The following is a 72,089-nucleotide window of genomic DNA, read 5'->3' on the forward strand; positions in this document are numbered from 1 at the left end:
AATATCATAAGTCGATGATATTACAATGTTAAAATTATGCCTATTGTGAAACGTCAGTCAGTGAACTCGACACAACAAAGGAGCCAGTTAGCTCTGACGTTTCTTATGACGCTGACAGGCCCGTGTACGTGGCAACAAGCAGTTCTGACATTTAACATGTTGGCTGTATGGTGGAATAGTTCGTACAATTTGATTACCTTTATCTCGTTGCATTCCTTCCACTTCGAGGTGGTTTTTATTGTTATTTTAAAATTACAACCTTATTGTTGATTCAGGAGTTCAATGTTCCATTAATTATGCAAAAATCTACAGAAGGAAACTGTCAAGACATGCTCGAGTTACGATGTATACGCTCGTAGTAGCTGAATGAGTGAATGCAACTTATACTTTATAATTATAATTTATATACTTTAATTTATATTTTACAAATATATTAATTAAGAATTAATTTGTAACTTACGACCTTATTTGATGGCTCAAGTGCCCAATGTTCTATTAATTGTGCAAAAATCTACACAATGGAACTGACGAGACAGGCTTTAGTATAGCGATGTATACGCTTCATTAGTTGCTGAATTATGAGTGCAACTTAAAAACCTCATGAAAAGTTTTGAAACCCTTTAGTACGGAATATACTAGAAATATAAAGTGTTTAAAGTATATATATATTTATTTACCTATATATATATTTGTGTGTGTGTGTGTTTGTGTATTAAATATATATATATTTACTCGGGTTGTAGAAACATGAGTCTAGTCCATCCTTTAATATTTCGGGATTTATCGTTATCAAAAAGTTTTCTAAATATAAAGTGCTATATAATATGTCATTAGTTTAGATTTTGTTGGATTGACAATAACTCCATTGCACGTAAGAATGAGTAATCATTGTTGTTTTTATCAAAAGTATGAACATTTATTTTCACAATACGCATTAGGCCATCAACAAACTTTTGAACAATCTTCACTCTTTTTACTGAAAGCTATTTGTAAAATGCCCGAAGATATAAACAAAGTTTATTTAGAACAGGCACATCAGTTAGTGTTAAAACCTAAAGTACGGTACCATTTGGTCTAAACAAAAGATAAAATGTATTCTTAATGTATTCTTATTTTATTTATGACTATGTTTAATTAATTTGAATCTTTATATATCTTTCTCTCTTCATGTATAGTTATTTCATACATACATACATATCTGTAAATTCCTGTTAGTTAAAGTTGTTACAATATGATATTTTGTAATTTTCTTTTTACCACGGCAAAAGCCACATGTTAGAAATTTATAAAAATAAGTGTACTTCATGTTTCTATAGGTATATACATATATATATATATATATATATATATATATATATATATATATATAAAATGTAGGTAGATAGATGTATGTGTTTCTGTATTTATCTATATGTGTATAAAATGATATTCATGATGCTTGGATAATAATTTAAAACGCATAATCTCCAATGAGATTTCGAACAAGGGTGTAAGTGACCGGAAAATTTCATTTTTTCTTCTTGAAAATACGAGAACATACTGATCTCAAACATGTCCAGTTTCTGACTGGGAGTGTAGAATAATAACTATGATCAATTTGTATATCCAAACAGTTATTCGTCATACCATTTTACAAGCTTTTTAAGAAATCGCAACTATTTTTTGCTATACCAAAAGGTTTACTTTTATTTTTTATTTGACGCTTAAGCTGTTTTATGAGATATAATACGATCACATAGTTTAATATTCTTCTTTTAATACAATATTTAGGCGTAACTAAACGGCAAACTCCTAATAAATTAGTCCAATGTAGTAACTCTGTAACCATTTGTTTGAACGCTTTAACGCAGTGATGCCGTATCTAATTAATAAACTAGTTCTTTCCTTCCTGATGTCATACTATATTATTATGTTATAAAAATGGAATAAAAGAGACATTGAGGCTACACTAAGAAGAGAACTTAGAATCTTCATTGTCAATTATAAAATACAATCACACAGACGTTTAATAAAAACTATTGAGATACCACAAGATTTGAGTATCACAAGATTGAGTCAATGTTACGTACAAACATACTAGAGAACCTACATTCATTGATCTAACCAAAGATTGGTGGCATCCAATCTCAATAATTTTGAGACACAAAAATATTGAAACATTATTATCATAATTTATCATGATGACTAATTTAATTGGTTTACAATACCGGGTGTATCAAAAAGAATGAGCTGATTTTGTACGGTAATAATTACGAAACATAAGGCGTGCGGGCAAGGAAAGCTGTGTATTTGGAATGGGCGTGGCCTAAAGTTTCATAAAATCGCCGCTAGATGTCGGTCAGTGCGTCTTCTTCGTTTCCAGTCAGTCTGAAGTAAAATGGCGTCCGCTCAACAAAAGGCGTTTTGTGTGTTGCAGTTTGCCAAGGATGAGTCAGTTGCTTCGGTCCAGCGTGCTTTTCGTCGTCGTTTCGGCATTGATCTGCCTTCACCTAAAAACATTCGTCGATGGTATCGCCAATTTGAAGAGAAAGGGTGCTTGTGCAAAGGTAAAAGTTCAGGTCGTCGACCTCGCACTTCTGACGAAATGGTGGAAACAGTTCGGCAAACGTATGAGCGCAGTCCACGAACGTTTACTCGCCGTGCAAGCAGACAACTGGGTATGCCTCACATGACTGTCTGGCGAGTGTTAAGACGTCGTTTGCTGTACAAACCATACAGACTAAAATTAGTACACGCTCTTCGGGTTGGTGATAAAAGAAAACGTGTTGAATTTAGTAATGCTCTACTTGAGGACATGGAAGTGGATACATTTTTATCACGATTAATTTTCAGTGATGAAGCAATATTTCATACTAGTGGTAAAGTAAACCGACATAACGTGCGAATATGGGGACTCGAACAACCTCACGACTTTATTCAGCATGAATGAGACTCGCCGAAAGTGAACGTTTTTTGTGGAGTCTCTCGTAAAAAAGTGTACGGTCCCTTCTTTTTTGAGGGAGACACTGTGAATGGAATGAGCTATCTTCAAATGCTGCAGAATTGGCTTTTCCCACAACTTCAGGCAGACTCTGGTAACTTTTCCAACAGGATGGAGCTCCGCCTCACTGGCACAACAATGTTCGGCAGCTTCTCAACAACACTCTGCCCCACCGCTGGATAGGGCGCACGGGACCTCGAGACAATGCCCTTCAATGCCTCCAATATCACCAGACTTGACCCCATGCGACTTTTTCTTGAGGGGATATGTGAAGGAAAAAGTGTTTGTTCCCCCTCTAACTCATGACATCGAAGAACTAAAGAACAGAATAACTGTCGCAATAAGGTCTGTGAACGCAGATAGGTTGTGTAAGGTTTATGAGGAATTTAGCTATCGTCTGGATGTTGTTCGTGCTGCTGCTGGTGGAAATATAGAACATTTGTAATAACATACCTGAAACTTTAAGATTTTGTGAGTATTTTGCAATAAATATTGTTTTTGTAGTACATTTTTAGCAATAGATATTGAGTTTTAAAATCAGGTCTTTCATTTTGATACACGCTGTACATGCATTTTATGAACATGTTTTATCCACAGCAAGCACTATTCTTTAAATGAAATTATCTTGAGAAAACTTAAGAACTTATTTAAATTTACTAATTATAGTCAGTTTGCACAGTCACATGATTGGCTGTCTTGGTGATGAACTAAATATTTGATTTTAATTGAATTCTACTACAAGTTGTTGTATAAAAATTACAGCAGCTTTCAAGAACTCTCCATGCACTTGTCAATTCCACAATCACGCAAACTACAAGTTTCTGTGAAATTGTAGATTTGCCTTTTATTTAGAACATAAAGAAATAAAAGGCTGCTCGTCATGAACCAGAACTATGTTTTTGGACCAATTTTTTAATATTGAAAAGAAAAAATCACTTGTCAATTTCCAAAGTACGGTAAAATTTACCTGATAGGTTAATCAGCACCAATTTACACGCAGAATAATTGAAAATTATTACTCTAATATGGCGCTTTATTGTGTATGACAATGAAAGAGACGTCAGACCGACGAACGCCATAAAACGTGCTATGACGAGACTACTTCTTCAATTATCTTAATAAAATAAAATAAAGAATGACAGCCTCTAAAACGTAATATAGAACAGATATCACTCCCCAGGAAACTGCTGTCGTCTATTCCTTCCTATACCTCTGCCAGTTAGTCCGGCACAACAAAGGACTGACGTTACTTGTTACGTTGACATCGATAGCTTAGAAGATAATACAATTGACGTTTAGTGTGTTTCAGTAAAAAAAACGTCTTTGTGGTTATCTACTCGATTTAATCTAATCTTTGAACTACTTCAATCCTGATTCTAAACTGTTTCATATACTGTAAGCACTTCTTCCTTTACAACTGTTGTATGCCTTACGTTTTTATTTAAATCTTCAACTTATTGTATTCAAATTAGTGCTCATATATAATTAGATTTCTTTGGCAGTTTATTATTAATTTTCTTCTTTATCAGGTTATAAACAAGTTTTGTTTTAGTACATCTTTTAGTAATAAAATTTGGAAAGCATTAGAAACCATTTGCTAAACTTTACATTTCCATGACCTTCTGAGCCAAAAAATTACACAGGATCTATATGAGTACTACCAAGTGAAAGTCAATATACTGTATATATTATCACGAGCTGCAGAATGTTTCTAAGCACTCGAGAGGCAACTGATGGATGTCTGCAGCTTATTCCGTCTCATTACTCTATTTAAATTATGAAAGGAATCCTAGAGGAGTATCATCTGGAACTCCGATATGAGGAATGAAATGTCCAATAGTATTTATAAGTTTATTAGAAAATTAAAATCTTAGCACTCTACCTGATCTCGCTGCTCTAAGATAGATTCCACGTTAATTCAAGAGGAGACATCATATGAAACCTAAGCACGAGAAGGGAATTATTGAAAACATTCTTGAGGTACGTATTTGTTAATTGGAAGATAAATTTCTGCAACCTATTCCATCTAGTTGGCCTTTGTCATGTTATAAAGGACTAATAGAGGAGCATAATCTATAAATCTGACATAGACTGGAGTATGTTTTTTTATGATCTCTGATGAAAGGTATGATTATTTACTAAATTCAAATCTCTGCAATTTATTCTGTATCGATGCTATAGGATTGGTTCCACAATGTCTTCACCAGCGATGTGACTAGAAATCTAAAAAACATGACGACATGCTTCCTAACATTCATTATATAAGTGAAGGTCATTGGAAGAAAAGTGCATCATAGGAAATGAAATAATTGTGTCTAAATAAAAAAATGTCATGTTTCCAATAACTTCTAGAGGATCGTCCTCTGAAACCCTTGATGTAAACCAGGAATATTATGAGTGAACCTGTGAGTTTGTTTGGAAAACTAAGTTAATGGTTGTTTTGAAAATTCCAGTCCTTTCCAACTCCTCTAGGACGGATTCCTTATTGCCTCTAATAGGGACTTTACCAAAATCCCTAAAAAAGTAACGATGTTAAAATATTGCATTCAAGTTATTTCTCTGTACACTGGTTATTCAGTAATGCACATAATTATTAGGTTTAAATAAAATTGCTCTAATTTAATGTACAATATTTTAATGAAGTACAGAACTGTGGTTCACGAATAGAAGGAGAAATGGTTCATTAACGTAATAGAGTTTGGGACAACTGGAAATCTTACGCCAATTTCTCGGAAATTCTTTGCGAGTTCAAGTGTTTTAGAATAGCATTAATTACGTAGCAATTAACTTACGTTTCCCAGAGAAATATACACACGGTTAGCCAGATAGTTATGATGTAGTTAACTATATATTACTCTTATCGTTGTATATTACATTAGTGCAGTCAATATTCGGTGACGTAATACCAAAGATAAAGAAAATTACCAACCAGGTTTCGATAGGATTTTATATTAATTGTAACTCTCTTCAGAACACACAATTAGAAAATTTTGAAATTTCCACTATAACTATGATTTGCTTATGTAAAGGTTAAAATACAGTCAGAGATAGTAATAGATTTGACATTTCCTATTTAAACAATATGGGATATAAAATGTGACATTTAACTGAATATTATAAAATCATCTCTAAAACTAATGAATTAGAAAGTGGACAGGGTATAAATAAGTTAAAAAATACTGTGAATAACACTGACAAAGAATTGGAGAATATAGACACCTCGATACAATTAAGGGATCACTGTTATTTTTTGGTATTGGATAAATATAAATGGCAAAAAAGTGATACTTTTACCACAGATAAAGGCATCATCTTGATAAGGAAGGAAAGTGATTTTGTTTTATTTCAGAATAGTACTATTAGAGATAAATACTGCTGATTTGCTTATCAGGTCCAAACAAGAATGAGATAAGAAAAATATTAGGAGCAGTTCTGTAAATGGCCGAACTTGTACCAACAGGTGTTGATCAGTTGATGTTTTATGGCAGTTCTATTTTATTTTCCTTGTACTGGCGGGTTTTAGATGAGTTTTGTCCAATACAGAAGTCAGTAGAGCGGTCACTCCGATAGAAGATGGTGTTTCCCAACGGAGTGTGGATAGACACTTAGATCATTCAGTGTTTTCAAGATTGTGGACCATCACTGGAAGCAAAACAATCTTCACAGAAGAACAGGTCAAGGTCGCTCGTGGTTCACTACGCACATATAACACAGGTTTTACGAGTTAATGGACTTCATAATTGGTTTAAACACTACTAGAGAACTTCAAAATGGCCTTAGTCTGGCAACTGGAACTCGTATATCAGAACCAAGTGTGAGGAATCGACTCTGGGAAGCTGGAATGAGGTCTAGGAGACCAGTCTAAGTGCCGCGATTGACCGCACATCACAAGAGAGCAAGGTTACAGTTCGTAAGAGACTATAGCCTTGGGAGTTGAGACAATGGCGTAAGGTAATATTCACAAATGAGTCAAAATTTAAAAGCTTTGGTAATGACGATCTTGTTAGAGTATGTGAGGTCTAGGAGACCAGTCTAAGTGCCGCGATTGACCGCACATCACAAGAGAGCAAGGTTACAGTTCGTAAGAGACTATAGCCTTGGGAGTTGAGACAATGGCGTAAGGTAATATTCACAAATGAGTCAAAATTTAAAAGCTTTGGTAATGACGATCTTGTTAGAGTATGTGAAAGAATAAATGAGCGATTTGTTAACTATTGCCTAACTCCTAAGCTTCTACTTGTTGGGGGCTCAATATTAGTGTGACAATTGATGGTCAACACACCTTTTAATGATCTGAAATATTAGTTTAACAGCCCAATGTTATGTGGATGAGGTGTTGGTTGTACCTATTCGTCGGAGAGCAGATCAAGCAGGTCAAGATCTTGTATATATATATATATATATATATATATATATATATATATATATACGTTGTAGTCGCATCACATGCATCGAGAGTGGTTCGACAGTACTTGGACGTACATAACATACCAGTATTGAAGTGGCCTGCTTGCATTCCAGACCTAAATCCAATTGAGTATTAACTATTAACTTGGGATTAACTAGGGAGAAGCATCTGGGTCTGGCGAATCCAACGCAGGACCTTGGATAATCTGGAAGTGGTGTTACGAAAATAATGAGCGTGGTTGCCTCAAGTTAAACGACTCATTAGGACCATGCCACAGCGTATTCAAGTACTTATCTCAGCCAGAGAAGGTAACATAAGATATTGAGTGTGGAATTTCAAAGAACATATTGCTGTTTGTTACATTTGAAATTTAATAAACAACTTATTTTTACTTTGATTTTTATGTTTTGGACGTTCGTTAACTGCTCTAATGTAAATAAGAATTTATTCATAACATAAAAAATAACTGTTGCATATTTATTATGTTCCGAAGACCTGTTGCTGTATTCGAAATATATATCTCAAAGTAAACAAAATTATCTTCTAAAAAGACGAAATAGACACATACATGACCTTGTTTTAGAAGGAAAAATATTTTTAAAAAAAGGTTCTAATGTCAATAAAATAAAATTATAATTGAAATTAAGACATTGAAATAAATTTGTTGTTTGCCTAACTCAATATGCCATTAAATTTTCTTAATGTACTATTTACGCCAGATTAGTCACTCAATTGATACACCGTATAAGAGAATCAAAGCTGTAAAAAACTAAATCAAGTTTTACAAAATATCCATGACATTAAAATTAAAATATGAAAGAAAAAAGTAAAGGACTAAATGTTTTAAATTACTGGGTAGGAAATGAAATGTACTAAACATATGAAATGAATAGAAATAATATATGGAATACTATTAAATAAAAAATGATAAATGACATTAAAGTTTATTCATTTATTTTGTTCAATTAAGATACTTTATTTAGTTCATATTTATTTTGATGCAATCTCTAACTGAAATACATCTAGAATAGCACTCCTGCTCTCTACCGATAACAGCGAGTGAAGTGCGGGATGTGAAATACTTACACCTTTTAATATTTTATTTCCTGTGAAGTGTACTACTGTGTTTTTCATGATTTTTTATGTTATATTATTGTAATTTTAATGTTAAAACGAGACATTTCGATGGATTTTATTTCTCTGTTGGCCTTAGGATAAAGTTCCTGGGAAATTGCAAAACACCTCAACTTAATTATTTGGACGAGAGTAAAAGAAGCTAATTTAGTTAAAAAGAAGCCAATTAAAAATATGTTCAACCTTGTTCAAAGCATGAAAATTGTAGATAATACGAATAAAATAGAAATAAATAATTAGATTACAAGTTAACCATTTAATATAGTTAGAGTACAAGAATGTCACGTTTCGACTCACAGTTAAAGTTCTATACGTTAAAATCGTAGTTTACTTTGGAAACTTATCTGACAATCAAAATAATTGTTGCAGGATTTAAGGCTTTATAATACTTCAGTACCTTAAACTGAGATAGGGAAACCATATTAAAAGAGGAATACTTATTACCTAACATTTACACATTCTTATTAACTCTTAATGTATAACTTTTAATCAAATATTTTTGTGAAACTTAATTGAGATTCTTATCTTAAGAAACCTCACATGTTAGTTAGATCCTCCGAACTCATCCACTAAGTACTGACTGGAATCCATAAGTTACGAATGACTTAGACAAGATTTTATCGTGTGATTATTATTTGTGTGGTTTATCTGGAAACACGATATTTCCGTCATTCAAACTGTTATAATGCGAGATTTCAAATCTGGACGTTTAGCTTTATTATTTATTAATAATGTAAAGAGATCCCAATTAATAAAGTTAATTTTAGTGCAATCGTAAGACACAAATCTTCTACACTCGTGCGAAGTTTTGTACAATATATTTCAGGCTCTTAAAAATTTGTTATTGACAGTGGAAGGTTTGAGAGGATAACAAGATTTTGGGCATTTGCCATTGCTATATATGTTACAAAAAGTATAACACAAAGTTTTGAGGATTGGAAAAGTCACTTTCCACTTTCATCCGCGCCGGTGTGATGTGTGATTGCGTTTCTTGTACTCTTGACAACGCCTGGACTATTCTCCAAGCAGCTTTTGGGTACGGTGGAAATCTGTTCTTTCCCATCTTTTCTTTTTTCTGTACTTTATTTTTTTATGTACTAATACTTCCTACACCTCCAATACTCGAATTGTTATGTATACCTTTTCTAACATATAACAGTGGCAAATGTTCGAAACCCTGTTTCCATATCTCAGGCATTTGCCAAAACCCAGGCTTGCAACAATAGCATCGTACTACAGTATTTGTAATGATTTCCGTTAAAAAGCAGTGAATAAGTAAGCACAGACTTACAGCAAGTAAAATTATTAACCTAAATAAAAAAGTTCACATATTTTACACTTTGGATAGTGTTAATTTCTGTATTCAATAACTATTCTTACTTAAATAATATAATTTTATTGAAATAATTAAAAATAAATTATTCATAAGTCATATTAAAAGTAAACTGAAATTAGAATACAAGTAATGAGGTTAGGCAGTACTTTAGTAGTCTACCGGAGGGATGTTGTTACGGGAAGGTTATGCAATATTTATAATCTGACGCTGATGAGGTTGCGCTGAGAACAATATTGAACTAAACACAGATATTCAAGGTAATTGGATATTTATCTCATTTATATAACCTCAGCGACTGTTTAATAAGGTAATAAAAGGTCCATTAATTCTTGAAATATCCTTAAACTAAAATTGTACACAGTTCACGCTTGTACATCTATATTACCGCCTTAAAATAAGACGCCTTCATCTTATTGTGCAAATTACACCTGCCGTGAGATAATAGAGTCCATTACATATCTTGGAGAACATAATAAATTAATAAACGATACAACCACAAAAATCAAGATATAACTGCGGCAGTTAAATTGATTTCTTTTGTACTCAAGAGGGCTTTCGGTCATTATCTATGCTGATATTTCCATTTGTCTATCGAATAAACTTTGACGGAAAATGAAGTTCCTTTAAACCGAAAATTCAGTGTGACCCATGTTGAAAATTTTTTTTATTTTCGGTATATTTAACAATACACTGTATGCAAATACATTCATCTCACTATATCAGGGTAACAGCAGTTCAGTATTACAAATTTTAATGGTGAAAAAATTATCCACTAGTGGTAATATGTCTTTTTTAAATAAAACTAGACTATTATATGTGTTTTATTAAATAACTTAATTAAAATTCTACACTACAACAATATTTTTATTAAGAGATAGACTAATTGTTAGACATCTCTTAGAATCTCATAGACTAGTATCAGATCATCTCATCCAGGAAAGAGAGTACTCAAGGTACTCGAAGAGAGAGGGGAGACTCTCAATCTTCAACTGAGTACCCTGCACCTTTGCTCTTTCTTCGAGTACCATCCAAGCCAATGTAGGAGATAAACTGCACTACTAATATTGTCACGGGTCATTATGAATGATAACAAGTGTTAAAAATTAATTTTTCTGTTCCTACTGCGCTTTCCTTGGAGCTTCGATCAGAAACCAAGCTTGTAGTTCCCCTGGACATTAGGCTGATATTGCCCATATATTAGGGGAATATTCTAAAGGTTCTACTTGGCCGGATTCACCAGTTATAAGTTATATATGAGGATAAATAATTAATGTTCAAATCATGAAAGAGGCTGAGTGTGGTGTTTTGTACAGTATATATTAGTGTGTTTTTTTGTTTTATTTTTTTCGACAAATTGTGTTTTACTTATGTTCACAGTCCATGACCGCAGAGACTCCTGAGTTGCCAGTTATTACAGCAGACATTAGGGAAAACGAAACTAAGTAAACATTCTAAGTAACGTGCGAAGTTTACCCTTCCTCCCACAGGACTTCTCTATTGTGTTATTTGTGTACACAGTCCATGACCGAAGGGAGTGCTGAGTTTCCAGTTATAACACCAGCCATTATGGAAAACGAAACTAAGTAAACCAGCTAAGTGACGTGCCAAGTTTACCCTTCCTCCCTCAGGACTGCTACTTTGTGTTGCGGTAAGCTTTTGTTTTCCATATTCTCACAATAGCTGTTAAATTTTACCTCTGTAGATAATTGTTAGTGACACAGAACTGTAACGGTCAAATATAGAAAGGTAAAATATATTTTAATTGCCTTAAATATTTCTGAAATTGTTTTAAGTGAAATTATAAATACTCTAAATACTCTGTAAATTATAGAATATTTACCTAAAACAGTTTTTTTTTTTTAAATTTTAAATAAGCAAACATTTATTTACTATGAAAATCACTTTGTTTAAAAAGTTTTGAAAGAAAAAACACATTTCCAAATATTTTTTACATTGCTACATCCTATTTCTAATTCTGCAGGAATAAATTAGTGCTCGAGTATCACTTGGATTTTTTAAAATAAATTAAGGGAACATGTGATCGTTCTCTAATTAACTCCAATTTATTACGTTTACCTGCACGATTATTTGCTAAACTGAACGCATTATTTAAAATACCTAGTTATAATATAATTTCCCTGTAGTAGCTTATTGTGTATTAATAATAGTTACTTATAATATAATTTCCCTGTAGTAGCTTATTGTGTATTAGTAATAGTTACTTTACTGTATAACATTCTAAATGTTTGTAAAGAGTAAAGAATGTCCTATATATAATCTAAAACTTTAAAATTTAAAGATATAAAATCCCATAAACTAAGCTAAACTAATCATATTCAGTCAAAAGTAATCTAACCTAAACTATGAAGGTGTGGTATAATTATAAAGTTATAAAACGATACAACGGGATATCGAAGAACCCGATAGAATGTAGTCTGCTCACGGCATTTCTTTACGGAGTTACTTGAAACTTTACTGTGTTTTGACCTTTAGACCAAAAATCAATAGGGTCCTTCCTTTGGATCAAGAAAAAACCTACTCCCGGAGCAAAATCATAGATAGATACTCGAGTTTGAAAGTTAACCACACACTAACTAGCAGAGCTATAACAACGGGAGTTAGGCTTCTTGTTTCGTAATGTAGACATATATAGCGAATAATTTACAAACAATAAGTTGTAACTTTTATGTCTATAAAAATGAAAAAGGGTACCGGTTTATTTCAATAAAACTCCCACCTTGAAAATCCATAACTCGGAAACTTATCATCCGATAATGACCAAATTTTTTTACCAGAAGGAACACCGCTTGGGCTGTTTTACGGTTTGCGCGTTCAAACGAGCAGGCAGATTCACATATTAACAAGGCCTGTTCACTTAAATTTATTTTACAAATTTAACGTTTTAAATAGTGGTTTTCAAAACTAAACGCCCAAGATAATGATTATTAGAACTCCGTATCTTGACCATGTCGGATTGCTTGAACATTTGGTTAAGACTAATAGTTAAGATGGAAATATAATACCAATCTTTTTCATATAATTCTAAAATTACACACTCAAAAAATTACTCTTGGACCTATCTTGTATTAAAATATAATCTTCATTGAATGACATATTCTCAATTAATTGTTTTTAAAATAACTCAATAACAAGTTAATACTACTAACTACTAACTAGGTAACTCCCGTTATTACCTTTAATAGTTTGTTTGTGGTTAACTTTCAAACTCGGTCATGTATACTTTTAAAATTATAAATATCATAGTCTCTAGGACATTTACATCAGGTGGATTACATGACGTGCATAAGAGACGATCGTATGCATTATCTTGATATTTTATTTATTAACCAGTTTTATTTTAATTAATAAACTTAATTTGGTTTGTAACAATTCATACAACTTACAACTACGTTAGCAGTGAAAATCTAATTTTGTTCTTGGACTATAACCGTGAGTTAGGCACAAAATATACATTCTAGTAAGGAGAAGAAACGGTAAGGCATGTGTGCCTCGCTCGCGGATACATCACAGACGCAACTCTTGTACCAACTTCTAAGACATCTCAACATTCTGCAACTGTTGCTCAGCGACTACGATCGATACTCACAACCAGAAGAAGGCCCTGAGTAATTTAACCTTTTTTCAGATCCGACCTACAAATTATAGTATATCATATTTTTATTTTTAATACAATTTTCTTATTTACTTTTTATATTTTAAATGTCTGAATTGTTAAGTTTTTGTAAAATTAAAATTTTATTAAATTCTAAATTTAATTAATATAACTAATACTATTTATTAAGATACAAATATGTTATAAGAAACATTTTTATTTTGATGTAAGTATAGGCCTACAATATGTCTCGGTTAGGTTGGTTTTCATAACGTTTTTCTTAAGAGAAGGTTAGAAAACTAGTCCCCTCACAGAATAGTTTAACAATCAATTTTTGAATTCAATACTTGATATCGGTGTAAGGGCAGACAACATTGTAATGATTAAAATAATGTACCGGTTTACACCAAAACCATGTGTCATGTCGGATGACGACACGCCTGTAGCACACAGTAATAACCTTGTCTGTATCATATCATGTTGCATTGTATTACAAAAAATTCTATTCACATTGTGTGTGCACCATTTGAGTGCCCTATATCCCAAAGTCACATGCTACAACAAGCTATTGTACTAAAACTTACCGAGAAAGTTTCATAATATCTTTTTAGCTTTCATCAAAAAATCGTTCAACATGAAAACTTTTGTTTTAAAATGTATTGTGGTAAATTAATTTATTTTTATAAAAATAAAGTACGAGTCGATGTTTTTTGCAACTAAAATGTTTTAAGATCTTTCGATAGCACTATATTAAAGACCACACAATCAAACACAATTTAATACATCATACATTTTTAGAGAGTGAAATTAAAGTAATACTGTAAACACAGTAAAATTTCAAGGGTATGATACTTTATTCTAAGAAAAATATGTGGTAATATAAATAAAATGTCCAGCACTTAATGAATTCAGTGATCTTCAGTTGCACCTGAAGCCCATAAAAATATTCTCTTTACTAATATCCATTAATTAATTACTTTCATAAGTTCTGAATAATAATCTCTATAAAAGAACTACAGGCAATATTAATTATATTAATTAGAAATTCGACATTATAAAAATCCCTTGATTATATAAATAAAATATTGTCATAGACTGTAGATATACTAGTTCAATAATTACAGAATCCACAAGTTAGGTAATTTATAAATATTTTACTCTTATAAAACGAAAATGGTATGTTTTTATAAGTGGTTAAGCTTTAAAGACCAAGATTGTTAATTTAATATAACCTTAAAAAATGTTACACACCGTAATATTACTGAAAGATCAATTATTATGTAGTATAACTGATAACCTCTTTCTTAAATACATTACAAATTAATTATACAAAATACTTTAACTTTCTAACATGAAAGGAAGATTCAATTCAAAATAAATAGAATAATGCATATTCCATAGGTATTCCAAGATATGGGTTTAGTTTAATTTTATGTTCAATTCAAATATTGGTTAATTTGGTATTTTACGTAAGCATCTTTAATTATCTATGATTATACTATAACCGGTAATGATGAAGTTCAACTTGTATATTTTACTATACAGTTTCCAATTTACGGTATTTTCTCCTATAGGGTTTTGAGTGGGAATGAGTGAAAGGCTAGACACACAAAATGCGTTTGTCAATATGTTCATTTTTATCAACGCTCATACTTGCTTAACCTGATACATTTTCGTTTCCCTCATGATAAGAGCATATTCTTTTATATTATTTAAAAAATTAATAGTACTAGCTTATTATTATTATAAATTAAAACGTTGTTTTTTCATGATAAGGATAGAAAAATCGGTAAATTTATTTTCATTAGGTTACCTCACGTCAGTAACTAGCTGGATAATAAGCGATAGTGTTAAGTACGAGATTTTTCCTCCTATCATCTTTAAACACATATTTAATATAAATAAATAGCTTTGTGGTTATAAAACAATATATCGCCTTAATGTTGTGGATGATAAAAAAATACAAACTGCATAGCGGTGGATATGGACATGCAATACTGTAGCTGAAGTTGTTCAAGGTGACCCGCTACCATAGTAACGTTATCTACGTCATGGCTCAATATTGTAAATTATTTCTCTCTGGTAAAATAGTTGGCAGATGTGCTCAGTTCATTTCCATTTATCTAACACTGCCAATCAAGCACCTCTACTGGGAGTCTAGCGCTTGTCCGTGTATATTTTAACTGCATAAATGTATAATAGACTAAATAAATTATATATATATATATATATATATATATATATATATATATATACAACGTAGTATGGCATCTGTACGAGATGACTTCTGAAATGTGGCAGAATCTGTATCTCTCACATAAGCTTGTTCTAAAGCATGTACAGAGTGAGTAAAAAGTATACTATATTATTATGTTCTCAGATCGTAGTTGTGTAGAGACTTAAAACTGTGTTTCACAGATATTTGCATTACCTATTTACAGCCAAATACAATCTCCGATGCAATATGCAGGATGTTAAAAGAATTGACAAATATTCCAGACTAATAAATTGTCAAAGATTAAACTAATTTTTCAATAAACATTGAATCACAAAAAGTACTTCCTCCGCCGGGACTCGAACCCGGATCTCTCACTTACCGGGTGAATGTGCTACCATTACACCACAGAGACCCTACTTTTTACGATTCAATTGTATTGTATTTGGTCGTATCTGTCACATATGCGTTTAAATAACTAAACTAACACATGATCAGAAGACTAAATACATGTCAAAAGACTTTTTGTTACATTAATCAAATGTGTATACATGGAAATAGCCTTATTTAATTTTTCAATCAGAAATATCAACTGTTTATTTTGAGATAGTACACAGTTTTTGCCTTTACATAGTTTCACAGTTTCGACTTTCTGGCTAATGTGTAGGTTAATTATCCACCAGAGGACGAGGTATGACACAGATCTCGAAACGTATTGACACTGTTGCAAAAGCAAAAGCAAAAGCGATATAAAGTTCAGTGGCAGTATTCCAGCAGGACTACCAAGAGTGAGGAAATATTTTATGAACTTGGTTGTATTAGCAAATCACCACACTAGTAGGCCTTCTTAAGCAATATAGGCTCAGCATGTTATCCAACTTCCCTTAGACAACGCCTATACTTACGAATTAGGGATTTAGATAGAATATAGTATGTGGGTAGGTGTTCGTGGAGACAAATTTATAATAATATCGATACAAAGTCTTGTATCTTACTTGTTCCGAATTCGAGCGTGCATCTGTTGCCTTATTATAAAGATATAAATTTCAATAAGACAGGATAGGACTTCAATGATAGGAATACAAAGACAGTGGTAGACTCAAGTGAAATGTATCTGATGACCAGGAAGATGTCTTCACCAGGACATGTACGAGAATAAACCAGCCAGTCCGTGTACGACGATCAACTCAGGCGTAGTATTATTATGTCTCCCACCTCTTTTTTAACCGTTTTGACCTTGGCAAAACCACCTAAGCGAACTTTTAATTAATTTATTTTGTGATATGTGTTTGTGTGTGTAGGCCAACACTGTGTTTTTAAATGTAATTGAGTAGGCGTTTGACAATGCTGTAATCGAGCGAAACGCGTCACACATAAGTATGTAATAGATTACATTAGCAGTAAGTACATAGAATAAGATTTCAAATAAACATACATTATTCATTGTTATATTTAAAATAACTTTTATGAATTCTCCAGAACAGACCATCTAGAATGTGTTATCATATATGCAAAAATAAAAATAATGTTACCATGAAGATCACGTGTAAAAGTAGTGTGATAATATTAGCTATTTGAAACTACACAAGGATATTCATATAAATTAAAAACGAGTTAATTATTTACGTCCATATGGTTGTTGAAATAAGAACACTGATATATTGATTTACTCGTACATAATTGTGTTTCAAAATGAATAGTTAAAAGTTTATCATTTATGTAGAATATATAGCAACTTAGCTGGTAAAAACATTAAGAAACTAATTATGTTTCAGGCAGTTAATAGTTCTAAAATGTTAGAGGTCATTTTTACATTCTGAAATGTATACACTTATTAAATGTACGTGACAGAAAATTATAGTTTACTTTTCATACTAAGTAAATTGTTTGAAAATTAAATATTGAAAACCCCCTCTTCTGTCCAGAATTAGTTCCCTTTGTTCTCTGATATATTGATGGAACAGAGTATAGTTGTTCGAACATTAATCTTAGTCTCACCTCACAGTGACAGGACAGCTGCATGACACAATGGCTGCAAGATCTACCGACACTGCAAGGCTTCTTGTTGGATATTCCTACTTCAGCTGATGTTAACCTAGTTCTGTTTCGTATAATACATTAATACAGATTCATATTCAGTTATTTATTGCTATATTAATCTCTCAATGAGAATATATGATTCTCTAAGATATGCAGTTACAAAAATGGTCTTTACGCATTTGTTTACACTAGTTGCATCCTTAATCTTCGCTTCTCTGTTAACTTATTACAGTTTAATTTGTATTTTAAGTTAATAAAATTTATATTAACTAAAGAACAATTATAAGCAACGCATGAAAAGAAAACTAGTAACATGTAGGCGTATATTATGTTCTCGTTCCATATATTTAGTACCATGTCACCTGAGACTTAGTACGAATTCACACACGTTATAACAAGGACATCATAATCACTTTCTTATACTAAAAGCCATAAAACAGTTATAACTATTTCAACGTATGGATCCACTATAGGATAATCTTAACTTTTAAAGGATAATTTGTCGGGATTCTGAAATTGTATATCGTAAACTGTTTTATGAGCAGGTATATTATTGAGATAACTCAAGTGTTTAGACAAATTATGTAATTTCAGACAATTCTCAACACATTTATAGCAGGAAACAGTTCGGGGTTACGATTGGGGATTAAAACAAGTGCAAACATTGCCAACCTGCCAAACGTAACCAGATAAGGTAAAATCAAAGAGTGTTTGTCTAACTGAACATCGAGCATTTCCATATCGGAAATCGTAGTAGGGCATATCCTCTAAAAGCCAATACATGCCAAACGTATCCAGATGCGGTGAACCCCACAGCGTGTACGCCTCATTTATTGTCTGTACATCCATATGGGAAATACGAATATAGATATAGTATATCTTTAAGTAATCTCAACCTCCCAAACGTAACCATATACTGTGATCATCAGATAGTATAAGCCAAATTCACTGTCGTGCTTTCCATGTAAGGAATCCCAGTAGCCATATCATTTAAAACCCCCACTATATGCCAAACGTAAACAGAAGTGGTAAACCACCAGAATATGTTCGCATCATTCAATGTCGTGCACTTTAATGCGGTAAATACTAGGAGTCATATTCTTAAGTAGCTTCAACTTGCCAAACGTAACCAGACATGGTACCACCAGAGAAGTATACGCCTTACGTATTAACTGTCGTGCACTTCAAGAGAAGAGAAGTGTTTAGTTGTAAGTAGGCTTTATAAAATTAAACAATATTGTGTAGTGTATATATAAAATATGTAAAGAAAAAGATTATACAAATAAATAAGTTTTCATTCACTAACAATAAGTGGGAGAGTTAGCAGTTCCAAGAAAGCTAAAGAAGCGCCGCCTAACGCTACGATACCATACTATAGCACATCCTGTACATAGGCGACTTATTCAATTCTCCCCAGTGCTCACCAAACACGACACGACTATGCTGACAAAGGGCGAAGGTGAGCACAATTAATGTGAGATTATACCCGAGACTACTCAATGTGCAATGCAGACTATTCTGTTTATGGCATGAACTGGAATGAGGGTTAAGTATCTATCAATGAGCGACCCAATACCTACACACTTCGTGTGGATCTTGACAATTAATTGTTATGGAACAAGCGTAATTTAGTTATTCAGAGAAAGAAAATGACTGTCCGGTTTTAAGAGGAGAAGAATTACCGAAGATGAAGGTTAAAAACAAGGTTAGAAGCAAAAGATAAGTGAGGATAATATATAGCATTATCGATTAGGGCTACATTAATAAATTACAAGAAACAACGTTCAATTTGGTCTTTTCAATTTCCTTTTTCATAATCTCTACAATGTTCAAATAATGTAAAACCAAAACATTTACAGTTTAACAAAATTGTTTAACAAAAGGGTATTTAAAAACCATCGCGAGCTAATAAATATATATATATATATATATATATATATATATATATATATAATTTCAATAAACATTGAATCGCAAAAAGTACTTGCTCCGCCGGGAGTCGAACCCGGATCTCTCACTTGCCGGGTGAATGTGCTACCATTACACCACAGAGCGCTCACTTTTTCCGATTCAATTATTTCGTATTTGGCCGTATCTGTCACATATGTGTTTAAATAAGCAAACTAACATATGATCGGAAGACCAAATACCTGTCAAACGACTTTTATTTACATTAAATTGTATAAATGGCAATAGCCTTATTTAATTTCAATAAACATTGAATCGCAAAAAGTACTTGCTCCGCCGGGAGTCGAACCCGGATCTCTCACTTGCCGGGTGAATGTGCTACCATTACACCACAGAACGCTCACTTTTTCCGATTCAATTATTTTGTATTTGGCCGTATCTGTCACATATGTGTTTAAATAAGCAAACTAACATATGATCGGAAGACCAAATACCAATATATATATATAGTTGGTTTAGAAAACTCATTTAATGCGACCAAAACAGCTAATTATTCAATTTTTAAATTTATGTCCTTTAGAAAGGTCTGATAGTGAAGATTTACTATTTAGTTCAACAAAAACTTTAATTTTTAATCGTATTTACCAAATCGAAATTAATTTTGATATATGTTTGGTGTTACGCTTGTTGGATATAACGATTATAGAAGACAATCGAAGTGTCGGTGGAGTGCGGATAAGCGAACATTTCTCTTAGTGGCCATTACTGAGCACAGCGCTAGTTGGAGTCTTGTTACCATCCAAATATGTATGGGTTACAACCACACCATAGCTCAAGGCTAAGAATATTCTGCTCCGGGTGTGGTGATTTGGTCTTATTACCAATCTGAAACACATGTTTGTTTATGAGAATATAATGATAATGATCACTTATTATTTTAACTGCAATAATGAATAGTAATAATAATATATTTTACTTCATATAAAACACTGAATTGTTTTCGCACTCATGAAAGTGAATGCCACTCAAATTTTAATCTCATTCTAACATACCCTTTTACACGCACCCGAATTTTCTTTTATTCCGAACTTTTTCAGTCCTGCTCCAATTTCAGCCAGCCAATCTTGTGGTCTCCTAAACGTGTGTCATAAATTCGTCTATAATTTAGAACGCTTTGGAAATCAACGCCTTTTTGGACAAGTTTTGCGTGTACGTATTCAAAACGTACATTAAATAATAATCCAGTTACAATCTAGTATTAAATTATCATCACGTTTGTAGCTCATTCCTGGAGATGTAAATCTTTCAGTGTAGAGAGTGCAATGCCAGTTCGGTGAACAATTAGCTAAGCAATAGAACCCACGGCCACAAGTTGTTGGTTTCTGACCACCACGCCACCTAACACAAACACTCCACTTCGGTCATTAATTAGGCGATGTGATGGTAAATTTGTTACTCAATCTGGGAGAATCGATCAATGTTCGGTCCTTTACGAAACTGCTACAACCAAGGTTGCTGATCTCACAGCGATAATAATCCACGAGCCAATAGGGGCTGAGCCTATACTAAAAGCTTCATGCAATAATTCTATTCTGGATAATTTTTGAGTATACTGCAGTGATCATGATACACGATGTCGGCGTCCCCCGCCCCCAGTGTAGTCGATATACACTCGAGAAAAGTCGAGTTATAAAATCACTAAAAATTCAGTCTAATTTAAAAATTCTAATGGTTTAATACTTTAACTTGTAATACTTTAAATAATTTACTACACAAAAATGGTATCTGTACAGTTCATTATTTAAAACATCATATCTATTTGAATAAGACACTTGGATTCTACATTCTCATCAAGGTTGAATGTTTATCTTTGTTAGAATAAATGCTCAACAATCATAAAAGCATGCCTCTGAGCACCTAACCATACAATGAAAATATAATTCATGTTGATATAGATGTACTTTATTTCGTGGTACAGGTGTCTCTGATGTCGAAACGTTAAAAAAAAGTTCGATCCGAGCTTCATCGTTGCCGATTCTTTTTAGATCTCTTCAAACGGGCATTGACTCTCGATTCCAGGGGTTTAATCTGCTACAGCATCATATTTCAGACGCCGAATTAGCGGAAGGTAAAATGGAGCTAAACTCAACATTCGCATAGCATCAACCTTTCCTATCGTAGCTACGTGTAGACGACTCAGTTGCTCCCCCGTGATTTGGGATTGTATCGAAAATATTGTTGTGCAGTCAATATTGTGTACCTGCTGACGCAATGAGAATATCTATTCATCTACATTGCACTTAATTTTGAGGTATATGTGTCTCTTATGGCGAAACGATATAAAGGTTCGTTTTTAGCTTGTTCGTCGCCGACTTTCTTTGAATTTCTTCAGAAGGACGTGGCTGCCAGATTCCAAGAGTTAAGTTTGTTACAGCATCAGGTTTCAGACGCTGCATAAACGGAAGGTGAAATGGAGCTAAATTCAACATTCGCTTCAAAGAATTGTTTTGAATTCTTAAATGGAATTTATAATTAAGGTTGGTAACATATTATAATTATTTCTGTTCATTTATGCATGCTTATGCCTTTTTAGTTTGATGTAAATAGTATTTTAAAACTGTATCCTGGAATTTGTTGAAATATACGGAAAGAAAAGTATTCCATATTAAAATTCCTGTGTAGGAACGTATTGACGTGTGTTTTATATTAAACAGCAAGTTTTATGAGAAAGACGGATAACGTCGTGTCTTATCCATTATGTATTGCGCTGGTGACAGCTAGTTGGTTGATATTGGACATGATCCAGCAAATATTTTGCAGAGGAATGCTTTTTAGCTAACGTATTCGTTATATATACAGCAATGCTTTACTTTAGTAAAATAAAATGCGACAATGTACATAAATAATATTATACTGGATGACATGAAACATGTATTTATTTATAGAGGCGTACGTAGGATCTAAAAGTAGTCTATTCCACTTAACCTCTACACACAAATTAAGAAAATAAAATATAATCATTCCTACTACAATACTGAACTGTTATAAAGAGCTAAAATTACGTTTAGTAATAAATTAAACAATGTACAATCTAAAATTAAAATTTAGTATACTGTAACGACCCTTATTCGTCCCCGTCCTTTATCCTTGCCCTTCCTAATAGAAACCCTGTTTGCCAGAGTTCGGATTCCCTTATTGCCCTTGACCTTTTTATTTTCCTCCTTCCGCTATTACCAACTTCCCGTTGTTCCTAGCCTATCTTATCTTAGCGTCTCCTCCCACGACCCTACGTCTAGCTCTACACTCTTCATTTTCTTTCCGCCAATAAATTCTTATTCCGCTACACCTAAAACATTTCCTCTACTCCCCTCCTATCCGTAAACAACCAGCGTCGTCCTAATTTCCCATGCGTCGTGTCCTAGTTCCACGTACCACTTTTACCCTGACCTTTGCCCGCACCCTAGCGGTTGTCCATGTTTCCGCTTACCATTATACATTTCCTGTACTCGTGTACTACTAATCCGATTTGGGCGCCGCCTTCAGGTAGTCGGCGTCGTCCTATAAACACTTCCTCTTACAATTCCTTTGTCCTTCGCGTTCCGACATTGCAATAAGCCCTGTCCTATTTTCCCACGTTCAGTTCGGCCCCTCCGTCACTTGACCCTACCCTGCGCCGCCGATGAAACTTGCCGTTACACTATCACCTTCCGCTTTTTTTATCACAACACATTACCCACTCCTAAACACCCCTACATACCCACCTAATTCCTACATCCCATACGTCCTGCAGCGCCGCTTTACACAAGTCGGCACATTTTTCCCTATGTCGACGGACCCCTAACGACCTCATCCCAGCAATAAAGAATACCGTCGAATCTTCAGGAACAGCAGATTCGCCGTTTCAAACAGGTTGGAAAAAGCAGACAATATAGCCCTACGGATACGGAATAGTTCACCACGGATACAGCTCTCATTCGTTCGTGAGAGTTCACCATAGGTACAGCTCTTTCGTTCCTTGGAGATCACGCTTCGCGACTTTCAGGTAAGACAATCACCCTGCGCTAGAGCAATCCAAGCGCCTCCTCGTCTTTCCCCGCTAGAGCAATCCAAGCTGAACCTTTCGCCCTGCGCTCCAGCAATCCGAGCGCCTCTGTCTCTGTCCCCGCTAGAGAAATCCAAGCGGAACCTTTCGTCCTGTGCTAGAGATATACGAGCGCCTTTATCCCCTCGCCCGCTAGAGCAATCCAAGCGGAACATTAGTTCTTTAATTATGTGACAAACAGTGGTGTCATATAATTAAAGTGAATATTGTTTAGTACTTGGTTTTAAAAGCATTTCCCTTATTTATCAACCGAGTAATTAGCTCTTTAGGTTATGAAGCTTTACACCACATTTCACCTTAATACAACAAGACGTTCTACAACTAAAAATACGTAAGTGAAAAAAAATGGTGGCTATTAAGGTAATTATTGAGTTTTGAAAAGCTTTAATATAAAATGTTGGTTTCTCTTAGGTCCTAGGATTAATACGTGAAGATATTGGTAGATAGTTCTGGGACATTCTGTATGAATACCTGTCAAAACCTGTACATCCTAACAATATTACAAATGCGATAGTGTCTTGTTTTGCTTATACGCGTAAACTATTTTACTCCTCCTCCCTGAATACGAAACATTGGTCTCTAAAGTAGTGAAAAATCCCATTTTGGTCTTTAAAGTTGGGAAATATAAATTGAAATAGCCTGTCAAATGTAATCAAAGATTCTTTTTAGACATTTTTTATGACAGCACAACCATACGTTCAATTAATGTAACCACTATTTACACATTATTTACATTTTTCGTGTGAAAGTATAGAGGAAGCTTAATAGTAATTGCACTTATTATTTTGACCTTTTCTGCAACCCGTCTTGAACACAGAGTAAGGAAAACTTCAGATAAGAAAATTAAACGTTTTAGAAAAATGTATCTTTATAAATATACAAAAAATATACAAAGCTTGTTTGTTAATGTTATGCAGATTAATACTTTCGTATCTATATTTTAAACATTGAAAGACTGTTGTAAACCGATCTTAGGTAACGTTTGACAGAAATAGACTTCTCACATTTTCTTGATCGGGAAACGAGGCAAATTCAACTATGGAAAAAATACTAAGCTCGGAGTAAATTGCAATGGCAATAAATTTTCACTTTTATTAATCGTGGCAACAAGGAAAGCTTAACATTGGCGACAGAAATATAATTCACTCGATCCAGAAGTGCTCAAACGCATACAAAGCCTACGAAAGTTTGGAAAAGAAGAATCACAAAGACTGATTGTAATTGTAACACCAGGCACTAAATGAAACTTTTAATAAAAGGAAATCGTCAAATATCATTGGGTCCATTTTTCACTCCATCGAATTACACTATTCTTTTTTTCACTGATAAAGGTAAGAACTTCGACTTTGGAGTTTCTTTACATTGGTCTAAAAGAGTTACAGTGTTGCTGAAAGCGTGTAACTATCCAATCAACATGGAATGTTAGATGCAATGCAATGCAATTGCAGGCGAAGCTGCGGGTATGTGCTAGTGATTGGATAAATAACATACATCGGTTTATCATACATGAATCAAAAACAATTCAAAATCTATTTTAAAACTTCAATTGAAACCATATAGCCGAATGACGCTCCCGAATATACTTGTAATAAGTATTAAAACGGGTAACAGTTAAATGCAGTATGCACCAGGTAAAGAAAGAGGATTTGTACCATATTTTGGGACTATCTTTTGTTATCTCCTTGTGTATAAGTAGACCTTGCGCCCCTTGCGGACAGGGCTCTGATTGGTCGAGAGGGGGTCACGTGATCCAAGATGGCGGCCGCGCATGCGCAGAGGGAGAAATTCCCACATGTGCGGGAGAAATTCCCTCGTGTGCGGGAGAAATTCCCTCCTCACACTCTTATCCTAGTGTTTTGGGGTGATTTTGGGTGTCAAAATTGTTGTTTTTCGGTAAAATCGGTGATTTTGGGTGTCAAAATTGTTGTTTTTTTTCGGTAAAATCGGTGATTTGTTGGGTCCGGTGAGGGAGAAACGAGGGACGGAGGGAATTCCAACATGGCTGCGCCCATGTATCACGTGATCAAAAAAAAACCAATATGGCCGCGCCCACGTAAACATAACCTCACTTTTCTCGGCGGGGATTTCAAATAAAACGACTCAGTAAAGATAAGCTATTTATTGCTACATAATCAGTGGTCACCGTGGTCAGCCTCCGGGTCCTTTGCGGTTACCTGTAAAAAAAAAAACCAGACATGTAACGACTGCAACCGCAAACTTCCTATTGGTCAAAATAAGCGCGTCTCTGATTGGTCTAAAATAGCCGCCAAGCACTCTGATTGGTCGGTGTTCTACACAGTCGGCAGAGATTTCCCTGTCTCGCCAGTCTGGAGGTGAACGTCAAAGAGGTAAGACCTATGTCGCTCTGTTCCTTGATATTGCACAACATTGTGTAAAATTATCAAGACAAGTAAACCTCGCTAATTACTAATATAAAATAAATAAGACAGTGCTTACCTACCTAGTTACCCAGATATTATTTTTTAATATATTACTGTTGCAATGGAATCTCAACCTATTGAAGTGGGTTCAGAGTCTCGTATGGAACTGGATCCTGTAAAAGTACTAGGAAAATACGAGACGTATGTAAAAAGATACAGAGTTTACGGTACCAAGACCACCTTCAAATTTAATACAGTACCAGATAACGTAAGTGAAATAGACTGGATAAAAACCGGATTTTCCAAATTAGTCGATGAAATGAAATCAAACTGTTCAGATTCAGACTACCTGGGATTTACACTTCACAGTTTAAATTTGAAAACCAAAGAGCCAGGTTATGTAGCGTTTCGGCCGGCTCATCAAGTCAAAAGTGATGTTTTATTCGAAATTTTTGGTGGCATAATTCAAAGTAATGCCGATTCCGTAAAGTCAGCTGATACGTTTAGAGTAGAGTGTACTAGAATTAATCTTCCTGTAGGTAGTGCTAGAGTAAGACCAGGTTTTTATAATAACTTTAAAGAAGAATGTAAAGCACGTAGAGGTATCGTAGTCATTAAGAATAGCGATAGTCTGTGTCTGCCCCGAGCTATAGTGGTAGCAAAGGCCAATGCTAAAAAAGATCCCGAGTATGAATCGATAAAAAAAGACAGATGTCAGAGACAAACAACAAAGGCGAAAAAATTGATGGCGAAAGCCGGGGTCCAAATACCCAAAGAGGGAGCGGGGGTCCCCGAACTTAATAAATTCCAAGACCACCTCAAAAAATATAATATTACAGTTTATAACTACAACAGTAAAGGCCGAGAAGTGTATTTTAATGGTAATAATGAAAGTGCTTTGTACAAAATTAACTTGCTGTATCACGAAAACCATTATAATGTAATAACTAGCCTAACTGCAGCTTTTGCGTGCCATTTCTATTGTGAAGCATGCCATGTCCCTTACGACCACAAAGGTGTACATAGGTGTTCAAATATCTGTCCTGCATGTCAATCCGTTTCTCCACCCTGTAAAGAGGAGCATGGGGGAATTTTGTGCCCTGACTGTAACATGACCATGAAAAATCAGATTTGTTTCGCGGCCCACAAGAGTCAACGATGCAAGTCGGTAAAAAAATGTTTACAGTGCCAAAGACTTGTGTTTTTGAACAATCGTAAGTCAAAACACGTGTGCGGTGAAGTGTTTTGTAAAATCTGTAACGAGTTCATGGCCCCAAACCACCAGTGCTACATGCGGGTCGACACAGGAAAACCCAAAACCAAAGACTTTCTTTTCATTTTCTTTGATTTAGAGACCCGTCAAGATGAAATTTTAACGGAAGAATCTAGAGTTCATAAAGTTAACCTTTGTGTTTCTCAACAATTTTGTTGGAAATGCATTGGTGGGGAAAATTGCCAAAATTGTACCTCCCGCACTCGTGTGTTTAGACAAGACCCTGTAGTAAGATTCATGGATTACGTAATGGAGGAGAGAAAAAAATTCAAAAACGTATGTGTAATGGCTCATAACGGTCAGGGTTTCGACTTTCAATTTCTGTTAAAGTACGTTCTCGAACAATCAAAATTCACTCCAGAGCTAATTATGCGTGGCACTAAAGTCATTCTTATGGAATTAGATAACGTCAGATTTATCGATTCGCTAAATTATTTCCCCATGGCCCTCTCTGCACTACCCAAAGCCTTTGATCTCCCCCCGGAGAAGAAGAAGGGTTACTTCCCTCATCTTTTCAACACTTTGGCAAACCAAAATTATGTAGGCCCCATACCACCCAAGGAGTACTATTGCCCTGAATCAATGTTTGAGAAGTCTTACAAAGATTTTGAAAATTGGCACAACGATCAACTTAAACAAAATGTAGTTTTTGACTTTCAAAAAGAGTTGGTCGAGTACTGTATCTCCGATGTGGAGATACTGGCGCAAGCGTGTATTAAGTTTAGAAACATGTTTTTGAAAGAATGTAACGTAGACCCGTTCATGGAAGCCGTCACCATAGCCAGCGCCTGTAATTTGGTTTTTAGACGGAATTTTCTCAAAGCCAACACTATTGGTCTAGTCCCAAAGAACGGATACCGTATGGTTGATAACCAATCGCCTATTGCTTTACAATGGCTTACTTGGGAGGAAGACCAACGCGGTATTAGGATCCAACACGCAGGACGGGAAAGAGAAGTAAAAATTGACGGTATGAAAGTAGACGGTTTTGACGGGGAGCGCGTATACGAATTTCAGGGCTGTTATTTCCATGGGTGCCCAAAATGTTTCAGATACGATAGGGAAGCATCCTTGCCCGATGATCCCTCAGACTCCCTGCACTTAAGGTTCGAGAGAACCAAATCCAAAATAGATAAACTCCAAAATTCCGGATACGAAGTTATTGAAATGTGGGAGTGTGAATTCAATAAAATAAAGAAAGAACAAAAATTGGATTATCTAAATTCTCTCCCCATTCTAAACACACTCCCACTCAATCCCAGAGATGCCTTCTTCGGGGGAAGGACAGGTAATGCTAAAACCTTCCACAAGTGCGAGGACGGGGAAACAATTCAGTATGTAGACGTTTGCTCCTTGTACCCGTTTGTCAATAAGTTTTTGCCTTATGTTTTATCCCATCCAAAAATCTTTGTAGGTGACAAGGAGTGTAGAGAAAGAGGCATGGAGGCCGAAGGACTCCTAAAATGTAAAGTATCGCCTCCGCTAAATTTGTACCACCCCGTCCTCCCTACACGTATGAACAATAAATTAATGTTTGTCTTATGCCGTACATGTGGTCTAGAAATGCTAAACACAGACTGTAATCATAGCACCGAAGAAAGAGCATTGACAGGGACATGGACGATGCAGGAAATGAGAAAGGCTGTAGAGAAGGGGTATACCATCTTAGAAATGTACGAGCTTTGGGATTATAAAATCATTACTTACGAAGACGGTGGCCTTTTTACCGATTTTGTAAATAAGTTTCTAAAAATTAAACAGGAGGCATCGGGCTACCCCTCCTGGTGCCTCACAGAAGAGGATAAAGCCGTGTATATTCAAAATTATTATAAACACGAAGGTGTCAGACTCGACCCTTCCAAAATTGAAAAAAACGGGGGTCTTCGCTCTCTCGCAAAATTGATGCTAAATTCGTTTTGGGGAAAATTTGGACAGAGGGAGAACCAAACTAAAACTTCCATCATTAGAGAACCCGACGAGTTTTTTAAATTACTAACAAGTCCCGGGACACAAGTAAACGTCATTCAAGAAATTAACGAAGAGGTCCTCCTTGTTAACTGGCAGAACATAGACGAAGTCGGTGAATCCCTGCGAACCGTAAATGTTGTGCTCGCGGCCTTCACCACCGCACACGCTAGACTTAAGCTGTACAGTTACTTAGATCGAATAGGCAAACAAGTACTTTACTATGATACCGATAGTGTATTGTACATACGTAAGGAAGGTTCGTACAGTGTCCCCACAGGGGACTACTTGGGCGAAATGACCGACGAGTTGGCCGACTATGGTCCAGGACTCATACATAGTAGAATTTGTTTCCGGAGGCCCCAAGACTTATGCCTATCTTGTTTGGTCCACTAATAAAAACGCACTAGTTGAAGTTTGTAAAATAAAAGGCCTTACTCTAAATTTAAAAACTAGTGAAAAACTAAATTTTTCTAAATTAAAAGAAATGGTACTTTCTGAAAGCAAGCAATCATTAGAGATCACTGAGAACCGCATTAGGCGTACTAAAGACAGAAACATAATTACCGTAGAAGAGACTAAAATGTTTAAAGTGACTGGACCAAAACGCAAACACGAAGGTAAGTATGAAACTCTACCATTCGGTTACAGTAAAAGGCTAAAAACTTACAAGTAACTACACTCTGATCCCATTAGTCGATTCGCTCGCATCTCCTCTGCTATTCTAAGTACACTCCTCCGATCCTCCGTAAGTTCACAGACCCGCCTTCCACATATCAGTGAACTTTTTCAAAGTCAAGGTAATAACTCTTTGTTCATCTGACATGCTGACACTAACTAACTAACTAACTGACTGACTTATAAAGACGCACGAGCCTCATACTCCCCACTATCACCGTCACCAATCGCAAGCGTGAGTCCTGTTCCATATATTGATTTTTTAAAGACTTGCACATGACAAGGCTATGCCCCGGACAGCTTCAGAGGTTCTGGAAGCGCGAGTGAATGAGACCTCTAAGGCCGGCGTAAAACCTGTAAGCCCTGGGGTCACGAATGAAGGTCACTGGCGCGGCCTAACAGCCCGTAAACCTGAATGTTGTGTGTGAATGAGACCTCTAAGGCCGGCGTAAAACCCGTAAGCCCTGGGGTCACGAATGAAGGTCTCTAAGGCAGGCCTAAACTCTGTAAGCCCTGGGACCTGAATGTTGTGCGTACGACAGAACCCCTGGAGGTACCCCACTGGCACGGCCTGACCTAGAGAGAGACTATCTTAAGGACTTACCTACAGCCTCCAAGTATTTCAAGAACATTGCATTGTCCTCCTCTTCGTCGGAGTACCACCCGACGTCGTAGTCTTCTATAGGTCCCTCGAAAGGGACACGAGACCCTGATGCTGAAAAAAAATCCGATACTCTGAGTATCTATCTGATTGAAAATCATTAGTAAACTTTTGAAACAAGTATTACGTACCTTTAGCGGTCGGCGATGGAGGCGGTGGCGGAGGAGGCGGTGGCGGTGGAGGCGGTGGCGGTGGAGGCGGTGGCGGAGGAGGCGGTGGCGGTGGAGGCGGTAGCTCCTTGGCGAGGTACTGCCACAATACCACCAGCACCGTTGCCAACATTGTAACTGACTGACTGCGTTACAGAACGCGAGAGCTTTATGGAAGGGAGAGGTCACATGACCTCAAGTCAATGTCGCCGGGGAGGTGCGAGTGTTTCATTCTAACTCAAACCATGGCCGAGTCTAGACCATTCCAGCCACACTCCCTGTTTGACCTCGCTAAAAAAACCGTGGTCAAGCAGTTCCGTAATGACTTCCGTGCCCTTATGAATTTAGAGGTACCACGAACGGTCATGGACGCTCTCATGGAGGAGCACGGTAAATATGACTGCCTCAGTGCTGAGTGTGTACTGTACACACCACTTGGAGGTTCACACTCTTACTGCGACCTAACGTGTGCCATCACAGGTCTGGCTTTAGAACCTTACTTCCGGATGTATTTTGAAAGTCTACGCCCCAACGCCTCCATTATCCATTTGATAAGATACCGTATGACCCCCAACAGTTACCTTCTCGGTACGGAAAGAAACCTTGCGCTAGAGCCGGAAGTTTTGATCCATACGGAACATGTATATTACTTTTCGCTATCTAGCGATGATATTGAACATCTAGACAGGACATTACGCTGTAGGACTTGCAGAAGGTCTCTGCTAAAAAATGCGTGGAGAGGTAAATGCAACTGCCTCCGCTAAACCGTCTAAGCAACAAGGGATGGGACAGTATTTGATCACAGGGCGACAACCAGTTACTTCTGGATTGGCCCTCAAAATCAAATACTGTTTAACCTGGGCATCGAGCATGCGAGTGTTCGATGTGGGTGTTCCAAACCACACCACTTAGACGAATATAAATACCGGTATACAGATTATCTTTTCTTCATTTACAAAATGGACGCGATAGCGAAAGAACTGCACAAACCGGCTAGGCGTAATTACCCCAGACGCAGGGTTACGCTGAAAGGAATTAATGACCTGTATCAAGCCGACCTTGTAGAGATGATACCTTACTCGAGAGTAAACAGAGGTTACAAGTATATACTGACGATGCTAAACTGTTTCTCAAAATTTGCGTTTGCCGTTCCTATAAAGAACAAGACCGGCGCTGAAGTCGCGCATGCACTAGAATCTATACTGTCTAAACACAAGATGAAAAACTTTCAAACGGACCACGGTAAAGAATGGTACAACAGTCACGTTAAAAAACTTTTAAACAAACACAGCATTAACCATTACTCTACCCAATCACATTTGAAAAGTTCTATTGTGGAACGTCTAAACAGAACCCTGAAAGAAAAAATGTACGAGAGATTTACGGCACACGGTAGCTACGAGTGGTTAAGTATTTTACCAGACATAGTCAAGGAGTACAACAGTAGTGTGCACAGGACAATCGGTATGAAACCAAAAGATGTTAGACGAAAACACGTAAAACAGATTCTCGCCCGCATAAATAAACATAATAAAGTGGTTAAAACAAAAAATCCCAAATTCCGTGTAAGCGATCAGGTTAGAATTAGCAAATACAAAGGTGTATTTAAAAAAGGATATCTACCCAACTGGTCAAATGAAATATTTACAATATTTGCGATAAAACCTACAAAACCTGTAACGTATATATTACAAGACATAAGAGGTGACATTTTGCAAGGCGGTTTCTATGAACAGGAACTGATAAGAACCGCAACAGGAAATGCCTATCTCGTTGATAAAGTACTCCGGCGGAAAGGCTCCAAGGTCTTGGTGCGGTGGCGTGGTTTTGACGATACTCACAATAGCTGGGTAAACTCCAAAGATATTATTAAACCTAAAAAAAAGAAAGTAAATTATAAAACATGATGCAATACCGTGGAACCGTCATTACCAAAATGAAGCTCGTAAAGCAAGCCACGACGTTTAACGTCCACAACATGGACGAGTATATAGGTAGCGGTTTAAGTCGCAAAAACAAAAACGGTCCGCTTTTACCAGACTCGATAAGAGGTTTAATTGTAGGTCCTTCAAACTGTGGTAAAACAAACGTGTTATTCAATCTGATCACCGATCCGAACGGATTACGATTCGAGAATGTGTACGTATTTTCAAAGTCATTGTACCAACCAAAGTATCAATTACTGGCTAAAATGATACCGAAGGAAGTAGGGTATTTCGCGTACGACGATAGCTCCCTGGTCATTAAACCGGACGAGGCTAAGGAAAACTCTTTGATGATTTTTGACGATATAGCTTGCGAAAAGCACGGCAATATCCGCAGTTACTTTGCTATGGGGAGGCACAAGAACGTAGATACATTCTATCTCGGTCAAACCTACAGTCACGTACCGAAACAGCTGGTCAGAGACAATGCAAATTTCATAATACTCTTCAAACAGGATGATATGAATCTACACCACGCTTACAGTGATCACGTCAATACCGATATGAGATTTGAAAAATTCAAACAGTTGTGCAGTATGGCGTGGAAGGACAAACACGGTTTTATCGTCATTAGCAAGGACGATGACATTGATAAAGGGAGGTACCGAGTAGGTATAGACAGTTTTGTTCAAGATCTATAATGGTGAGGATCTACACTTATAACGACATCAGAGGGTTCTCGGACCAGAGACTCCACAAAGTCAACTCAAATCTGTGTACGTGGTACTACCCGGACAAGAAAAAATTTTGCGGTAATTACTGTAGCAGACGACCACCACACGGTTTCCTTTTCAATAGAAGGTGTTGGAGACACAAACGCCAAGGACAGTACAGTGCAACCATTCCTCCTGTAATTCTGTTAATGATTTCGTCCAGCGAACGGTTTTATAACCGCGATATCTGGATAGAATTTTTGAAAAAGAGCCAGGAGAAAGGTGTACCGTTTGAACTCGTTGTATACCACGAAGACATGTTAAAGTGTACTGTGCGGGAATCGCAGAACCTCTTGTCCCGATTCAGACCGTTTCCAGACCAATTCGGTAAGCTTGTACCGTTGAGAAACGCACACGGCGGTATATACTTTGCCCAAGTCTGTATAAAGATGTTGGAGTACGCTTGTAAAGTCCCACACACCTCACGTTGCATCATTCTCACGGAGCGAACTATACCTATTAGGAAACCCGTTACAATCTACAGACAAGCACTGGCCTCGAAATGCTACAGCGACATCAGCTATAACGTGGCGTACGGGCCGGTCCCACGTGGACTACCGAGAGGCGAGAGAAACAAAGAGTTTGCGGCTGTAAATAATCTGTGCCAGAGCCTCTTTACTTCAGAATTTCTAAAGGTGGCCTTACCAACTGTCCCTATGTACTGTGAAATGTTCGGAATAAGTCTGATGGACGGAGTGTATAGTATTACAAACCGTGATCAGTTTGAGGCGTGGAGGAGATTTACAGGAGCCAATCCTTGTGAGTTCTGGCTACTCAACTCATACCTGATCCATATACACGGTAGGGTGAGGAACCCTATCGCTCGGTTAAAAGAGTACATGGATAAGACAGTAGAGAATGACAAGTACACGGTGGCTGAGATCCCGCAGTGGAGAGACGGATGGAAGAGAACGTTTGTATTTAGATCACGAGCGCAAGTGCAAATACCGAGATCAGTCTACTTCAGGAAACTGGGTACGGTAGCGTCACTTGGTGACATTATACACTACCTTAGAAAACACAAGAAACGCGCAATGTTTTTCAGACAAGTCGAACTACCGTAGTTAAAAGTGTCAACTCAACACGGACACGGTCAGTGTGCAATATGGAGCCAAACAAGAAGAAGGTAAGATTTGACGACAGAGTGAAGGTTCATTTCGTTCCAAGATACGATGAGTGCAGAGGTATTGATGTATCACATGTTTTTGAGCAAATGAGGAAAGCGTATATAAATGTTAAACGGACAGATGGTGACATCATTGATAAAAATGGAGCGGAACGAGAAACAGCTTACAGCCGAGATATCAAAGTTGAGAACGGCCATCAGGCGAAAGTATAAGGAGTTTAAACAAGGGACTCTGTCTACCGAGATACGTCTGGAAAACCAGTACAAACCACTCCTGTCTGAACTGCGAAAGAAAACCAAGAATTCCGAAAATATAAAAATCGAACCTGAGGAAGAGCAGCAGGAGATAAAAGAGGAACTCTTCTCTCCCGCTGTAACATCATCTCCGAGAGTACCCGCTTACTTACAGGACGACGAAGTGCTGGAGACTAGTGATCCACCTTTACCCGAAGCAAGCGATATCCTTTCCACCGCTAAAGGACAACTAGAGGCTTCACAATGGGTGGAAAACACATTCCAAAATGCACTTACAGTCAAGTACATGAAGTCACTGATGAAGGACATTCCCAGTCAAAGAAAGATTGATTCCATATACGGACCACGCTATGATAACGGCACACTAATGATTGGAAACAAAGTGTTAAATTTCGATAGTAACGGCAGTATAGTCATAGATGATGTGTACTACAAACCTACGAAAGGTCTGTACGAATTGGTCTTTAAACGCGCACCGTTACATTACGATGAAACTGATTTGGTCACTTACAAGGATATATTGAACAGGACACACGCTCACAAAAGAGGTTACAATTATAAAAGTACCATAAACCGTAACAAATCGACAAAATACGAACTTGTCATTTCAAAACTATTTCCCAAAGCTTACTCGGGCAAAGGCTTCAAGGACATGTCAAACCCTGATCCCGTGTATTACGACGATCCGAATGAATTGTGTGAGAGATTAAAGGTTTTAATAGGTTCAGCTGAGGCGGGTAATACGGGTCATAAAAACGAAATTATAAACATCGTGGAAGAGTTGAGGGAGTTGAAACTCATCCGTGGTAGAGGAAATTCCAGGTATAGAGCATTGGTATAAAAAGTAAAGGATGTTCTCTTAGATTACAGTTTCAAAATGAGCGTGGACAAGTTTGGTCGCACCGGTGGCGAGACCGGTAAAAGAGGCCCTCCTGGGGTCGGGTTTCGCATAACGGTAGACGGTGATTACGATATCAAGGGCAAGCGGTTATGTAACGTGGCCGACGCCCAGCAGAGTCTAGACGCTATAAACCTGCAGACCTTGGACAAGAAATTAAATGGCACTAAAACAGATATGACCCGGTCTATGCTCAAGACACTCAAACTCGATGCCAGAAATAACAGAATACCTAACGTAGCTAACCCTACGAACGAAGCGGATGCCGTCAATTTGCGAACGCTAAATAAAAGAACATTAACGTTCGATACTGAGATAATAGACGCTAAAAAGAGAAGAATAATCAACCTGAGCGATGGTGAAGGATTAAACGATGCCGTCACTCTGTCACAACTACATACTCTTACACCTATGAAGAGTATTAGAGATTCTACCGTTACTTTCAATAATTTCAGACTCTGCAGCGTTGGATGGCCAGTCGAGCCTAAGGACGCTACGACTAAACGGTATGTAGATAGTCGTATACCCCAAATGGGCAAAGACGGGCATTGGAGTTTTGGACATAAGCGTCTGAGCGAGATTGAAGAGCCTCTATACGAGGGTGAAGCTGTTAATCTCAAATACTTTCAAAAACACGCCATGACCAGAGCGGTGCAAGATTGGAACGCGCAAACCGGTAAAATCACTAATCTGAGAGATCCTACCGACATGAGTGACGCGGTGACCGTGAATTACCTAGTGAGAGTACTGAGCGAAGTCTATTACGGTATGTACAAACTACTGGCTCCGACGCTGGACGCTATACACTTAACCGATAAAGACGAGTGGATCAGGTTCAACATTGTCAACCCATACTTTAGAGACCCGGTGAGCAGGGTGGTGAGATCGAGATATAAGTAGGTTGTTGACATTTTTACCGTCAGTTTACTTTAGAACCTGGCGAGATGCGGTTCTCGGTATTAATTCTGTGTGTAGCTCCTCTGATAGCTGCTAATAAAACTTTGTTGTACTTGGAGAAATACGGCTATCTCAACAGCAACGAAACATCGCTGACTAACAATATTAAGGACGCCATTACGAGGTTTCAGGAGACGTTCGGCCTACAGGTGACCGGATATGAAAACGAGGAGACGCTGAAGCTGATGGACACACCCAGATGCGGTAACTCGGACGAAGGCATAGCCCCGTTTTCCGTGAACCCATTAGTTAAATGGAACTCAACTCGGGTCACGTGGAACATGATTGGCTCTGGCATCCAGTATGCCAACATCGTTGAGAGAGCGTTTTCCTTGTACTCCAAGCACTCTGCTCTCGAATTCCGTAGAAGTTACAGTAATCCCACTATAATGGTAGTGATTTCCCCTAAGAAACACGTGGCGTACTACCTTAAAAGCACTTGCAGTTACGATTTTGACGGTCCGGGCGGTGTTCTCGGCCACGCTTTTCTCCCTCGACCGTGGCTGAACCAATCGGATATACACCTTGATTTCGAAGAGGACTGGGACTTTACAATGAATATACCCGCACCGGAGAAGACTTCGTTCTTTACAGTGATGGTCCACGAAATAGGCCATGCTCTCGGTCTTCAGCATTCGTCTGTGTTACGATCCGTAATGTTTCCGTCCTATTACCAGCCATCGGGTATCAACAACTTGTACGAATTTGATTTGGACAGAGACGATCAGCTTGCAATTCAGGTTTTGTACGGACCGCCTGTCCCCTCCTCCTCCTCCTCCTCCACGTCCACTACAACATCCACTACAACATCCACTACTACTACGACAACAACAACATCAACTACCACTAGGCCTACCACGCCTACACCTACAGAATTGGACATTTGTAATTTACGGCACAAACTCAACACGTTCTTAGTAGTGAGAAACAGACTGTACGCGTTTTACGGTAAATACGTTTGGATACTCAGCCTGAACGAAGCCCATAGAACGCGTGAAGAGTTTACCAATCCTCTGATAATTACAGAGTGGTTGACGTTCTTACCGTCGAACTTTAATAATGTCTCAGCCGTGTACCAGAGACCGGACGGAGACGTAGTCATGATTGTGGACAGGACTTTATACGTTATAGATTACCCGTCACTTAGACTGTCCAATCAAAGACCCATTAGCAGAATCGTACATAACAGAATTAAGAAAGTCAATGCAGCGTTAAACAGTAATATGGGTAAGACCTACTTCTTTGTCGATGACAAGTTTGTCGTAGAGTTGAACGAATGCACCCTCACAGGCACCATGTTAGGGATGACCTCAAGCGTACTCCCAGGTGTTCCAGGATCTATAAAGGGTGGATTCAGGTATATAAACGGTCGTATTTACTTTATAACAGACAGTTACGTGCTGGAGTTTGACGAGTTTACCGGTACTGTCACGAAATCCGAGGCGGACATCTTCGACGTACTGCAGATTACTTGTGTGCGTGAATCGCTACTCAAACAGTTGTATAAAGTGATACGGTATATAAATGGCGAATCACAAGCGTAAATCAAACAGAGTGAAACGAGCTGTCAAGCGGGGCAGAGGTATAGTGACCAGCGCGCTGAGAAACGCACTGCCCGCTGTAGGCACCATAATAAATCGTGCTGTTGACGCTTTACCAGTTGAATTACACCTTCCCAACTACAGTTTCTGCGGGCCCGGCACAAGATTGTCTGAGAGACTTGCACGTGGCGAGAAGGGTATTAATAAGTTGGACGAATTCTGTAGAATCCACGATATAGCGTACTCGAAATATACGGATTTGGAACACCGGCGAGAGGCCGACAAAGAATTGGCCAGAAGAGCTTGGCAAAGGGTGAAATCAGGAGACGCTAGTGTAGGAGAAAAGGCTGCGGCCTTAGCAGTGACTGCGGCCATGAAAGCTAAAACAGCGTTTGGGGGTGGGAGAAAGAAAAAAACAAAGACAAAGCGAGGGAGGGGTAAGTCAAAAGGGCGAGGTCTCTACCTGAAACCTTACCCAAAGAGGGGAGGTGGTGGTGGGGTGAGGAAAAGGAAGAGGTGTTGTAAAAAAAAAAAACAACAATCTCGATACCGATAAAACCTCTAACAAACCACGAATTGATCCGTTACGCGAGGTTACTCGATATTCCGAACTTTCGAGGTGTATACATGAGGGACACACTGCCCAAGACCCCGCGGCTGTACGAGTCGGCCATAGTAAATCTGGACAGTTCACGAGGTGAAGGAACGCACTGGGTCTGTTATAAGAAACTAGGAAATAGAGTGTACTACTTTGACAGTTTTGGTAATCTGAGACCGCCGGTAGAACTCGTATCTTACTTTGGGTCCGGTGTCAGTGTACAGTATAACTATGAGCGTAAACAGTCTGATGACTCAGTAGTCTGCGGACACTTGTGTTTGAAGTTTCTAGCAAATAATGTTTTCACTTAGCGGTGTGGCCCCGTACGTATCTTGTGAGGTCTTTCCACCAATGGATTTGAGCGATGGGGAGTACGAAATCGGCCTAATTGACCTGTCCACGTACTATACAATTCCGAACATTGAAAAGGGTGTAAATGACAAGTTTCACTACGGAAACGGTAAAGAGATAGTAATAGATGAAGGGTCGTACGAAATTGAAAACATCGAAGAATATATCAAGTCGCACATTGACGGAGGCGTGACGTTCAGTCTTAAGGCAAACAATAACACTCTAAGGTCCGAAGTATCGTGCAGTGAAGCGATACATTTCGAAATATCGGGATCCCTAGCTCCTGTACTAGGTTTCACCGCGAAAATGCTCGAGCCTAATAGAGTCCACATGTCCGACCTCCCCGTCAGTATTATGACGGTAAACACGATACGTGTTGAGTGTAATATCGCCCGAGGATCCTTTCAAAACGGTGTAGAAGGACACGTGCTGCATGAGTTTTACCCTGAAGTCGCTCCAGGGTATAAAATAGTCGAGAAACCGAGCACAGTCATCTATTTACCTGTGAACGTCCGTAGGGTGAACAATATAGCTGTCTCTCTCAAAGACCAGACCGGTGAATTGATAAACTTTAGAAACGAACCGTTATCGTTACGTATACACATAAGGAAACGGCAATGGGCCTAGTATTTAGAGAAGTGCCGTACACCGTTCCCCTCATTCGATCACAAAAGACCGCGGTGTTAACACCTAAGAACATCAAGTTTATTAGATCGCTGGGTTTTAAGTATGGCTCTGCTATCGATAGAATCGGCCGTCGAGTACGATGAGGCGATAACCGGTTGGGAGTTTCACTCTCACAAACCGTACGCCTCGTCAACTCTAAAGAATAACGACGAAATCAGGATTCCAATCAGTCAACAGGATATAATTACAGCACCGTTCGAAAGCAGTTTACACATCAGCGGAAAAGTGCGTGCCAAGAAGGCGGATGGGGCCGCGGCCAGTGTTACATTAATAAACAACGCTATTGCATTTTTATTCGACGATATAAGGTACGAGATCGGCGGTATAGAGGTTGACAGGGTGAAAAATGTAGGTATTACAAGTACAATAAAAGGACTGATTTCCATCAGGAAAGAGGAGGAGGCTGGTCTCTTGAATGCATGTTGGCTAGGTCCGGGTGAAACCGGTCAGGCCAGTGAATTTACATATTCAGTGCCTCTAAAACTGTTGCTGGGTTTTGCCGAGGATTATAAAAAGATCGTGGTCAATGTCAGACAGGAACTGATTATCTTGAGGTCGGCTACCGACATTAACGCGGTCAAAAGCACGGATGCGGTTAACCTCGACTTTGAAATAACCTCGCTCTACTGGCGTGTTCCACACATTACTGTATCCGACAGTTACAAATTGAAATTATTGCGTGTTATTGAGAAAGATACTCTGATTCACCTGCCGTTTCGGTCCTGGGAAATTCACGAATACCCCTCTTTACCACAAACGACTCGTCAGAGTTGGACGATAAAAACGAGTTCTCAAATTGAGAAACCCCGCTACGTTGTTTTGGCATTTCAGACAGGAAGAAAAAATGATCTGAAAAAGGATGCGTCTTCTTTTGACCGTTGCGACCTGACAAATGTAAGACTGTATTTGAATTCGCAATATTATCCTTACGACAATGTCCACGGTGACTTGTGCATTTTTTACGAGATGTTTACAAGATTCCAAAGCTCGTACTATCAGAAACCGGGAGCGCCTACCGTTGATTTTGAAAAATTCAAGTCCCGCGCACCGCTCTATGTGATTGATTGTTCTAAACAGAACGATTCGATCAAGTCGGGACCAGTAGACGTGAGATTGGAATTTGAGGCGAAAAATAATTTTCCGGCAAACACGACGGCGTACTGTCTCCTCTTGCATGACTCCCACATGGCGTACACCCTGCTTACCGGTAACGTAAAACGTATGATGTAATAGTGGTGGTGGTGGTGGTGGTGTTGGTGGTGGGGATCGTTAGGTATAAATTGAGCGACTCCTACGCCGATGTACATTACCTACCCAGTGTTGAACACTCTCGCAACGATGGGGCTATACATTCGCGGTCATAAGGAAGGAGTAGAGATGAGATCGTTGGGATACTTCAACTGCATTCAGTTTACATCCAATGCCAGCTTTTACGATGTTAAGGATTTTAACAAAATTGAGATTCGTTTTGAGGTAGACGATGACCCCGAGGCCTACGGTGGGGAGGGGGAGAATAATCCTATTAAACAGGCTCTAAATAGGTATAGAGAGGGTATAAAAGCTGGAGTGTACACTTCCTTGTGGAAGGACGGAAAGATGAAGATATGTAAATACCTCGACTGTGCTAATTTCACACCTAATAGCGCGTTTTATGATGTGACGGGTTTTGACAGAATTAGGGTTAGATTTTGCAGAGAGGATGATGTGAAGCTGAATGGGTATAAAAAGGGTATCAAAGCGTATGTACACGCTTGCTTGTACAAGGACGGGGTATTTAAAGGGTGTAAAAACATCGACTGTGATAATTTAACATCCCATGGCGACGCCTGGGATGTGAGGGGCTGTGACAAAATTACTGTCTCTTTTTTGATAGATCCTCTCACATACGAACGGGAGGAGGAGGAGGTGGAGGGGGAAGAACCACCTGCTAAAAAATCTCATTGGTCAAAATAAGCGCGTCTCTGATTGGTCTAAATTCGGAGGATTAAAGTATATAAGGGGTACTGTGGAAGGTACGGTCATACAAGACCGAGACCGAGACCATGGAGGACCCATCAACGGCTATGGACCTGGAGCCTACGAGGATCCCAAGACGCAAAGAGCCTATAAACTCGTTAACGGGAATTTTTCTTAAGTCTGTTTATTTTATTGATTGTGATCTTTCAAAGTGTGTGATTGTGGGTTTTGTTAAAAACCGGGGTGACTCTCTCGGAATACTGTTTAAGGGTAAGAAGGGTTGCGTTTATTGGTCATTCGATGTGTTTAACGAGTTTTCACAACACTTCAATTCCGTAACCCTGGCTCTGGAGAATAAAACCAAATTTTATATTAAATCAGACACGGAGGAGGAGGATATCAAGGTCACAAATGTTTTCGGCCGTATGCACGTGTTTCTCTTTGACGGGGAGCATACTTTAACTCTTAACAAGCACGAGTGGGATCAGTTCACTGCCAACATCCCACTGATGTACATCGTATTGAGAGACCTGTTCTTGATTGAGGAGCCTGTTAAAACCGCAATTGAAAACAGTGACAGTGACCTCCTCCCTAGTCGCATAGCTCACAGGCTGTCTCTCGAAATTGAACTTTTCAAACGGTGGCCAAATGGAGGCGATAGTTGAGTTTCACGCTTTTAAAGATAATGACAATCGATTTATTGTAAAAGAGTTTGTAATAATCAGTCATCTCTTTCGTGCACACATCGTATTCAAGCCTCCATACGATAAAGCGGAGTTAAATTCTAAAATGGCCAGAACCGTTCGGTGGCTGGAGCGCCACTTTCACAACATCAAGTGGGAGGAGGGTGGTATAGAGTACGATGAGGAGCTGATACGCGCTCTTTGTAAACCCTTTGCTACTGTATATACTAAAGGACTTGAAAAGGTCAACTTTCTGTCCAGCTTTCATAATAACGTAGTTGATAGAAATGTAGTTGAAAGTCAGGAAGCAATCGTTTCCGATACTCACTGTATTCTGCCTCAACATAATAGTGGCTTCACTTATGCTTGTGCTTTGAAAAAAGCTCTAGAGCGGGGTGGGGTGAGTGAGTGGTAAGCTCCTAAGGCAGGCCTAAACTCTGTAAGTCCTGGGGCTTTCAACTGCTCTTACGGCAGGCCTAAACTCCGTAAGACCGGGAGCAGTTGTGTGTGTGTGTATGTGTGTGACAGATACCTCTATGGCAGGCCTAAACTCCGTAAGTCCAGGGGTATGTACCTCGCTCTAGATGCTGTAAAATAAATAAAAATAAAAAATAAAAAAAGTCTTTGCGAGTGTTTTACGAGTTACATTGAAAGGCTTCTCCGAGTAAAGTTACTTGTTACACTCGCGAGGATAAAAAAAATAAAAAATAAAGTATAAAATAAAACGTATCTCACCGAGAGACAGGGTTTCGGCATTGAGTTGAGAAGTCCTGTCATTGGTGAGGTACAAAAAAAATATGTTGGGAGGTAGCAAATTTGTCATGGAATGGCTACCACCTGTGATGAGCGATGGTTGGGGCTCATCACCCGAGAGGTTAGGCCTACTGGGGATGCTCTCGGTTAACAAAAAGAACGCGCCTAAGACCTGACCTCATGGGTGGTGTGGAACGAAGGTCACCTTGTACCAGCACATGTGACAGGATGCGGTCCGGCTGCATATAAGCAGAGGACGCGTGTGTATCCTGCACTTTCCTATCATGTCCGACTGTGAACGTTTAGCCATAGTCTGCTTCCTCATGGCCACCACCATGTTCGTGGTCATGCTGGGAGTACTGTGTTGTGCCCCTAGAGCCAGGATCGGGAACACTACAGTGTTGCTGTTGATTCTCGCACTCCTGAGTGTGGTATCAGCCGGCAGTGAAGACGTAAGTCATGCAATAATTTCATGTAAATGTTATACTGTTTTACTGATGTATTTAGTAATGTTCGATTAATGTTTAGGAACAACCCTCGACGGCGTCTACAAACGGTTGGACAGGGAACGATGATGGAGCCATAGACTTGGTACGTTTATATCCAACACCGTTATGCCTACACTTTAATGAAATCTATTACTGATACAGAATTATTTGCAGGCTCGACCATCGACATCGCGTGGAGGTTGGTCGGTGAGCGGGTGGTCTCGCAGAGGTCAGGAAGTGAGTGTTTGTTTCGTGTTTGTTTTCTGTTGTTGTTGTTGTTGTTGTTGTCTAGCACATGTATCGCATAACTTATAAATATTGTTTTAGGACCCCGCCAGACCCCGCAGTGAACCGGTACCCATTCCCACTACGGTACGTAAAATAGTACTAATGTTGTTTTTTTTTTCGTCATATGACAGGTTTTTTCAATTTTTATATCCTCTGTATTATTTGCAGACGGCGCGACCTATCTGCGTGATAGAGGATGTCTTTTCGTTGGCTCCTCACCGTTTCAGGCCTATTGTGAGTTTTACTGTGATATTTTACGTGTTACACTTTACGTATGTACTACCTTAAGGAATTTATGACTAACGGGTTTGTTTTCTTTTGTAAGAGACGTGTGGAGGACTACATGGAGTTCTGTGACGAGGATCTTGGGCAGGTAATAACCATTCTCTCATCTATGTACCGATATTGAACGGTTAGCGGCGTACACTGATGATTCTCCTCGTGTTTTACAGATGTTTGCAGAGTCCGACCTTGTCGAGGCTCTTGACCGGGCGGAGAGTCAAGAGCACGATAGGGAGATCACGGAACTGCTGGATCGCCTGAACGAGCCGCAGGAGGTCTGGGATGAAACTAGTCTGGATCAAAGGGTTAGTTCCATCAATTGAAAGTACAATTTACGGATGTGTGATAAATAGCATATCTGAGGGTGTATGTATATGTACAGATCAGCTCACTGCAGCCTGCATTGCTGTCTCAATCACAGTCTGCAGCTGTTCAGAGGACAGGCGTTTGGGGATGGTCACTGCCTGCGGGCAGTGACGATAACAGCTATGACACCTCTCAGAGGCGCCGTTCCGTAGACGCCTCTGTCGCACCGTCACCCACTCCTCCAACTCGCCCGCCCTCCCCGGTACCACTCCGTGATGACCTCTCACCGACCGGCGGATCGTCAACGGAGTCCGCCTCTACGTTCCTATCGTCGCCAGAGTACGCCCCCTCAATACCTCCGTCACCGGAGCTCCCACAAATTCGGCCTACGGTACGCGATATTGAATTACTCGAATTGTACATTATGACTTGTTTACAAGTGATGTAATCTTTCTTCTTCTTCTGTTTTAGCCCAGGGTCGTGGAAGTGGCGAATCCCTCTGTCGCACCGTCACGCACTCCTCCGACTCGCCCGCCCTCCCCGGTACCATTCCATGATGGCCTCTCAGGCCTCTCACCGGCCGGCGGATCGTCAACGGAGTCTGGCTCTACGCTCCTATCGTCGTCAGAGTACGCCCCCTCAATACCTCCGTCACCGGAGCTCCCACAAATTCAGCCTACGGTACGCGGTATTGAATTACTCGAATTGTACATTATGACTTGTTTACAAGTGATGTAATCTTTCTTCTTCTTCTTCTGTTTTAGCCCAGGGTCAGTGATTGGGAGGCGCGGGAATGTATTGCGGCCCTCCACAGTATCCGAGTACTGATGCGGGAGCTGCAATGGACGGCCAGTCGCATCCTTCTAGATACCGACCATAGGCGACAGATCAGACTCGCCCCGCAAACTTGGCGGGAGCTTCGTGAGGACTTGGAGAATTTCCTACGATCCGTTGGGGAAAGAATGGAGGATGCCAGGCGTAATAACACCACTCCTCCACCCCCGGACGCCGAGGAGACACCTCTGTCACAGCCGCGTAAAGTTGAGTGTCCTGTGTGTATGGTGAATCTTCCCACGGTTGCTCTTCGGCTGTGCGGTCATACTCTCTGTCGGACCTGTGCCGACAGAGTACACACATGTCCCACGTGCCGAGCGTTAATCGTGGGGAGGTTCAACATATACCTCCCGAGGTAACTCCAGCTCTAACTTCAATTGGTTTCAAAATTCACTTTCCATTTTAAATTCTTCAATTGGTTTCAAAAATTCACTTTCCAAGGGACGGGGCATTATCGGGTCGTGGAGTGACAACCAGTTTCAGACTGGACAGACTCCTATACCTCGGTAATGCTTAACCTGGGTACTGTGTTTCACACACAGTACGAGTGTTCCGCAACCACACTCAGATAACGTCTTACTTAATTTTTATCTATATTATTATTATATATAAATAATTATTTTGTAGTGTGAGGGGAATCCTAGGGAATTTTTCCCGCCAGCGCGCGCCACGGGCACCGCCATCTAAGAAAGTGAGGTTATGTTTACGTGGGCGCGGCCATAATGGTTTTTTTTTTTGATCACGTGATACATGGGCGCAGCCATGTTGGAATTCCCTCCGTCCCTCGTTTCTCCCTCACCGGACCCAACAAATCACCGATTTTACCGAAAAAACAACAATTTTGACACCCAAAATCACCCCAAAACACTAGGATAAGAGTGTGAGGAGGGAATTTCTCCCGCACACGAGGGAATTTCTCCCGCACATGTGGGAATTTCTCCCTCTGCGCATGCGCGCGGCCGCCATCTTGGATCACGTGACCCCCTCTCGACCAATCAGAGCCCTGTCCGCAAGGGGCGCAAGGTCTACTTGTATATGAAACTAGACATTAGAAACAGATGAAAACTAGTTATTGTATCTATGCTGTACTGTAATGCTGTGTAAGGAAATCAGTGTCAGCTACTCTATTACAAATATTGAGTTGTCACTACTTAAATTAAACAGTTTTCTGAAAACTGATTTAACAGATGTTCAGATTCTTTGCTTATCAGGTTAGAGATCAATGTCATGAGAATTCTTTTTAATACAGGAATAGTTATTGCTACCGGATGACACGGACATATCAGTTTTATAATTTTGTCAGTTATACAATTCTACACCAAACTAAAAAACTAAGCAAAACAATTTAACTGTACATTTGAACATGTATAGTATTTACAAAAATGAGTTATTATCCAATGAAAATATTATTTTTATAACTACTGATTCAATAAATACTTCCACATTATTCAATAAGAAATACACCATATCTATTATTGGAAAAGAGAAAAGTTATATACCGCAGTAATATTGTGGGGCTCAATCACATGCTAGAAGAAACATCTCAATGATATTGTTTCCAACATTTACTGCTAAATCAATCTCTTCCCAATAAAGTTTTGGCAAATTTACTACTGATCTACTCGTTAATCTTGTTTTCGTTTTGATTTCGATATATATATTATTAAAGCCCACATTGTATTTTCGCTCTACAAACTTAATTTTGTACAAAAAGAACGTTTTCTTTTACTTCAAAATATTATAAATCTGCACCTTATATTAAATGCATTCTCAAGGCGAATGTATTGAAAGTTACTAGATCAACAATGACTATACAATAGGCAATAAGTTATATACAACAGTGATTGTATGATGCTATATCAACGATAGACGGGGATAAAACAAAGAAGGGATGTTGTTTGTTCAAATACGAAATGGTAATAGTACAATGATAGATGGTAATATGTCAGTAATATAATTATATGTCAAATAAAATAAAGGATATTATTTGATCAATTATGCAATGGTAATAGTACAATGATAGACCAATGATAGGTGGTGATAAGAAGGGCGGTATTTGATCAATCGTGAAATGGTAATGGTACAATAATAGACAAATGACAATTGGTGATATGAAGGGCGTTATTTGGTCAATTGTGAAATGGTAATAGTACAATGATAGACCAATGACAGGTTGTGATAGGAAGGGCGATATTTGACCAATTGTGAAATGGTAATAGTACAATGATAGACCAATGACAGGTGGTGATAGGAGGAGCGTCATTTGATCAATCGTAAAATGGTAATGGTTCAATAATAGACAAATGACAATTGGTGATAGGAAGGGCGTTATTTGGTCAGTTGTGAAATGGTAATAGTACAATGATAGACCAATGACAGGTTGTGATAGGAAGGGCGATATTTGACCAATTGTCAAATGGTAATAGTACAATGATAGACCAATGACAGGTGGTGATAGGAGGAGCGTCATTTGATCAATCGTGAAATGGTAATAGTACAATGTTAGACCAATGACAGGGGGTGATAGGAAGGGCGTTATTTGATCAATTGTGAAATGGTAATAGTACAATGATAGACCAATGACAGGTGGTGATAGGAGGAGCGTCATTTGATCAGTCGTGAAATGGTAAATAGTACAATGTTAGACCAATGACAGGGGGTGATAGAAAGGGCGTTATTTGATCAATTGTGAAATGTTAATAGTACAATGATAGACCAATCATAATAGATGGTGCCAAGGTCAGTAATAGAACGCTAACAGATTTATGATTGAATGGGGATGGAAATATGATACCATGTTAAATATATATTACGTTTAATTTAATTTTTGCTTTAAACTCCTTAGATTATAATATAAAAAACCCATTTTATTGATTTAAAAATAAAATATCTTATTACAAAATTACTATTTAATTCGTACTGGATTAAGTAGAGTTTATAAAAAATATTACAACTTATAACTACTTTATAAAATATAATTGAGTTGTTTTTATGTTACGTATTATGAGAAAACCCAAGACCTCGTTTGTGTTGTTATGTTATAACAAATTTTGAACAACCACCGCACAGACATGCTCGTGGTAGAAACATGTCAGGAGCTGGTAACGGTAACAATGATGCTACTGTAGCTTGTATTGTAGTAGAATGTCCTTTTTTATAACCTGTTCTCTAGGATTGTGACTCCATGTTACCGAGAATTAATTTTTGTGAACACAATGTAAAACTCTGCTTCGTCGTTACGTATCTACAAGTTCATTAACTAATGAGTTAGTTCTGCTAAACGGATCGGCATTGAAATTTTATTATAAAAATAGCAATAATTTATTTACTGTACCTATGGATCACAAAGAATGTATTTGTTACATGTGGATATATAGTCACGGTTCAATTATTAATAAAACATAACTTTTAAATACTAATAATAATGATTTAGAATTACTAATTATAATTAGATTTCAAATTCATAGTTTGGCAACAAGTTTGTGTAAGAGTTTTAATTAATGCAAACCGTACAAGAGTGAATCGCTTCTATTTATACTTGACGTGGTTATTTTATTGTTTTCTACATACACAAAGAAGAATAACGTCTAATTAAAGGAATAACAGACCCTACAATAGTTTATTGTGTGTTGGCTGTGCTATGTACGATGGCACACGTCCGAAATGCCATTATCCTTGCACTATGGTATTAAATAAGTTTAAACAGAAATGTAACCAATAGAAGACATAAAACTGATCGCTCTCCACACAGAAAACAAGTTTGATAATACTGAGCAACCATCTGAACTTTATTATAGGTCACAAATTTTGGGACAGATATTTATCGAGTTTTTGTTAACAGTGTAATACCGGTTTATATTTTCATAGACGATCAAATTTATAAAATAAAAACATTCTATTCTTCTTTAGAGCTCCCTAAGTCTTATTCTTTTATTTTTCACTACACACAAACTGACTCATGGTTAAAAAATTCATGTAAATTATTTTCTGAAAACAAAATTTGAAAGAGAATATTGAACAATGTTAATTGAATAATTAACTGTTCTTTGAATAATATTTTCTTTTCCAACAATAAGTGATTGTGTACATCTGCCAAGTATTAAAATCCCTCTCTTATTTTAGTATGCATTTAAACTGAATTTATTTTATTTACATAAGTCAGCTCTTCATTATAATCAAATACATTATGAAAAATAAAATAATTTGAGATATATAATATTTATATAAGTTAACAATTGTTATATAATGTTGACAAAAATGATTGTTGTCATATATAATGTAAAGAAGGAAATCTAATTTATATTTAGCTAGGTTACACATAAAACACATTTATTAAATAGAGTGAGGCTATTGCTTTGATGCGAATGAGGTTACTGCCAAAGATGTACGTTAAAAATTCAATAATATGAATTGTTGCTCTAACAACAATATTTATAACAACGTTGTTTAGCTCTGACGGTTATAACAGTATGTGACTCATTGAAACTACTGTGTTTGGTGGTTACACCTGCATGTGGCTCTTTGACACTACTGTGTTAGGTGGTTACACCTGCATGTGGCTCTTTGACACTACTGTGTTAGGTGGTTACACCTGCATGTGGCTCTTTGACACTAATTTGTTATGGGGTTACAACTATATTTAATATATATCTTATAACCGTTTAGAGTATTACAATGCTTTATAATTCGACCATGTTGAAAATGGGTATATTTTTATTACTGGGCAAAAAATATATCACCTCAGAATAATTATTAGTATGTTTGGGTATCTAGTTTCACTTGTCTCAACTGTTCTCGAGTCAGCTGTATGAGACTTTTAAGTAATAATAAGAAAAAAGTACTAAGATACTCGCAAAGGCTATAGGGGTTGCGTTATCTCAATTAGTTTTTCATTCCACACATTCCATGTCTTAGCATAGCCTTTTTTATCTTTCAATTCATCTTATATTATTTTGTAACTGGAAATGTAAGATAAACCTGTTCTAGAACTAATCATAATAATCACAGCAAACATTGTTGTGTTATGTCAGAGATAAAGTGTATATTTTCTGTAAATTAACCGTATTTTTAGTTTTTACATTCATCATAATAACACGTTGTAGCAAAATAACTACAATATATCTAAAACTATAAAGTAATCATTGGAGATAAACGTTTGTTAAACGTAAAGATCATGAGTTTACATCAGCACCGGTAACAGTTGGTAAGTAATCGGTAGCCAAAGTAAGGTGGGTCAGCCAGTATCAATATCAGTTGGTCAGATCCTGGTATGGACCAGCCCTTCAGTTGTGTACTCAACAGTAGCGGTAATTTGTACTGTGTACAGTCGATGGCTCTCTATGATGTGGGGTGCTAGTGCCCGCCTTGGTGGACATCAAACTACATTGTTTTGTTTGGTGTTGCAAAGTACACACTACGTTACGTAAAGCTAGAAACAGTCTATAGAATTCTAACTGATTATGCAAGGATTGTTGAAACGTAACAGTCAAATCTAAGACGTCATACTTAGTGTCCACTTTACATATGAGATTTAAGAGGAAAACGTTTTGTTTTTCAACACTACATAGTACATTAATGAATTTGTTTTAAAACATATGAAAATCTCTAATGCACCATTTACTCAACCTTTATTTGTTAGATTATAGTATTCACTTTACTACTGTTTAAACCAAATTAATTTTAGCATTACGGTTAAAGAGTAAAGAATAAATCGTCTCCTATAAAAAATTGTAACACAAAAAATAAAAATATGATATCATACAGTGCATTGAAAACATTACTGTACATGTTAGTTTATATTAAATTATAATAGTCAATCTCATAACACGTGTTTCCTAACAGGCTTCGCCAAGGTAGAATGACCAATTTCAAGTCTATAACTTTATTATAACTGTTGAGACGTCCTCCCGGCAACCGAAAGTCAGACCCAAAGAAGATTTAAGCATTCCCTGATTAACAATAAAGAAATTGTGCCAGTTTACTGAGTGACCCTCGACTTTTAGCTACATCCCGCGGATGGGCTATGGAGTTTCACTATTATAGAAAATTCTTCTAGTCATTTGCGTTCTACAGTATAGACGAGTTTATGGCACACAATTGGGAGACCTCTCAATTGGTTGACTGACCGGGGAAGTGATGGCTAAATTCGAATGAGTGAGAGAGAGTGAACGCAAATATTGTACGTATGGAAGGGACTTCGATGGTAGAACGAATGGAAAATTTAGCTCTAAATTCTTGACGATTGCTATAACATTGTTTTTATGTTTTACTCAATAAATAATTTACTATAGAAAGAAGTTTCATATAAATTTAAAGTCTGCAGATAAAATCTTTCTCGAGGTATCTTGCGAACAGCTAGGCTAAATATGTAACTTCTCCACATGTTAAAATGGCAAGTGCTAAACTCCACGAAGTGACATGAATCATATCAAACTCGATGTTGCATATATGAAGCATCATGCAAGACTTTATATCTGCAGGTCAGTTTGTTTTCAAGAAACAGTGGAAAAGACACACAGAGATAGACATACAGAAATTATATTTTTCCAGGTCCTCGAGCTATAGACTTGGCTACCACTCTAACAATTACTAAGGATTGAATGATAACATTGCACGGACAGACAAAATGAATGACAGTAAATGGAATTCAGTATATTATGATAATTTTGTAGTATTCCCATAAATGTTTTAAATTTTCCTAATGTTAACAATAAACAATAATATAAACATAGCTTTTATACAGAAAATAAAAATGTATGCTATTTGACACATTAATTACAAAATATTAAACTAAAAACTACATATAGAACTGTAAAAATATATTCAAAACAAATATCTTATAAAATAGTAATAATAATGAATATTATAAATAAAACAAAATATTATTTATTTATAATGTTAAATTTAGTTTTTAACTTACTATATCTTGAGGTTTGAAACTCAGGATGGTTATAAGCGAAACCGCTTTAATAACAGTCTACGCAGGCTAAAAGTTGTTGGAACAAGATATTAGATGATACCATAAAACCTGTATTACTATAACTTCTCTTGTTATTTTGTAATCATACTGTATAATTGGGCATTCCAATACTGGGGGGAACAGACGGGATCAGCACAGAGCATGAACTAAGTGCAGCATTTTGTACTTTGTCTCATTCACTAAGGTAAAGTAGAATTCTCCTTTCTGTAAGTTACAACGCCGAGCTTCAAGGTTCCTCAGAAAGCCAATACATTTCTGTAGGTTATGTATAATGTATAATACATTGTATTTTTATGGCAGTGGGAGGAGATAAGGGCAAAACGTGAACCCGCACTAATGATATTCACGCTGTGTTTATAGTAAGCACTATTGTATATTATAATATTATATATCGTAGAACTAAAATCGAAAATAGTAAATATAGTAAGCAATGATGAGCTGCATATGTGCCAATTAGATGTTACCGAGGGCTAAATTTGTACAAGAAAATAAGGGAATACATGAATGAATATAAAATAAAAGAGACAATAACGAATATGGATGTTTTATTAAAAGTTGCCGTAAATACCTGTGCAGAGAGAGGGTTGTTTTAAAGAGAGGTTAAGTTCATGAGTGATTCTGATAAAATAGTTATTTTGTTAAATAAGCTTGTAAACAGCAGGATGGTAGTATTGAGATAAAAGATATTAACTTAAATATTATAATTAAAAAGTATCCTTATAATTCAGGCGTGGTTTGATGTCAATGTCTAAAACAAATGCTGTCACAGTTAAGCTTTTCATTTTAAAATTCCTACTATTGACTTATACACTAACTGTGTGTAAATATCATCATGACGCAAAAATAAACTGCTTAATTTGAAGCAATATTTATTACTTGATTAGGCTAAAATTTAAATATAAACTTAAATCTATAGAATGAGTTATTAAAAATATTTATTATTTAAAATTAAAAAATTTATTATAAGTTAGAGGACTTTAAACATTTGCTTATAGCGTCATGATTGCAAATAAAATTAATAAGTGTGAGCCCGATCAGTGTGTTAAGGGCTTAATCAATATATTGGGCTACATAATCATCCAATAAAGCTACTAGAGGTACAATGTATGTTGATAGATTTCAAACCAAAGAAAAGAGTAATACCAGATGCTAAAGTTACGAGCAAGTTAGGTGAACATGGAGTACAAAAGTTACATTAATCTTAATTAGCGGATTTATCGTTTCAAAATGTAGTTTAATTTCAATACTTGCGAAGCTGTAAGTGCCAATTTCAAGTTTAAGTTGTGATGAATGTCGTAAACCCCCATTAGCAAAGCTGTTGTATTCAAGTTATTCTTTCTGAGCCTTTTTCATAAGATGATTTTTTATCCTCTTTTGAATCAATTATAAATAAGCAATAAAGGAAAAGCATTAGAATAAACTTAGGGAGATGAAGGGGGCTCTCCAACCTGTAAGCACTATCACTGATTGTCTAACAATACAAAACTGGTATCTGAATTAGGAATCTTTACCTATTATTTAGATAATGTTAAAACATAATTTTACGTAGTTTACCATTTTATTTCTTATTATGTTATAAAATAAGTACATTTATTTTATAAACTTAAATTAAAATTAAATGTATAGTTTTTTAGTCATCTAATTTACGTAATAATCAATAAGTACGGTAATATATTATTCTCCGCGATCCAGTTGTGTCAAACATCAGTTTCTATTGGACAAGTATTAGTTGTTATAATTACAGGTTTTAGCCATTCAAAAATTGCATACTCTTATTTAATACGAGTACATTATAGTCTATCTTCAACATTGATATATTCAGGAAACTAATACAAAATACACAATAAATATAATTGGTTCCTTATTATCACTGGTTTGGTTGAAAATTACTGAGTGCAAGTAATGGTCAAAGGAGTTGGAGAGACCAGTTCTAGAACTAGCAGTGAACCCTGCTCAAAGAGTGAAGTTTGCTTTGACAGGAATTCTAGAGCTCGATGGATAACTAAAGAATCGACATAGACTCTCAACTTTAGATGATTCATGGATGACTAAAGCTAAATGTAAATTCAATTAGACTCTGACTGAATGATCCTTCCGTTTGTTAATTGAAATTATCCAGAATGAAAAGTAAATAAGATTTTATTTAATGCCGTTTATGGTTAAGAAGAAGAAACACGAATTTCATCAGTACACTAAATAATAAATTCTTGTCCTGCAAGATTTATTTAAGGACTAAATATCCTAATATAGTTGGCACTATATAATTTTCTCATTATATTATTCTTCTACTAAGGGACTGGCAGTGGCTTCTTGTAATCTTCTCGATGTCCGTCCATCTATCCGTCATTGTCCGATCACTGTTGATTAAAAAGTCCTATACATTTGAAACCAGGTATATAAGTTCCTCTCTGTTCAAGAAAAACCTCTCTAGATTTTAGAATAAAAAAATGAGCAATTCGTCTGTCTGTGCACTGCCTCTTTCTTTATACTGCCTCAATCGATACTACGCTTTATATTGGCTAATTTATTTGGTGTCCATTAATTTGTTTAATTGCTGTATTAATTTACTGGGTAACAATGACATCTATAATTAGCAATACAAGCGACGTTTACTTAGGTAACTATATAATTGTATCGCATACATTACAAGCAGTAATAAGAATGTAAAAAACAATGTATATATGTTCAACAAGGCGATTTATTCAATTAAATAGAAGTCATAAATCAGCGTGTTTTATAATTAATGTTATATAATTATAAGCTCAGCATAATACAACTCGAAAATCAAATCATTATGTTTAATGCTTATTGATTTAGAACGTCATCGCCGTTTTATGATGCTCTCCTAATAGCTTTTTGAGCGAGTGATAGGTTTCAAATGTTAATGCTCTGATTACTTATCTATTGATAAATATGATCAGAAGTGAAGAATACAAAATACTTCTGTGAAACGGTGAATGCCATACCTATCCGCTTACGTGGCGTGTAAGTCTACGTGTATTGAAATTCCTTTACAATTTCATAGCTATATCATTATGGTCCGTAGAAAAAAATACATTATATTGGTCACAGTTTAACTTGGCTTGGGAGTTATTTATACGTTTATTCTTTCTTCTTGTAGGAAACAATTACGATAAAGCTTCCCATTTAAATACTTACTATTTGTTCTATTCATTCTCTAGGTATTCTCTAGGTTACCATGCCCCTTAATATTTTAATTTTCCTATAAAAATACGACATAAAATATTTCAATTACGTTAAAGCTTGTTGTTGTGGGATCTGATTTATTAAGGTTTTCCTCCCGCGTTCGACACGCATTTGCACGCTGTGGGATATAAAATAAACCCCTGGTGTTTAGAAAGAAAAAGAAATTCCAGTTTAATTACTCCTGTTTATGAATTTCTCTTAAGTGGGGAGTTAACGGGGGGGGGGGGATAATTGACAATTTTAAACTTCCATCTCTTATTTTGCTCCTACTGAAGGGATCAATTAAAAATTGAAATATCAAGCTAGCTGCAAAGCTTTTGATCTCTTTCATAACAAACATTTGGTCAGTTTGGAATTTTTATCTTGGTTTTATAAACAACATTCTTCCAGCCAAACTTCTGAAAATCAAATTAAATGATTTTGTACATATAGTAACACATGTACAACAAATAGTAATAAATGCTTCTCAAAATACAGTATATAATAATTTTAACTAACCTCCCCTTTTTTTAGATGGTGGAGGGGAGGGGAATTCTTCCACCAGAGATTAGTTTAGTTTAGTAGTTATAATATTTTTTGATTTGGGTAGCAAGGTTGGAGTCCTTATATTTTAAGGTCTTTTGTTTATTTCTTGTCAGTAGAACAGTTAAGCAAAACTTTAGATTATAATCACTCGCCATCCATACAGTAGCAATATTTTGATAGATGATTTAAGTTTATTGTTAAAAAGTGTTAGGTTGTTTATAATATTATATTAAAAATGTAAATTACAAAATAATCAAAAATAAAATAAATATAAAAATCAAATTAAAGCTTTCTGTGAAAAATACATTTGTATTGCACCAGAAAAACGACGCTTATTTTTATCGAATTAAAAGTTTTTCCTACACTTTTGGCTGTGTTTTTACTTTAAAGTGGCTATGATTTTTTTTAAGTGGTCTTAAACGAAAGTAATAAGTAAAATGACAAAAATATTCACACAGTTTATTTGTACATAGTGCATTCATTCTAAATGTTATTTCTTTAGTCGTAAAGGTGGTTGGAAGAAATAACTTAAATTAATTAAATTAAATCTCATAAGGATGCAAATTTGAATTATTATACACATTAGACACTCAAAACGAAATATACTTCCTTAAAGACATGTCTGACAAAACGACCAAAAAGTGTATACATTGTAATTAGTAATAAAATATTATACGGTAATTACGAATACTATCATCTAATTTAAGAAATAGTTTGATGAGCTATTCTACCTCATATATACATGAACAAGTGGAATCTGACGTAACAACCTAGAATAATCCAATAACTAAGAGGATATTACTACATCATACCTTCTATTCTGATCGTTGGATGAGGTAAAATATATATATATATATATATATATATATATATATATATTCAGTTCTTGAAAAGCTGCAAAAGAAAAGTTCATTATATAGTGTATGCCATTTTGATTAGATTTTAAGAAATTAGTGAGAATAGTTACAGTATTTGACAAACATTTTGTAAATTTAGAGTAATATCGTAATAATGCAAACCAACAGAAATTAAGCCTTAGAATTCGTCTCCTATTAACAGTAAACTATATACAGTGAGGCTTAAAGCCAATAAACATTATGACTGCGATTTACAATATTGCGTCCCAATTTAGTGGGTCAATATTGGGGAGAGAGAGACACTGTCTACGAGATATTTGTGGAGCGCTGTTTACAAATATTTACTGTAGGAGGTAGTGATACGTTTGTTGATAAATGGTTTAGTAGCTAAATAAATCTCGGATTGAATCATGTTCTTATGACATAGAACAATAGATAAAAGCTATAACCCAGATAAATATATATCCTTTGTGGAACTTCCTTGAATTTATAAGCAAAAACTTGCACGTTAAATCTTGAAAACTTTAATGTCATTCCGGTGTCACAAAATATCTCGTCTTTAAAGTTGTATTATAGTAAACAAATATTATTATTCGAAACATCCTGTTAAATGTGAACAATTGTTCTGTGTGAACGTTTCTTTACGATAAAACAATCATATGCTTAATTAATTTAATCACCATTTTTATTAGTTAATTTATGGTCATAAAAAATAAGGGATGCTTGATAGTAACAACACTTCTTATGAATATTTGAACCTTTTTACAACCACTTTTAAGTACTAAAATGTTCTTTTAACTGAACTATTAAATAAGTAGTGCTTGTTTGGTTCTGTAATAGAGATATATAAGACAAAGTTTTACTGTACATTTAAATACTGTTATAAAGCCCATCTTAGTTGTCTTTTGACAAAAGCAGGTTTCGCATACCTGTGTACGTACATATATTTTCTTGATCGGGGAAGCAAAGCAAAATCACATATGAGAAAAAAAATTGGAGTAAAGTAAAATGAGCGTACATATACACTCTTTGACATATTTTCTCGTCCTTGGCAACAAGTGAAACTTAACATTGGCGTCGGAGATATATTTCACTCGAACCAGAAGTGGCCATACACGTACGAAAATGAGTGCGAAGGAGCGGGTAACAGCTAGTATTATATACAAGTATTAATTAATTGACAGTTATTTTTAGTTATAGGTAGTTTTTTTGTTATTTTTAGGTAGTTGTAGTAGTAAGGTATTAATTGAATTCCTGCTATTGAATTTTCCCTTACCTTCACTCACCTAAATTGTTTATGTAGTGTGAAAATGGTTGTATTTAAGAAATGATAATGCGTGCTTGCTTTTACAAATAAAAATAAAACCTATATCTTTGAATCTAGACAGCAACATTGTAAGTGACTTACTTATTCAGTGTGTATGTAATTATTATAACTCCAAAAAAGAGGGTGGATTGCACCACATAAGAGTTGCAGGGGACTTCTAGTATGAGAATTTCTACTAACTCAAAAAATTTCCTTAGTCAGTGTAAAATTTAAGAATGACTCTAACCTTTTTAAAGCGCAAAATTCTTGAATGAGTTTAGTGTTGAGTTACCGTCGACTCATACAATTTAAATTACCACGATGAAACTCTAGCTTCTGGTACAGAACTTTTTGAATCAAAGGTTGAATGTATTTGTTGATTTAAGGTGAGGTAATATTGAAGGCTTAACTAACTGTATTTGTTGTAATTTTGTCGAAGTAATTCTATTATTGTATTATTTATTTTGGGAGGATAGAGTTGACTATTTAGATGAGAGAAAATATGTCAACACTAGTAACATATTTAAGTGCAACCGACCTCTGAAATCGCACTATAACCACGTTAAAAAATTTAGCACAACACAATTATTAAGAGTACCAAGATATTATTAAGTTTTCAAGATATATACGAATGTAATTATTTCTCTGGCTCAGTTATAATCTGAGCTTACAGATTTAAATATGAAACCGCTAAATAATTTATGTGATCGGCTGCGCTAATTATTAACTGTGGTTTGATTGTTACAAAACCACAGTTACCATACTAACATATGTAACACTGGAGTTACAACTGTATCTATCTATCTGTATTTTACACACACGTGACCATTAGATCCGAGATATAAAAAATCATTGAATGAAGACTTTATACGTTATTTTACTGTGAGAGAAATGGTTTGTGTTGTTCTGAAGATGTCATCTACAACCAACTGCCGTTAAGTGTATGAATAGTTTCACATTTGGTGAGATACGAGTAGCTTGTTGGTTAAAGGAGATCCCAGTTTAGATCTTCTGGTCTCTCGTAGCGGTTAACATAAAAATTGTGGTGCTATTTTTAGAGTGTCTCTTGTGGGGCTTCTAAACTCTGGGACCACTCTCGGACAGTAAAGGTTTTAATTCGGCCCAAGCAGCCTTAATCCTGTAGAATATAGAAATATTCATTATTCCATTTATTAATTTCCCTAGTTATGGAAATATTAGACGTCCGAAACCTACTGAGCCTTGGGAACTACTAACCTTATTTATAATGGAGTATAAGATCTCATAAGAAATGTAAGCACTTCCAGCTTCAGGAAGTTTTCTAACTCTGACAGCTCTATCTAAATGAGGTGTCTACAACTAGAAAGGTCCTACAGCGCATGATACATGGGTGTTTGTAGTATATAAAAGCGGGAAGTCTGTGGGTGCTTGATCTGTGAAATCTGCGTCGACTTAATGGCATTGGTATGTTACATCACTTGGATGCTTTATCTTACGTTATTGGGGATCAAAACTCTACTTACAAGTCAATATGGTGCAAGGTGGTTTTCGTATATTTTTACCCCAGAAAACTGTCCTCTTGGCTAAAAAGAGCTTAAAATAATCAAACTAATTTAATCATAGATTTCCATGCAATATTAAATAATATGCAAAGGATTAATAAAAATAATCTCGGATTGTTGTGTAGAAGTTGTTTTAATCTTAGGGCTCCATCTTATTGCCTCCAAAGCAGTTTACGAGTTGTCTTTAGGTTGAAAATCATCCCCGTCATAAATACATGCCTGTGATCAGAATGGCCTCAAAACAATTCCTAACTTGCTATTATCTTGTAAAAAGTTTAGGCAAAATTATTGAAAGATTTGTTGTTATTTTCTGTTGAAATCACAATACGTCAAAAGAAATCTGTTTTAACAAACAGTCTACAAATGAATGGTATAAATGGAAGATTGGCGCAATATAATAATCTATCTGTGAAACATTTTTAGGCAGCCAAGGTGGTGGCTATCAAAGGAAAGATGCCTTAATTCTATCTCAGAATAATAAGACTGATTAATGGAGTTGAAACCCATGAGATATCCTGAAAACCATAAAATAAACACTGTAATTCAGACATCTGTTAAAGCCCTAGGTGTATGGTGCATGGTATGCGCAGAGAACACAGAGCAAGAGAGAGAGAGGGGAGAGAGAGAGATAGATAGAGAGAGAGAGAGAGAGAGAGAGAGAGAGAGAGAGAGAGAGATAGATAGAGAGAGAGAGAGAGAGATTCTTTATAGCTAGGATAAAGCATGCTCATGCTATAATGAGACAGGTTCTAAAAAAAGAGTTGTAATGCAAAAAGGATTAAATAATTGGAGGATTAAGCCTAGAATGACGTTATGGTTTCTGAATAGGTAATAAGGTTTGAAATATAGTAATGATGTGGGTTTATAGCAGTATACAACAATAAACCACCTCCTTTATTAAAATTAATTACGACAATTTAAATTTTTAACGTGTTTTTTAAAACACAGTCAGGGGTGTTAAACAGATAATATAATTTTACAGGCAATTTTTTTATATGTATAAAGGTTTTTGTATTGTTTTAATTAATCTATGTTTATTTTTACTTTACTTTCTCGGTCAGTCATCAGAAATGGAAGTTTTTAAATTAAAGATTTATGTTTGATGGTTTATTTACTTAACAGTAAACGAGAATACAGTTAAACGTATTCTATAATATAAATAATTAGGAAACTAATTATGGGCACAACGAAAGGCCAAAGTATTAAAACAGCGTTGAAAGCTTTTTGCGTGTTCCGTAAAATATAATGAAATAATAATATAATTTGAAACAATATACTTACTATACTATCGTATACTTAATACTATAGTCTCTGAAATATCTCATGTGCTTATTATAAAAGTCATCAATTTTATTCCATGTCAAAATATGGTTCATGGTCTGCCTTTTTAAAACAGATTATAATGCATTTATATATTTATATTATTTAATTTTTATTTACAATAATGTCATATTAGAATATTTCAAAACATTAAGTAATTTAATAATATAACAAATTGAAATTGTATGATTTTAAAGAATGTATTAAGCAATATTCCTAGAATATAATATATTCTTTAATTAAAAAAATATTTAGTCATTTAGCCTGACTGAATGCGTTAAATGCAATCAAAAGATGAATTTTTTGGTTGTGTAAATATTATGCTTAACCATAGTACATAGGGTTGTGTACTGATAAAATGAAGGCAGCCATTACCAGCATTGCTTTACCACACCTTTGCTTAATAACTTCCCATAATTCGGATATTTCTGTCTTTGCTATAGAATTACTGGACGTCCGATTATGTGGCTAGGACTCCAACAACATGGATTCAACAGCATAGAACTGGTAGATAGAATCAAAAGGTGATATTACGCAGTGTTGGCTCCACGAAAGTGTGTTAACCAAGAAGGTTCAAGCTCTGCACACGTAATATTCATTAACAAATAGAATATGAAACTGTGAGATCCATTTACATTATATATGGTGAATTCAAGCGTTAAGTTTATTATTTATAACAAGTCCTTGGCTGACTCACTATTTAATACGCAAAGTTGAGTGCTTAACATGGGTTAACCTCACTTTCACCAGAAGTCGGTGTGTACCTCAGTCACGTATACAAAAATTAACAGTGAGCGTACCGATATAGTGCGAGTATAATCATTATTAACACATTATTTAGGCATTTATATGTCTCTTGACACTTTTTTACATTTGTTTAGTATTCAAATAATTTTGAAAAAATTTAAATTAAATTAAATTTAGGTTACTTCAAAATTGATATTGTGAAGGAAATAGCAAATTAAAAATAATTGGTGAATCAGAACAAGGAATCTTCTGTAGAGGTTAGTATGGTCGTCTGTACTAACAGGTGAGACATTTCCGTTTTACAACTCTGACGGAGCAGTAACACATTCTGCAGATCTGCATCCACAGATATCATAATATATTAGGGTGGAATCAGTAAGTACTTAAGCTAATTCAGTCACAGTAATACAAGTGTTAGCTGACCCAGCTCCTCTCTCATTCAAATTGCAGCAGCGCTTGACTAATAATTCCCTGTTCAGGCACAAGGAGAAACGAGCGATGAGAATGCTAAATGAGAGAAGATACGTTTTAATCTTTTTAGTCCGTCTTACATCATATCTTGTGTAGAGTAGAGGTGCACTTTGTAAGATTAGTTATATTTCACAGTGTAGTTACATTCGCGTGGAAAATGAAAAATCACTTGAAAAATAATTATAATGATAGTGATTAAATTTATTTACAGTTTAGGTTCAACACTTTCATCCATTGCAAATTTAAATGTTGTGTATTATTGTTTGTTACGTCTGTAGCTAATATTGTAATATTAAGTTTTTATTTTAATTTAGTACCATGGAATATGTAAAATCTTTAATTTGCTATTTACATCCTTTTAGTACAGATTCATTATCATCACGTAAGAATATAAAACAATTGAATAACACCTGCCGTCCTATATTTTTTATACCATGATTTGCATTAGCGCGTAGGAATGTAATACGAGTATTATACAAGATTACACAGAAGTGTAACCAATACACGGGACAGCGCGGTTATGGCTCCCCACACCAAACACAAGGCTTGTCTGTCAGCAAGTTTGGTGATATTGAGCAACCATCTGAACTTTATAAACCAGGATCTTTTGCGCTGTAAACATAGACCTATATTGTACGTGTATTATTCGTTTGTATTGTGTTTGTCAATGAGCTGAAGACTGACTGGTTTAAAAAATAAACAAAACAATCCCTCTTTATGATTCTTTCAGTCTTCTTCCTTTATTCATCTTTATATTAAATCAGTATTTATTTAATTTATTTAGAAAGAACTTGTAAAATATTGTTCCAATAAATCTAAAAGTTGGAAAACTCCTTATCAATGCCTTCAAGTTATTTTTGCTAATTCTATTTATATGTAAATGATTAAGGAGGAACTACGACGAAAAATTGCGATTTTCACTACTTAGAAAGTACAACAATCGAAATTTTAATATTTTGAACACTTTGTTAGGTTCATAAAGTTTCACATAAATAGAATAATCACATAGTTAAAGTGTGTAGAGAGTACCTTTTTACTTATTAACAAAACTAACGGAAAAAACTGTAATAGATCATCAATAGTTGAACAAATCTATGCATGAGTGTTCTATGTATTACATTTCATGTATATTCCACAGTAATATAGATTGTAATATATCTTATGGAAGGGACTGATGTCCGCCTATGTACAACCTGCCTGATATGAAACACAAAACACCTACACTGCCTCACAATACTACAATCCTACACAACTAACATACACCTACACTATACATTTAGATTAATTACCTTTTGGGTGCTGGTGTTTCCGTGTTTAATATTTGATATTTATTTATCCACTATATAAACATAAACTTACTTCTTAGGTAAATTCGCCATTAGATAAACATAAAAGCCAGTTGTATAAACATGACAATTTAATATTATACAAATATATTATTGTTAAACTACGAATTCTTATTAATTTTTGTAGAATAACAATACATTTAATTTCACAATGTTTTACGATTAAATTTTTAAGATATGTGTATGTACAGAGTGTTCAAAAAGGGTGACGCAAATTTCTGTGGCTGATTTCGTACTTTTTTCAACGAAATCCGTCAACGCACTAGCGAGAAAAAACCACTTTAAAGGTATGCTTTCACAATCCGAGAGCACCTAACATGTCACGGTTGAGAGGTATTAGTTGATTGTGCTTCCTAGCTTTTGCAAGCGTATTTAAAGTGGTCGTGCTCTTATGCGTTGATGGATTTAAAAAAAAGTACAGTTTGAATTTATAAAAAATACAAAAATAGTTAGTATTTTTAAACATTTTTAACCTATGTAAAACAGCTGATATTGATCTATTGAATAAGTCTTTTAAGATATCCTTTTATAGGCGGTAGTATATGAACGTTCATGATAGTTTATTTTAAATATGGAAAATAATTTTAGAATTTAAGGTAATTATATAAATAATTAACCAATTCTGTTTGAGATTTTGTAGAAATCAATAAACCATCCTCAAGCGGTAGCTATTTTGAATATGTATAATATTTCTTAAACCGATACGCTTTGTATGTTTTGAAAAATATGTAATCAAAGTTTCTCGCAATACACCATACATCTTTATAAGACGATGTTTATTAGCGACATCACGTAATTTTTTATATTAAAGAAACTTGGATCATTATCATAATCATTAAGAGATTTAATTCTTTTACATCCGAAATGTTTCTTAGAGTTTTAATGTCGATCATTTATCAAGCTCCATTTAATAGAAACGAATTTGATAATTCAAAAAAATTGTTTACTTACATAATAATTGTATCACGCAATTTTTATACATATTTAAAGACCCCTAAGGGGTTTTAAAAACATTTGTTGAATCTGAATGATTATTCTTCAAATTTTATTTAAATGTAGTCTTTTAAATTTCGTTAAAGTGTTATTACTATTTAATGATTTTTCATTCATCTATTTTAAGAAAGAAAAAGAGTATGAGATTTACTATTTATAGATTATAAAATTGATTGATTGATTTGTTAAATTGATTTTAAAATACATTTTTATTGATACTTTTTTAGTATATTATATATAGTCGTATGAACATTTACTATCTTGTTTTAGAGATCTATATATAGTATTTGATACACTATATACATCTTAATTTTGAATATCTACGCAAGTGTTGTGAAATTGTTTGTTAAAGAATTGTATAAGGAGTGACAATATAATATCTACTTTACTATAGAATGCGGCTTGTGGAAATGGAGACTGTTCCAAAATAGTTCAAACAAATCAAGACTTGGTACAAACATTTATGTTATAAATATCTTGACTAAGTTTATTAACCAGCTAGGTACGCCACTTCATCCCATTATGGCAGCCATTCAAACTTTAAAAAATTCACAACTTCGTTATTTATGAAGCTAGATATAAAGAAGGTGTTCTGGACTGCTTATAACATTTCTTAAAGTTATTGTTATAAACAATGTTTTGTATCTAGAGATATTGAGTGCATGTACATCTCATTTCCATCTGCTGATCTCACTCTCTCTAGAATTAGATATGTACTGAGAATGTTTTTATAAATTAATTAGAATAAACCACGAGGGTTAAAATAATTTTAACGAGAATTTTAAAAAAATGACTTTAATTAGATCTATTACAATACATTTATTTTGACTATATTGAGGACTGGAACTGCGTTATTTACGTTTTGGTGTCAGGGGCTGGCTTCCTTACGTTTAAGAGAACAAAAACATTTTGGAAAATAGAGACAACGGTTTGAACTTGTGTAGGTGAAACCAGATAACCAAAGCTGCAGGGGGGGCGTGTATGTTCAAACAGTCCGTAAATCCATCCCAGATGTAGTAATGTAGGGGATTAAAAACAACAGTATTATGTGGGGTATCAGGGCGCTTCCTACCTGTCAAATCCATTCATATTACTAAGGGATTTGATATATAATTTTGTTACTGGTAATGTCAAAACCAAATACTCCTATATTAACATAAAATATGCCTAATTATACAGTAATGTTAGTCATCTTATTCGTACATTATTAATTATTGCCTCAGTGGTTATTTCATTACAGTAATATAAAAGTTTATTTAAAATTATAAAAATGTGTGATCATTATTACTACTATGCTTATTTTAAAATCCCTTATTTCAAAGTAAGCTTTATAATTTAATTTTCCTTAGAAACATTATGTGTACAACTATATACTATGCCTCTGTTTACTTCTAAATAACCTGAGAAGAAAAATATGTCCGTTAATCTACTCATAACGTACTTATGGTGGGAAGGTTTGATTCAATGTGAATATAGATTTTGGCTACAATTGACCTTCCTCTGAGTGTAGCACCTGGAATCTGACACTGTCACAGACTTGACTCCTGGAATTTGCAGTGATGTTCATCTGAAGAGAGCCAAAACAAATCGCCGACGAAGCAAACTATAATGTAATATAGGTGAAGAGGTGTTATCGTTGTATCACAAGATGCACAAATAAGTGCACTACAGACACGATCTCTAGTAAGATCGGTGGAGCAACCGAGTTTTCTACACTGAACGTTGCCGTGGTTGGGTATAATTGTTATGCTATAAAAATATTAAGGTTTTTCAAGATAACCAAAATCTAGTACATTAATTAAAATATGTAACTAAATTAGAAAATACATAAACTCAAAGAAATACAACAGCAAATTTTTCTAATGTAAAATCTAAGAATCCACACCAGAATTGGGTAAACAGTTGCTGAGTAATCGGTCAGCCAAAGTAAGGTGGGTCAGCCAGTATCAATATCAGTTGGTCAGATCCTGGTATGGCTCAGTTGTGTACTCAACACTAGCGGTAATTTGCACTGTGTACAGCTAACAGCTAACTATAATGTGGAGTCCTAGCTGCCGCCTTAGAACACACTAAACAATGCAAGTACAGTATATGTGTGTTTACTATTGCAAACTATACCATAGGTGGTAATCCACTGTTGTGGTGAAAACGTGGTATCATAGTGTATTAATACTCACAGTTAATTGTTTCTCGTCGATTAAAATAGTAAGACTTCTATAAATACAGCAGTAATTGAAATACAAGTATAGAGGATTAACATCACATTGTTTATTTCTCTTAAAACAATTGAAATTCTTTAAAGCCAATGTATTAAAAATTAATATTCAATGTGCATTTAAACCACTGATATCAAGCAGTAAGTTTATGTTGAATTTTATTGAAGAAGCTATTAAAAAATACGATTAATTGTTATAACATTTATGCTTGATATATTTGGTATAATTGCTTGGTGTAATGGCTGTAACCGTAGCACATTACCACCGACCTTTAAAACTGTGAGTGTCGACTAATATTACATTGATGCAATCGTAAAAATAACCAATGGTAGTTTATGAAAACTAACAAAGTTGGTTATAAAATCATATAAGAGCTTCTTTTTCTACCATAATTACTATTAACAACGAATAAATTGCTACGCATTATTTTTTGTACATACAAGAAAGTAATAATTTTTGACAAATTGTTATAAAATGTGTCAGTATTAAAATAATTTATTTAATTTCTACAAACGATTTTGAATCAGAGGGTTAATAAATATTTTATATCATTCCATTTTAGAACAAAATCATTTTATTATATATTGATAGATAAGATCATACCAATACTATCGTGGTTTAGAGAATATTTTATATCAACCTATGCACTTGCTTAAGATTTCAAATTAATAAATTACTTATTTGCATACTCAACACTGTTGAGTACTGGTTTTGAACTGAACAGTTGTATTTTTGTACATCCAATTAGAAATACATCCGATCACGGTCTTTCGCTTGCTCTGAGCAAGACGGAGATCTTGATTCTCACAAAGAAGAGAATTGACACCGTCATCCCGCTGCGAGTGGGAAGGGAAGTGGTCCAGTCAACGCGTGCCGCCAAGTACCTCGGAGTCATGGTGGACAACAAGTTAAGCTGGAGAGACCAGATCTTCCGTTCGGCGGACAAGGCTGCTAAAGTGGTCTCTTATCTTAGTAAGCTGATGGACAATGTCGGGGCAAAAGACGGTTATTGATGTCCGCAGTCCAGTCCGTGCTCCTTTATGGGGCAGAGGAGTGGGCAGACGCTTACCAAGGAATGTTATAGGTTGCGACTCGCCCGGGTTCAGCGTCAAGCTGCGCTCCGGGTGTGTTCCGCCTATCGGACAGTATCCGAGCCTGCCGTCCTGGTGGTTGCCGGAGTCATCCAAGAGCTTGACAGGGGAGAGGAAGGCGATTTATCAGAGACAAGGCGAGATCGGCAAGGACGCAGCAAGATCCGAAGAGCGTGCCCGAACCTTCCAGCAATGGCAACATAGCTGGGAGCACAAAACCCGAGGACGATGGACTGCGCGACTCATGGAGCAGGTTCAACCATGGGTCGAAAGGCGGCATGGCGAGGTGGACTACTACCTCACGCAGTTCCTGATAGGTCACGGCTATTTCAAGTCGTACCTGAACTGGATGGGCAAGACCGGTTCACCGGATTGCATCTACTGCCCGGGCGTTCTCGATGACGCGGAACACACCTTCTTCCGCTGTCCGCGTTGGGAAAGGCCCCGCCTGGAGGCCACAAGAAAACTAAAGGTTTTTTCTGTGGATACGGTCTGCGAAAAGATAATGGAGGATGAGGGGAACTGGGATTGTTTGTCAAAGTTCGTCCGGGGCATCCTCCTGGAAAATAAACCCGATCTGGACCGTGAAGTGGCCCAGATCCCTTGACCCAGCGGCTGGATAAGAAGCGAGCTCTACGGGCTTAAGCCAAATGTAGGCCTAGCCTGAAGTAATGTGATAAACAATCCAAGGTTAGAATCCTTAAGAGTAGAGAAGGTTTTTTAGTGGGTAAACCCGTTTTTAGGGGAGTCCCACACTACAGGCTGGCCACCTGCGTGCGTAATTGCATTTTTCCTGCCTCTCCCTCATAAAAAAAAGAAATACATCCAGTATTATATCAAGGCTAAAAAATATAGTTGACATAATTATATTGTTGCTATTTAGTGTAATGTTCAGAGAGAGTCCAGCTAGAATGACTGAAGTGTGTAGGGGAGTTTATCTAACAGTAAAAATGGAGATGGAAATCTCTTCACTGTTGATATTTGTGCTCTGTTGTACTTAAAACGATGTTAAAGTTCAATTTATAGTTTTCTGTTGATAAAATTCGTCTTACTTTGATTTTGTCTTTACACTGGAATACACTGCTGATTTTTGGTTCTTTATAATTTAAAATTGAAAAAAATGTGTATCAAATCTCACTATGGGTATAACTAATATTTTTAATTGTAAAAAAAATATTCATTGAGTTATTTAATCACACGTACAGGTTTTAAAACAATTATATTTGAACATTTCAAAACTAGTGAACTTAAGTTATAAATGCAGAATACAAAGCAATAAATCACACTGTCACACAGATACGCAGGTAATTAATATAGGTAAATTGAAGTAGGTTAGTATTGAAGTTTAGGACAAGAGTTATTATAAGAGAGACAGGTTGTTACAGTCGGTGAAACAGTTTTTTAATATACAATTGTGCAGTGGCAAAATTATACAATGTGCGTTATTAGTGACAAACATAACTTTGTTTAACGTTTTAGTTGACCTTTGTCTCTAACAACAGGTCTGAGTTGTAAGGTAACTACTATAGAAGCAGAGCAATAACAGTGCTCTCAGATTTGTCATTTTATATATAATACATTATTATATAATATACGTAACATAATGCTAAAAAATAACATAAGTATTAGCATTTAAGTCTAATTTTCAATATATTTAAATATTTTTATCATGGCGAACAAAATTGTATATAAATATCAAAATAGTTTAAAATATCACTTCCGGCTCAGTTTAAATAAAAGTTGATATCACACTGGGCTATCATTCGAAATTTAAACTAAAAATACATAATTATTTTGAATGTTTAATTTTCACAGCTCTGATGCGACATTAACACTAAATGTTGAAACGTTAATATAATCGTAACTCTTTCAAACTTTTAGAAAGTTCATAATCTTAAAATCTTAGAAGTCAAACTATTATAAACATATACATTTCTTTGCAAAACGTGAGACTTTATTTAGTTACAATCCATCCAAAATTATGTTGTAACGGGTAAATTGTGTACATCTATAACTTTAAATGGCCAACATCTTGATAGATTAAAAGTTATCTAAAAATTCACAAGAATAAAATGATTCTTTGTTTGAAGTTTGGAAGGATTGATCGATTGAAGGATTGTGAAGGGAACAGAAGTTTTTTCCGGAAATTTGTCATTTTTCAGCGTTACAATACAATCAGTAACACTACTTTTCGAGATCTACAATCTGATCTCTTCTTCAGGTAAATGACTAAACTAATGCATGACTTCAACTTATGTTAAAGTAAACATAACCAGAGCGTTGCGACACGCGTAAGTAAGGAACCACAACAGACAAGTTATTTGTCTATTCCTTGCACACTAACTCTACATGCACTTAATAAAAACTAAACACTAATTAATAAAACTAAACGACAGAATACAGTTCACAATATGTATGCACTCATTGATGAACCAAATAAAACCAGTTGTAATAAATGACTAGATTGTAGTCGTGCATTAGTCTAGTCATTTACCTGAAGAAGTGTTACAGATCAGTAGATGGCAAAAATTTCGGAAAAATCCTGTATCTTTCAATAAAATTGTGTTTGGAGTTGAATGAAATGTTATGAAACGTATTAATTTTGACTTATCTTGCCTAGAACTTTAGACAAAAACAAGTGACTGCCATATTGAAAAACGTTTTATTTGTTAAGACCACAAATGGTTAACAAACGTTGGTCTAGATGTAAAAGTCCTTGCCTTACGAAGAACGTTTAGTATCTGGCCTTTTCTCCAACTTCAGGCGCCCCACAAACATTTGAGGGTAGGTATTCCCATCTGGGATATCCTCGAATGAAAACCTTCTTATTATATTATTAATTAATTATTATAACACCTGCTGTGAATAAAACAACTACTTTGTGTTAAATATTTCACAAGGTGAAGGTATATCTTATGATAAACCTACACAACGGATTATAGACAGACCCGACTTAACGTAACGAAAGTCGTACCAACCAATAAACACAGTATCTTCATCACGTGTTCGTAACTTATTGTAAAATGTAGTACGATTGTACTGTACTTATATGCTATGAATTTGTTTGCTCTGAGTTTTTTCTGTTTTTCATAATCGTTACACATAAGAACCATAAAAAACTGAATTGTATGTGTGTATTTTATATTTTCGTTTTGATATCAACAATACTATTCCTAGTACCAACACTTATCACACATACTGACAGACGGTAGATAATGACACGATTTCAAGACGTGCAGGTCGGGTCCTTAATAACAGGAGAATGGCTCACATATATTCAAGATATTACTAAATCTAGTAATGAGTTTAATAAGCCTTATGTATCCCATTTAACTCGTACTCCTAATGGGTAAATAATAATTTAAATGTATAATTTAAAAACAAAACAACATTTATCTGTCTTACCAGTGAAAATATTAACCGCTCCTTATCTGAGAATCACATTTAAGTGATAAAGGGATAATTTAATCAAGTCCCCTGTTTATGAAGACTTGTATTGTTAGAGAGCTGTTTGTTTTTATCCGACAATTAATAAACAAAGGCTTGTAGGTCGCGGACAAACAATGGCTCAAGAAAGCAGGAGAGATAATTAGATCTAAGACCAGTCGTTGAATATCACTTGAATTCTGTTTTACATTATTAGAGCTCATTAGTATGTTTTTTTAATTACTTTAAACACTAATCCACCTATTTGTAATGTAGTGTTATTATAAAGTGTTGAACTTACAGCCCTTTGTCGTGCTTATCCACTCATATACCTGTCTGCCTACTGTTGCTAAGATCCTGGAACGTTAACAGGGCAAATATGACAGTAATGTGTGATATGAAATATAAGCAATTTGATTACATAATACTTGTAAGCAAAATATTGAAATTATTTGTTTTATTTAGATAGCCTAATTTTAAACATAATTTAAATATATACGAGGTTAAAGATTTAAAGAGT

The sequence above is a fragment of the Homalodisca vitripennis genome, chromosome 1 (assembly GCF_021130785.1).
Source record: "Homalodisca vitripennis isolate AUS2020 chromosome 1, UT_GWSS_2.1, whole genome shotgun sequence".
Lineage (NCBI taxonomy): Eukaryota > Metazoa > Arthropoda > Insecta > Hemiptera > Cicadellidae > Homalodisca > Homalodisca vitripennis.